Genomic DNA, 72,089 nt, shown 5'->3' with positions numbered 1-72,089 from the left:
TGGTGGCAATGTAATACTTTCCTAGTGACAATGGCATTTAAGAATACAAAGCAGATCATAGCAAAAGAAAGCCTTTTTATTTAGAAATAAATAAGAGGCTAGTTTTTTGTTTTTTGGTTTTTTTTTTTAACAATAAAGAAGCCCAAGGACCTACTGTTGTCTGTGCCCATAAATATGTAGGACTCAGCCATGGCAAGCTCAATAGAGGCCTGGGTCTCAGTAGTTTTCCCTAAGGCAATACCTGGTAGCAAGAAAGACCACAAATTGAGACTACCCAGGCACCACCCAGGAACAGACCATCCAAAGGAAATTTTTAACATTTCAACCATTGTAGATAGGATCATCTGCCAGCACATACCCAATCGCTTTTCATCAGGACACCCCTAGACAAATGTCAGCTAATCAGGAGTCCTAAACCTTAGAAATCCCTCACCCCTACCTTTGCTGCTACAAAAATCCAACCCTAACTGAGCTCAGGACTCTCAGATCATTCCAATAAACACATAGAGAGACCGAGTTTGCAAACTTGTGTAAGAACAAAGGCTCTTTGCTTTACATACAGGACTTGATCTCCTAGTTGGTTTTAGGGGGACTCTGTGATCTGGGCATAACAAATACGTGCTTACAATATTAATTTAACAGTACTGAACCGGAGATCATGACCACAGAGCAAGGCAGTGAGGAAACTGTATTTGGGTACCTGCAGTGTTTCTGCCGCTGAGCCACTTGGGGATCCACAGCATTTTTACTTTTACCATTACGACATGGTTTACGAATAATTACAACAAGCTTGTGTTTAAAGCTCTGGTGTGATTTCTCCCAACTTCAGTATAGCACAGTGGTTGTCAACCTTCCCAATGCTGCCTTAATACAGCTCCTCTTATCATAGTGATGCCCCCCATCACAAAGTTATTTTCGTTGTACTTCATAGCTAATTTTGCAACTGTTATGAATCATGATTTAATAGTTATGTTTTAGACGGTCTTAGGCAAGTCCTGTGAAAGGGTCTTTTGTTTTGTTTTATGTTTTTTACCCCCAAATGGGTCATGACCCACAGGTTGAGAACCACTGGTTTAGCGCACATCCCATATATAAGGTCCACTGTGTTAGGTTTAAATGGCATCTTAGAAATTTACTCATCAGGTGTCCTGGGCTTCTTGATGTACCCAAGGTAAAATCATTACAGGAACAAAACTAAGCCAGTCTCTTGTTTTCTGGTTCACTGTTTCTAATGTACATTGTTGGGGGGGGGGGGACTAACCCTGAGTTCTCTGTTTTCCACACAGACAGAAAGAATAGGGTCCTAGTTGTTCCTCCTGGGGAACAGAGGAATTGCAGCGAGCGGTGAAAGATCTCCTGTGGTGACTCTACTGGGGGTCCCAGCCATGTTCACATGGCCATGTATTTACATAAAGTTTTCAAAAATAAAATATTTCAACCACATTCGGTTCAGACATCAACTCCCTTCACATTCTCTCATATCAAGGTCACCGGAGTAATTGCAGACAGTTTGGGGATTTTGAGACAAAGAAATTGATTAAAGAATGCTTTAGCTAGCCGGGCGGTGGTGGCGCACGCCTTTAATCCCAGCACTCGGGAGGCAGAGGCAGGCGGATCTCTGTGAATTCGAGGCCAGCCTGGTCTACAAGAGCTAGTTCCAGGACAGGCTCCAAAACCACAGAGAAACCCTGTCTCGAAAAACCAAAAAAAAAAAAAAAAAAAAAGAAAGAATGCTTTAGCTGTAATTTGGAAATTTGTGGGGGGGAGGGTGTCATAAATCAGATTAGAAGCCACGGGTATTATATCTCATCATTTTACTCAAGAGATGAGATTTTTGTATGACTAAAAAAAAAAAAGAAAAAGAAAAAAAGACCAGTGAGACATGAAGTGAAATGATTACTATCGGGGCAAGAGCGATTAGTCCAGAGAAATTAGTCTGACAAGAAGAAGCAGATTATAAATGAAGAATTTCAGATCACCCCAAAGGCAATAATTAACCAAGAAGAAAATAAATTTCAAGTAGAAAGTAACGCATAGATTTTTGACTGTTGGATAATCCCGTTAGTGCAGAAGCATAAATCAACAGAACACTGAGATAATATTTAAATTTTACGCTAATTTTGCAAGGCTCCATGGATAAAGACACTTGCCTCTGAGCCCAACAACCCAGAATCCACTAGGCGGAAGGACTGACTCCCACTAACAATCCTCTCGCCTCTGCTGACACGCCAGGATACGTGTCTACCCACACACATGTGCTGCCCCCAAACTAAAACAAACACATGCAACAATTAAACAAATAACAACAATACATGAATTTTACCACGAGAAAGGCATTGGCATGGACTAGCTGACAGGTGCACCTGGCTTAGTGTTCAGGATTAGGTACTGCACAAGAAGACCAGATAGCATCCTAGAGTCTTATGTGGATGATAGCCATGTCCACAAATTGGACCACAAACCTCCAAATATACATGCTGCTGATGAATTAATCTGGGGGTGGGGATTATCTTCAATTTTAAATGGCAAACAAGTTTTGATGAACCAGGACAGAAGAAAATCTAAATTGGCTGACTTCCTATTTGTGCTGTGAAATTGTTGCTATATCATTTTTAAAGATTTATTTTACTTTTAAGTATGTGTATATATGTGAACACACACACACTTGTGAGTGCAGATGCCTAAAGAATCCAGAAGAGGGCGTCATCAAATCTCCCGGAGCTGGAGTTACAGGCAGTTATGAGTCCTCCAACTTAGGTTCTGGGAACGGAACTCTCAGGGCTCTTAACCACTGAGCCATCTCTCCAGCCTGCATATTGTCTTCTAAATGAAGAGACAAAGAACTTTTAATATGGGGGGGAAATGTTAGAAGAGGTATACGAGGCAGTTCATCTGTTTATGGTCTTTCTGATCTGTGAGCTATTTGCGATAGTTACCAGTCTTTGGAAATGTATAACTTACTGTAATTTCCTTTTCTTATTCTGAAATGTTTTCTCCACACCTGGTTTTGTATTTGTGGTTGTGTGTGTGTGTGTGTGTGTGTGTGTGTGTGAAAGAGAGAGAGAGAGAGAGACAGAGAGACAGAGACAGAGAGACAGGGAGAGAAAGAGAGAGAGAGTTTGATGTAAAGAGCACCCTTAGAACTGAGTGAGCCACAAGTTCCTCAAAGTCTGAGCCTGCAATGATCATACCGTAGCTCCTAAAAATGAAGCCACTGTGGTCACCAGGACCTAAGCGGTACTGAGTGCTGGCCAGCAGGTGGCAGTGTGGTACAGCAAGTCCAAATAACAGGACGTTTTGTAGTGGAAAGTGTCGTCAAGATGAAAGACTACTTACTTATTATCTATCTACGCGCTTTTGGGGTAAGATTTTTTTTTAATATAGTCCTGGTTGTTCTGGAACTCACTATGTAGATCAGGCTGTTCTTGAACTCATAGATACCCTCCTGCCTCTACCTTCCAAGCGCTAATATCAAAGGCGTGAGCCACTGTGCCCCAGTGAAAGGTTATTTTTTTGTTTGTTTTTGTTTTTCGAGACAGGGTTTCTCTGTATAAAAGTCTTAGCTCTCCTGGAATTAGCTCTTGTAGAGCAGGCTGGTCTCAACTCACAGAGATCCGCCTACCTCTGCCTCCTTGGTGTTGGGATTAAAGGCGTGTGCCACCACTGCCGGATATTTTTAAGAGTACCTTGTACTGGATGCTTCACTTTTGGCTTTGATATGTTTTAGGAAAGGTAGGAGCTGTGCCTGTAACTCCCCTGTGCAGTTAGGATGCTGTGCTCATGAAACAGCCTGCCAACCTTCACCCATGGTGCAATTGGCTGCTTTTTATCACTAGGCACACTTGGCTTTGGCGTCTGATGACATCAAGTGATTTTAAAAGAAATCTTCTCCCTTATTACTCCTCAGGAGAGGTCACTGTCCTTGCATCTAAGGACAGCTTCTTGCTGATCTTCAAAAGCAAATACTCATTTGCAGAGTCTGTTACATACAACACTAAAAGCACTTCCTGTTGACGAACAGTCAGAGTCACCACAGTGACCTGTGCAATGGCAATACAAGGGTCAATTCCAGGCTACACCCCCAGGACCTTCTCAACGAATGCCCAAGAATCCAGAAAAACTGAAGTATGAACAGTAAGAGCCAACATGTCCACGGTGCTGCACAGTGTACCACATCTTATGCAACTGGATTGACTTGAATGATGCTCATGTGTGATGCCATGAAGTGATGCCATTTCCTGCCTGTGTGAAGATGAAGAAACTGGGTCAGTTATTATGTAACTTACTGGCGGTGTTTAGATCCTCAGTGTCCCTCAAAGGTCCCAGCCCACGGGCACTACTGGGAGGTGTGAGGAAATTAGGTCGCAGAGTGTGGAGGCCCAGAAATGTGAGCCCAGAAAGCTGGGACTTTCCTCTAGTTCCCTCAAGGTTGTTTCTGCCTCAAACAAAGATCCCTCCTAGAGTTAGAGAAGAGAGTTCTGCTCTCTCAAGGTTATTGTCATAGGTGTGGCTAATAGCCAGTCTTCGTGCTTCAGGAATAGAGAAGTAGTTGTTCCTACCTCAAACAAAAGTCTAAGGATCCCACTAAGTTCCGGCTCCCTTAAGGAGATAACATTGGATTCCACCTAGGGAGTAGTTTGCCAATGCAACGTTTTGGTTTAGGATGTGAACATGACTTGTTTTGTTCATTTCCTTGTTTCACAGTAAGTTAATGCAGTTTTTTTGTCTTACTCCTACCTTTTGGAGTCAGGGGTATTTTAAGCAGTTGGAAATTAAGCGAGGGCAAATTTCAGTACTCACCAGAGTTCCCTCCTGATGTTATCCTATACGTTTCTCCATTTTATTATTTTCATTTGTGTCTTAATATTCTTTATTATATTTCTAAATCCCCACGCCTCTACCCTGGTAAGAGGTATTTTTGTCGGAACTGGTCCCCAACAACGGAGGCGTGCTGTTTAAGGGCATAATGAGGGGCTCCCTCCTTCCTCTCCACCCCTCTCCTGGCAATGAGGTGAGTGATTTCACTCTGCCACCCTCTTTCCTCCGCTTAGTCTTCATGCTGCTGCCACAGCATCCTGACTCACCAGGAGCTCAGAAGCAACAGCTGGGGCTGGTGAGATCAGAAAAGTGTTTGTCATGTGAGCATGAGGACCCAAGTTCAATCCCCAGAACCCAAATTTAGCACCCAAGTTTAAAAAGAAAGATGGGCATTTAGTAGCTTAATATCTAATATGGCATTGATGCTTATAATCCTCATAATGGGAAGCAGGGGACAGGAAGAGCCTGAGGCTTGCCCAGTCTAGACGAATCAGTGAGCTCCTGATTCAATGAAAAACCCTGTCTCCAAAAATAAGGTGGAAAGCAATTAAGAAAGACACACACACACACAACATACACACACAATACACACACATACCTACACACACACAAACACAGGCACATACCCCAGACCTGACCAACCAATCACGAACTGAAGCAAACAAACAAAATAGACCTAGGAGCCAAAAAAACCTTTTTTTTTTTTTTTTTTCTGTAAACTGGTTATTTTAGATGTCACAGGGCTGGAAACCTGAATTCACAGTATCAGTGGCAGAGTCCAGCTCAGCCATGTCTGTCTGTCACAGAGCTGCCTAGCTGTTCTGCCTTCTGCTGCAAGCCCAATCTGCCTGGCTCCAATCTTGAGAGCATCACTAGTTAGCAGACTGTGCCCACGAATTAAAGCTGTGCAACAGTCTACTCTTTAAACAACGGGGGGGGGGGGAGCAGGACTGTTTGCACCACCCACCCCACCCACTGAGACCGCTACACTGCCCCAGAGAGAAGAGAAAGATCTCTGTGCTGAACCTCTGAGACTCTTCTTGCCCACTGCTCCCCTTGAATTGGCCTCTTCTGGGCAAGCTCTCTGAGAACAGAGCGCACTCATTCCCACCCACTAGTTATCCTTGCCCAGACCTCACTACAGCTTCAGCCCGCGAGCTCCCAGGAAGCCTATCTCAGGGAGGCCTCCAGGAACCTCCCATCAGCCACCTCGTCCCACCAGCCAGCTCTTCTCATCAGCCACCTCTTCTCTTCAACCACCTCCTCCCATCAGCCACCTCCTCCCATCAGTCAGTTCTTCCCATCAGCCACTGTCTCCCATCAGCCATCTCCTCCCATCAGCCACCTCTTCCCACCAGTCATCTCCCATCAGTCACCTCTTCCCACCAGCCAGCTCCCATCAACCACCTCTTCCCACCAGCCACCTTCTCCCATCAGCCACCTCTTCCCATTAGCCACCTCTTCCCATCAGCCACCTCCACCTCTCCAGGCCTCATCCCTGGCCTCATCCCCATCAACGCTTCTTCTTCAGAGTCCCCTTGCTCTTGTCTCTCTCCTCTCTCGCCTCCTCTGGGTCACTCCTCTCTCTCGTCTTTCTAGCCTCAATTGCTCCTCGGATCCTGGAAATCCCGCATTGTGTTGTTCCAGTCACTCTTCTTTGCTCCGCTCATCTTTCCTACGCTCCACCACACATCCATCTCTCATTGACTTATTTGCTGGCTGAGTCCACAAACTGTTACCACCCACATTCGCTTCTTGATTTGCCCATTTTGGTGATGGCAGTGCCATGCTCCAATGCTGAAAAGCAGCGCACCATCTAGACCTGTCCTTTCTCTGGACACCATGCCATCAGCAAGGGGTGGGGACATTTCTTCCACTATCCCTGGGCCCCATTAGCATGTATTTACTGCCAGTCTCCTGGCTCAACCTCCTGTTCCTCTGCATTAGCTCTGAACACCTTTTCCTGTCTCTAGCCTTTCAACCCCACTACCCCACTACTCCGCTTGCCCCCAGGTTCCTCCCCATCACACTTTTCTTCCTAATACATGGGGTGGTCAGTCCCTGACTCTGAGATCCTAAGAGGCTTCTCTGGGTGTAAACCATGTTCTGCTAATGATGCCACTTAAGGACTGCCGAGCCTTTATTGTTTCTAGGCTCGCCTCTGCCTATAGCGTCCACTCTGCTCCTTTATTCGGACTTAGAATACTTGAGAGACACACAGGCACCTTTATCACAGCTGGACAGTGGAGAGAGCCTAAGCCTGTTAGTGACCACCTGTGGGTCTGTGTCTTACTCTGCCAACAGTGGTGCCCTCTCCCTGTGCCTTGCTTCCTTGACCTGTGAAAAGGCCACAACTTCCTTTTCTGAAGGAAGGTTTGTGACTGCGCCGCACCCCCCCGCACCCCCCCATCCCCCCTGCACTTTGGAGGTGTAGATACCTTGCAGTCAATGCCCAACAGGTGAAAATTCCATCCTCTGATCCTCTAGGCAAAGCACAGCTTCTAGTAACTTCAAGTAGAAGGCTCTAGACAGGGAAGAGCAGCTAAAGGCCAGGACTCAATTGGTCCCAACAAGGTTAGACACCAAACAAACATTTCCAGAGTGTCTGCTGATCACGAAGCCTTGCTGCCAGGACTTGACAACTATTTGTTTCTTCTGCGGTGATTTCTCCATACCTATGGCCTCTCACCTTTCAAATGCTCCCTCTCCCTCAGCAGAGTAACACATCCCTGGAAAACAATCCTTCCAAGGGGGCTGAAAAGTTCCTGGTGACATCATGAAAGCCTCCCCAGCAGATGCAAAAGACAAAGCTGTGTGCTAGAGAAAAAGAGAGAGAGAGAGAGAGAGAGAGAGAGAGAGAGAGAGAGGCCCCTTCTTGCTTTTTTTTTTTTTTTTTTTTTTTTTAATTAGCCCAGAAGAAGGAGGGAGAAAGAGGTGAAGGATAAGAGAGTTAAAATATCCTGGGAACCTAAGAAGAGTCAGGGCAGGCTGGAGATGGGTTCCCAAAAGAATCAATTGTTACCATCCCTGTCAGAGCCACCACAAAACGGTCTTGTTTTTTAATAAAAAGAATAAGCAGGCCGGGCAGTGGTGGCGCACGCCTTTAATCTCAGCACTCGGGAGGCAGAGACAGGCGGATCTCTGTGAGTTCGAGACCAGCCTGGTCTACAGAGCTAGTTCCAGGACAGGCTCCAAAGCTGCACAGAGAAACCCTGTCTCGAATCCCCCCCCAAAAGGAGTGGTCGTTTTCAAACTACTCTCTGAGTCCCATGGGCCGCGGTACGGACACACCTGGAAACATCTCACTAAGTGAAAAAAGCTGGTCACAGTGGATCACAGTGGTCACAGTGGACACTGTCACCTTTTATCTTGAAATTCTATTTACAGACAATGAAACAGCCAGAGCAGGCAAAGCCAGAGAGACAAAAAGAAAGACTTAGATAGTCATGGGTAATAGCTGGTAGGAAGTATCTTCTCTTTGTGGTCACTGTTAGAGTTACATTGCCATGTGATCACACACACACACACACACACACACACGAACACAGGGAGATCAAGGCTAACCTGGGCTGCTTAGTGAATCTGAGATCAGTCTGGGCTACAGAGAGAGATCTTGTCTCAAAAAAACAAAACAAAAAAGCAGAGTTGTACACTCAAGGTGAATTTTATACCGTGTAAATCGCATTTCAATAGAGCTGTGTTTCTTTTGTGTTACTGTTCTGAGTTGGTGCAAAACGATGGAATCTTTATAAAACCAAGAATTTGTGTAGGCGTGGCTGATTTTTCTCAAGGAACTCACAACTGACAAGATAATGAATAATCTACTTGTATATGAAATGCTATAGAATATGCAAGTTATGCCATGGGGAAGAGGATAAAATGCACCAAGAAAATTTCTCCATTTATGAGGAAACCACTCCTAACATTTTTATTATCATACAAAAAACTAGGTACAACTTAAAAGCCCAGTTTAAGAAGTGATTAAATTGTGGCACATTCATCTATGTGGAAAAAAGTGTTGGTGAGAATCTGGAATAACGTGAGGAAAAGACCATGAAATCCCCTAAATGGTCCAAAAAGATAGGAAAAGTGTTTGCCTAGTCTGACTCCAGCATCACCAAACACATCTATGTGCAAGTTCAGAAAAGACTGGAGGCAAAAGCTCAGAGACATAGGCAGCACTGCAGGCTGAGCAGGCATGCAGATCTGGCTCCTTGTGTCTTGAAATGTTTGTATTTCCGCTGTGAGCAGAAAGGACCTGCCTATCATAAAGAATAATTTAAGAAGTACAAGTGGCAGCTAAGGACTACATGGTTGCGTGGGTAAAGTAATGGCCTAGCTTAAACCAAGCCCTGGGTCCCATCCCCAGCAATGAATATTCTGGCGTGGGCACAATCACACGGGCCTGCAACCCAGAACTCAGGAACTGGATGCAAGAGAATCAGAAAGAAGTTCCAGGTCAGGCTAGGACTGTAGCTCAGTGGTAGAGTGCTTGCCTACCATACACGACACCCTAGGTTCAATCCTCCATCCTGGAAAAAAAGTTCAAGGTCCTCCATGGCTGTATAGGGAGTTCGAGGGTAGCCTGGATTACACGAGACCCTGTCTCAACATTAAAATAAATAAAAATAAAAGATACCCGAGAGTATATAATCAAGTAAGATATTCTTGTTCCTGTACTTGTCCCTTAGTTCTTGGTTCTCCAGCCCCAGAGGCAATCAGGCATTTGCATGGAAAATCAGCAAGCACACCAGGGCAGAAGGCCTCCAGTATCTAGGATAGTTGCCTGGGTTAGCAACTGTCACAGGACAGAAGGAAAGAAAATGGTGCTTGTAGCTTCCTCTCCTCCCAAGCAGTGCACCCAAAGGATCATACACAGCGCATGACTTCCCCGAGCACAAGGCCCACGCTGGTATGTTGGGGCTCCTTTGATCCTGCAAGCTTTATTCCACTTTTCTCTCTAATCCTAAAATCTCTTTAGCTGGAACTTTTCATGCGTCACTGAAGATAAAAGGCTGAAAATGCCAGCGCTGGGTGAACTGGGCATGGAAAATCTACTGCGCTTAGAACAAGACCGGTCGGGATCTGGGCTGCCAGGCTGACTTTGGGATCCATGCTTATCCGCCTGCTGAGTTTCTCCCTCTAAATTAACTAACTTTCTTCTTCTTAAATATATTTTAAAGGGAATTTTTTAAATTGCCTAGTAGTTTTGCTTGCTTTTGTTGATATTTTGTTTGTGATGGTGAAATCATATTCAGTGCCCAGGGTCTCATGCAGGCCAGGCAAGTACTCTACCGCTATTTAAAAAAAAAAAATTAGATTTGAATATAGCACTTAGCATTTAAAAAATGTCCATGTCCCTCTAAACAACACAGAGGAAATGGGGTGGCCCAAGTGACAACTGTGACCACTGACTCAGTCCCCAAGCACCAACCGTACACTGCTCACCTCACTCACTGTCTGTCCACTTGTGTACTCACCATTTTCCAGAAGCCACTGGAATCCACACTGCTTTTGGTTGCTAAGTTCACCTCCCGAAAATATAAATTTGCTGTTACTCCCCTGGCAAATCTCTTGTTCAACGCTCACTGCCCTAGATCTGTTCACAGAAAGACATCCGAAGCCCTTTAATTTGGCAATCAAACTTCTGTGATAGGACCACAGCCTCTTTTAGTCACTGTTGATTTGTCAAGCATCTACTATGTGTTTCTAACAGCTTGTTCACTTTTGCCTGAAACGCATCTTAACCCCTGTCAGGCCTCCACCCCAGAACTAGCTGGAGTTCTTCCCAGCTCTGTCCCTTTGTGCATGCTCTTCTCTTCCTCCCCACTCCAGCATAGTTCCTATCCCGCCACCTCCATCCACCAACACGCGGCAAACACATGCTTTAATGCTAATATCCTGTCTTCCACACACCCATCCCACATCCATGTGGACCAGACAAAGTCTCTCCATCTTAGGCCCTCTGTAGCCTTTGAACACCTAACTGTATCAGAGAATAAAATATTATATTCATATCTGTCTTCACGCCTTTACAGAATGAGTGTGTTCCTGAAAGTGAGCTTGCCTGACCAGCCTTTCCAACCTTAGCTGATGTCTAACTCCATCCCTCACATCATTTAATGGTGTTTCTTGGACTCAGCATCTAGACTGTATCCTAGCAACAGCCTACCCATTCCCCAACAGCTCATGCTTTAAAAACACAAGTAGCTCCAGGAACAGGCGTGTGTTGGGCTGTCACTCATGTAGGGGTACATATATGAGGAGGTTTTCCAAGTTGGTCCACCTCCAAGCCCCTCCCCGTGCTGTTTTTCTATTCCAGCCACACAAGGGAGCTAGGAGGAGTATATCCAGAGATGTCAGAAGGAAAGCAGGGGAAATTAAAAGATGAATAAATCTTATCTGTACCAACAAGTTAAAACTTGTGCTCAGTGTAAAAGATGCCAAGAGGTGAGTCCCGTGTGAGTTAACACAGTGCTCATGAAAACAAGCAAAACATTCCCAGATGCCCCTGGGGAGATGGCGCCATTGTCCTGAACTTGTGAGGTGACAGAGAGGCCTCAAGGTGCTATGTGTACTTATTTCTGGGACTTTTAGCCCTGTTCAACTTCTACTTTTTATATTTACCTCTCAGCTTAAAGTCGTAAGGCTCTTACCAGAAGAGATGTTTCAGGGGTTAAGAGCATTTGCTGCTCTTCCAGGACCAGCTTGTTCTCCAGCACCTATTTCAGGGGGATTACAGACACCTGTAACTCTAGCTCCAGGGGATCTGAGGCCCTCTTCTGACCTCTGAGGGTGCCCGCACGTATGTACACAATCACACATGCACACAAATAAAAGCAATCAAAGTTAAAACTTGAAGAACAGCAGAATATAGCTCAGCTCTAATTGGGCCTCAATAAGGTGACATCACATTTACTCAGGGCTTCCTATATGTGCACCTGCCTCACAGTGGGACAAACATCCCAGAACTCAGGGACAGAACAACATAAAGCAAAGTCACACCTGATCTCTCCCCCTTCTCTCTTGTCCTCCCTCCCTCCTTTCGTTCATTTTTTTTGAGGGGGGAAGTTCTCGATATGTACCTCCGGCTAGTTTGAACTCACTCACTAAGTAGCCCAGGCTAGCCTCAAACTTCCAACCCCCCTGCCTCAGCCTCCTAGTGCTGAGATGACCATTTTACACCACCGTGCCCACCAACATCCTCATCCTTATGAATGACGAACTCTTGAAAGGGAATTCCCGAGCAGCCAGTCACCGAGTCTCATTTTCCTTCAAGACTCTATGGCTCTGATTTCTCCTACCTCAAGAGCTCCTTAAGCTTGCTCCTCCAGTAAGGATGTGGTTGATGCAGAGACGGGAATCCTCTCCTTGCTCGTTAACATGGGTGAAACAGAATAGGATTTCCTGAAAGATGCAAAACACCGAAGAGGCACAGTGGATGAAAGACAGAACAGGTAAGAAATAGTTTTGTCCAGCATCCCTTTACTCGGGTGAGCACGTGGGGTGGGGGAGGGTCTCTGTCACACTGGGGAGGGGGGTTCTCTGTCACACTGGGGAAGGGGGTTCTCTGTCACACTGGGGAGGGGGTTCTCTGTCACACTGGGGAGGGGGGTTTTCTGTCACACTGGGGAGAGGGGTTCTCTGTCACACTGGGGAGGGTCTCTGTCACACTGGGGAGGGTCTCTGTCACACTGGGGAGGTGCTGTGAAGAAGCGCTGAGAGGAGAACCCCGCTCCCTCAGTTGTGACTCCTCCAGCACAGACTCCGTTGGCCTTCCTGCTTCCCTGGATGTACCCCTGCAGCAAAAACTGTCTCGTGCAGATTATGGAGAGGTGATGGAGTCAGAGTCCCTGGCCAGCTTGCTCAGTTTCCATCTCTGAGTCCCAGGCCTAGCTTATACTAACTGCTATCTGAGATCACTGCTCTCTGGTTCCATAGGGCTGGGTGGGACCTCCTCTTTCTTGACCCTTTATCTGTGTTCGCGTGGAGGATGATGTGTGAAGACCTCCTTCCCTTTGTCTTTAGTTCTCTTCATGTCTGTCATAGAGTCCAAGGAAAAGAAAGGATGCCAACATGTTAGCCTACCTTTTTCCCACATGATGCTGAAACAGAGACATTTTGCCTGGTTGAGGACACATGCCCACACATGTGGGACCTACTCACACGTATCACACAAACCACAGTGCTCACCTCAGTGGGCAATGAGACATGGTTTATTCAGTAACCAACTATGAGTAACTGTAACCCAGGGATACAAATTCAGGTTGTCCCAAATAGCGCATTCCAATGTGGGAAGTTTATAATGAAACTTTCATAGTCACAGAACAAAAGGATGTCATCAATCAAGGTGCAAGATGAGGAAGACATCGGGTAGGTGGATTACGACACAGTAAAGTGAGGAAACCTGCTTTGGTCCTTAGATGCTACCTGGTGACAGGTTTCCCTTTTCAGCTGGTGGCAGTTAGTGACCTGTCAATACATTTCGAGAGTTTTCACCTAATGATGACCAGGACCCACAGGTGGGCAATGGATGGCTAGTACCAAAGAGAGCCCAAGACAATTTGACTTTGCATCTATAGTCTGTCTATAGTCACAAAATTCTAATCAGCCAATCAGCCTTGCAGAATCTTTAACATAAATATGGTGCTTCTTCTTTCTGGGAACTTTGGTTCACACATGTATCTGTGACTCTTTATAACCAATAGCATAAACATACCTTATACAAAACTATTCTGTAACATCCACAGAACACACGCTACACAAGAAAGTCATTCGAGTGCAGGGTAGCAGCAATAGTTCCAACAGCCGAGGAGCAGTGACCCAAATATCGTCACCAATAGCTAAAGAAAATCTTCCAGCAAGACCTGGAGCGGGGCCTGGCTCTGGGCAGAAGATACATACCACTTGGAGCAAAGGTAGAGAGGGGCCACGCACACACACACACACACACACACGCACGCGCGCACACACACACACGCACACACACAATTACAAACTAGCCATTACAGTGAACTATAAAAACTGACCTCTGGAAATAAGTATGAAAATATTGAGAAAATAGGATCAGCAATATCAGAAAATGTTCCCAAAGTCATGGGTGCCTTAGGTTGTAGAGGTAAGATCCAAATCTCGTTTCCCCTCTTGGGAAATGCCAGGGGCATGACTAGAGTTCAGGCACCAAGGTCTCTTCTGTCCCATCTGGATAGCACAGATCCTACATTCCTTCAAGGGCAAGGACCGGAAAGGAAGCGGGAGGAGGGAAAGCGCTGACTCATGCCTCCACGCCTCCCCGCCTCCCTGCGCTTCTCCGGCAAATGCATCCATTCATTTGCATGGGTACAAACTTACTTTCAGCATCCAAGATTATATCTCCAGAGAGCAGTGGGAGGCCTCCTCCCACGCGGACTCACATCTGCTCTTCTGCTGCCAGTGAATGCGTGGCTGGGAGATCAGAAGATAAAGATGTAAATGTCCCGAAATTACGACCAGACTCGGACAACAGAAGGCATTCAAGTGTCAGACAAGAGGAGGAAATGAAAGCATACGGAACTGAGTGTCACATACATCCCAGAAACACACATCCCAGAAGAGCCTGCCCAAATGTCCTTTACAAATGTTGCAGAAATGGGGTGGGAAGGTGGCTGTCAGTATAGTGCTTGCTGTACCAGCAGGAGGACCTGAGTTTAAGCCCCAAATCCCTGTAAAAAATAAAAATAAAAAATAAAAAAGTAGGGGCTGGAGAGATGGCTCAGTGGTTAAGAGCATTGCCTGCTCTTCCAAAGGTTCTGAGTTCAATTCCCAGCAACCACATGGTGGCTCACAACCATCGGTAATGAGGTCTGGTGCCCTCCTCTGGCCTGCAGACATACACACAGACAGAATATTGTATACATAATAAATAAATAAATATTAAAAAAATAAAAAAATATTAAAAAGTAGGACATAGGCTTGTAATTCCAATGCTGGGGGGGGGGTGGCAGAAGCAGGAGGCTCCTATGGGTTCGTTAAGCGAATTGGCAAAGTTCTAGCAAGGGTCAGAGGACACCTCCCTGTTTCAAAAAGTAAGACTCAGAGGGTAAAGGCAATTGCCACCAAGCCTGATGATCTGAGCTCCATCCCCAGGACTCACATGCTGTGAGAGGACCAATTCTGACCTTCAAACTTGGGCGCCATGACATCACACACACACACACACACACACACACACACACACGGCTACAAGAGCGGTCAACATGCTCATCCATGGGAGTCACATGAACCCACAAGCCTGGGCCCTGCCATAAATCCCGAGGACACTGAGATCGTGAGGGCTTAACCCTGCCCTGTTTAGCCACAAGGCATTATGGGATGGATCCCTGTGGCGGATAAGCTCCTCCAACTCCGAGAGACTCCAAGGGAATAGAGATGAAGAAGTAAAACAAAGGTCAGGAGCTAATAGCTTTTCATCCACTTCAGGAACCACCTTTGTTCTCACCACGACCATCTGCTCAGGGTTTAATAGCCAGGGCAGAGAAGATGGCAGATTAGAACACCGGGTAGATCAGACTTGTCACGTAAGTTTGAAAGGTGCCATTGCCACCCGACCAGTTATTTTAAGTTGCAAAGCATAAGAAACACTGGACAAATGTTTAGCCGGTGTTAAAATGTTTGCGAGAACACAAAGGGGACTGTGTTTGTAAACTTGGCTTCCGTCCAGGCACTAGCTCAGAAAGGCTTAATTTGATAGGACACACATTTGATCGTCAAACATTAGAAGCACTTAAGAAATTAAGTACATTTTATGTGTACGTGAAGCTGAAAATGTTTAAGGGACTTTAATTAAATTTGTGAGTGGAACCAATGTTCACGGGAATTGAGTCTGTTCAAATGGGCTTCCTTCAACATGTGTCTAAAGACAAGAAAGAGGAAGCACTTACTCCACCAGCTCTGTAAAGAAATCTGCCAAAACTTCTGAATTTAGCATAGCAACCTGAAAACTCAGTTTTTGCATTTGAAAATTAAATATTCATAATTTTAAATACAACAAAACCCTCCCAAAGCAGGTATGTGCAAATAAAAAGGCTCCTCTTCAAACATTAAAAAAAAAAAAACCCTGGCGACAGGTCATGTGACTAGGAATGCTTCCAGAATGTGCGTATGTATGCAGATGTCAATGTTGTGTGCTTTTCTCTCTCTTCGCCTTATTTTTGTTTTAAGATTTTATTTTATGTATGTGTATTTTTATTTTAAGTGTATGGGTGTTTTGCTGCGTCTTAACTACTTTTCTAACACTGTGATAGGACATCATGACCAAGGCAACTTCAATAAGCAAGCCTTTAATTAGGGACTCAGGATTGCAAAGGGTTAGTGTTTGTGACCATCGAGGCAGGGAGTATGGCGGCAGGCACTGGAGCAGTAGCTGAGAGCTTACAGCTTAAGATGAGTGCAGAGAGTTACCTGAAATGGCATGTGTTTTTTTGCAACCTCAAACCCATCTCCTCCAATGAGGCCACACCTCCTAATCCTTCTCAAACCGTTTTATCTACTGGGGGCCCAAATATTCAAATATCTGAGCCTGTGGGGTGGCCTCTATCATTCCAATTACCACAGCTTGTATGCCTGGATATATACCACAGTGAATACCTGTGCCTGCAGAGAACAGGAAAAAGCATCAGATCCTCTGGAGCTAGAAGTACAGGAGATTGTGAGCCACCACGTGGGTGCTAAGAACTGAGCCCTGGGTCCCCTGTGAGGTCACTAGTTGATCTTATCAGCTCACCATCTCTCTTTCCCCAGCCATCTTACCAGCTTCTATATCTATTATTTGAAACAGGATTAAGAGAAGGTCAGTTTTATAATAGATGATGGCTTAAATGAGGAAAGCCCCCATAGGCTCGTATGTTTGCATGCATAGTCCCCAGTTGAACTAGGTGTAAGATCAGGAAGTGTGGCCCTGTTGGACGAGGTATGTCACTGAGATTGGGCTTTGAGGTTTAAAAGCCTTTGACAGGCCCAGCCCATCACACACACACACACACACACACACACTGCCCAAGAATCAGAATGTAAAGTTCTTAGCTACTGCTGTAGTACCATGCCTGTCTGCTCCCTGCCATGATGATAATAGACCAAGTCTTTGAAACTGTGAGCCAGCCCCCAACTAAATGCTTTCTTTGATAAGAGTTGCTTTGGTCATGGAGTTTCTTCCTACAGCAATAGAACAGTAGCTAAGACATAATATAAGTACACATTAGAAAGAATATATATATATATATATATATATATATATTATATATATATAGTCTTACTGTGTAGCTCTGGCTGCCTTGGAACACCTTATGTAGATCAGGCTGGCCTTGAACTCACAGTGAGTTTGCTTTTTGTCTCCCCAGTGCTGGGATTAAACTTCAAGGACGAAGAATAGAAAGAGGAGGAAGACAGAAACAACAACAACAAAACCCCTATTGTTGTGTAGTCAGAGTGCTTCGGACTCTAAAGGGATCTCATGGTTTCCAAGGAGTCATCTGTTGGCCTCAGCAAATCTCAGCAAATTATGGAAGAAAATGTCAGAATTGATACATACACACACAGTGATTGCCCTAAAGTATATGCCTATATTCACCAGCAATTTAAAAGAGGGCGGAAGGAAGAAGGGAGGGGGAGAGGTAGATTGTTGAAAAGAACTGTATTCTTTGATGGTGGGGTGGAGCGAAGGAACTCCTATGAGCTACATGTTGAAGGCAGGAACCTCAAATTGGTCCGTGTGTTATAGAACATACAAGAGCACACAGCCTCCTCTTCCCATACAACAGCCAACCACAAAGCAAAAACCAACAAAAATTCACAGCTTCATGTCTCAGGACTCACTTCTTCCTGCTGGGTGCCAATATCAGCCTGAAACCCATAAAAGAATTATTGGAAGCAGTAGCCAGGAAAGAAATGCTTGAGAGAAACAGCTTCTGTAAATGGACTTTGGCACCAAGTGGCCAATACTGTCGCTTTCAGCCAACAAGTATTTCCAGTATGATATACAGTGTTCTAGAATGCGAGAGGAGCTATCTCATTTGCCTTATGGAGCTAAGGTGACTGATTGCTCACCCTGACACAGCCAGAATAAAAGGAGAAAACTGGGAAAGGTTGTTTTCTCTGGAGAGCCTTTTGGCCACTGCTTAGCCTGATTGAACACACAGGTACCCTCTGACTCAGCTGTTCAGTGCCCAGCACAGAACCAGAGGACATTTCCGCACAGTCCCAGGAGGGCAATGCCCACTGCAGCTGGGAGGACGGCCACTTAACATTTGCCCGGGCGCAGCATTTTGCAGCAGCAGGTTGAAGTCACTGGTCAGACACACGACAAAACACATACAATTTCAAATGTGTTCTTAATGACAAAACAAGAAACATAAAAGTATTACTGTGCTTTATTTAGCTCACTGAGGTCTCATGTGGCTGGTTTTGAAAGTTTGGCCCCCAGCTGGGCACTATTGGAAGATGGTGGAAACCTTTAAGAGGTAGGGACTTGTGGGAGGAGCTAGGACACTGGGGGCTCTCCCTTAAAGGGGATAATGAGAACTCTGTGCCTTCTCTCCTCTTTTGCCACTTGCCATGATTGACCTCTTAGCCAGAAAAGCTTGGGACCGAAGCTTCCAAAGCTGGGAGCCTAGACTAACTTTTGGTCTTTGTAAGTTGATTACCTCAGGCATGTGTTACAGTAACAGAAAGCTGACTCTTAGGAGCAGAAAACATAGTATCATTTAAATGAAAAACAGCACATTACTCAAACCAAGACTCTACATTTTATAAATAGGCACATTCATTACAAAAGTTCATGCTTGGAAGCATATCACAGTCACTGTTGTATTGCTATAAAGAGACACCATGACTCAGGCAACTCTAAAAAGGAAATCATTTAACTGGGGTTTGCTTCTAGTTTCAGAGGCTTAGTCTATTATCGTCATAGCAGGGAGCATTGGGGCAAACATGGAAGTGAAGCAATAGATAGTCCTATAACCTGATCTGAAGGCCACAGGAAGAACAGAGAACTGGACCCAGCATGGCCTTTTGAAACCTCAAAGTCCATCCCAAGCGACACAATTCCTCCAACAAAACCATGCCCTCCTAATCCTCTCAAACAGGGCCACTCCTGATGACTAAGCATTCAAATATATTGGGGGGCATTCTTATTCAAACCACCACAGAGCCATAGGATTAGGTCCCAGGACAAAGAAAACAAAGCGTGCAGGGCTGTGTTCTCACTTCAACAGCTGCAGCAGCAAGGCCCCTGCTTGCCTCTGTAGGTCCCACTATCACTGCAAATCAGTTTTGATGGGTATGACAGTATGACAGGCCCCTCAGACCTTAGCACAACTGACACCATGATGGAAGTATCATTCAGAACATAGACAACAACACCTGCCAAAATGAGAACAAAAACCTCATCCATCAAAGCCCCTTGTTCTGGGAAAGTCCCTAAATGTGCTAGCCCTGCCTTTTGGCTTCTGTAGTTCTGTTTCTGGATTACTCTTCTTGCTAACTGAGGTGTCAACCCAGGATGTGATTTTGGTGCTTAAAATTTGACCCCGAGAAAGGCTCGGGACTGCACTCTGGTCCTCAACACCCAGTGTAGGCACCAGTCAGCTAATAAAGTCTTTCTATTGGCTTGAACCCATGGTGGTCTTCTCTGGGGGAGGCCTCACAACAACGGAACACACCAGTAATCGCAGACCATGAGAGGGAGAACCATGGTGATCAGGAGTCCAAGGTCATCCTTGGCTTTGTACAGTGCTCATACCAATCTGAACTACGTAAGACCACTGCTTCAAAACTGTGAGTTTCAAAAACTCTTGAGTCCTCCAAGTGAGCGGTCAGAAAGCCAGCCTGTGGGGTTTCCGAAAGCAGCTGGCCAGTGGAATCTTGCTTTTTTGGCCAGCGTACTGAGAACACAGACCTTCCCTATGTCACCTTCTGGTCTGGGTCCAGGTTGGTGGATTCACGCACAGGAGTCTGAGCCCAGATCTTCTCCTAAACTGCCCATCCCAGCTGATCAGAGCTACCAGGGAGCCTAGTGGCAGGGGCCCTGAAAGCAGGGCAAGATTCCCTAAGCTCCCAGTCACCAGGACAGCAGTGGGAGTGGGAGTGGCGGTGACCACGTTACAAATGAGGACAAGCCTATGGGAGTAGCTGATTATACTTCCTGAGTCTTAGACATGAAGTGTGTGGACCTTCCCTTTGTATTTATGTCTGTGGGGGCGGGGGTCCTCAAATAGGGGCAGTTCTGGCCTAATGGCTCTTCTGAGAAAAAACATTCAATTATTTCCATTATGCTGTTCCCCCAACTGCTCTCCTCTAGTCGAAATGAATGTCATTCATTATCTCAAGACCATTTTCCAGTAGCCATTCATGCCTCAAGATGCCCAGGAAGGACAGGTTCAGGTATTCACTCCCCCAGGGTCCCAGAACTACCCCCATGTGAGCTTTGATTTCTCCATAGCAGAAGTTCCCTCGCTTCTCTTCCCTTGCCAAAGCCCCAGCTGCAGAGAACACGCATGCGCCGAGTGGCGCTCGTCTAGTATTCCCGAACTGGAATCCAAGCCTGTACAAATATTTTCTTATCCCAGCAAATCTGATCTCTGACTCATTCCGCTCTGTTCCGTGTCCCCGGATGCTGACCCTGGGGGGCCACCTTGGCCAAGCAAGCCTTCGGCATTGGAAAGAATGCACAGGGACGGAAAAGCCAGGTGATGCCCGCTTATTAGTCACATCACTGAGGGACCGCGGGATGGATGAGCCTTTCACAGTGGCAGCGCCTGCATGTTCGCACTTGGCAAGTGTTACACAGAGAGGTGCTTCTAATGAAGACATCAGAAAAGACTGTGTCTTTACCGTTTCCCCTTCAGAACCCGTGATGGAAAGAGATGGGTCTATTGCAGCTTGAGATTCAAATACTCCACCGCTGGACCAGGATCCTGATAGTCTATACAGGGGGTTATTTGAGACAAAATTACCCATATGGCAACTGTAAAGTAATCTCACACAGAACACAGGGCCAGGCCATTCTCTCCTGTAAGGCCACCCCTGGAGGGAGATAACAGTCCAAGTTCTGACTTATTCAGGCAAGAGGTTATCTAGAGCAAGCAGAGACAGAAGTGACCAGTGCCCGGGGCGGGGAAGAAAACACCCTTTTCTAGATAGGTCTCAGGGACAGCTGGCACAAACCCAACACATTTGGAACCTTTCAGTAGGAAGTGGCCTACAGCCTGGGGAAGGGAGAGCAAGTGGGGCTAGGCAGGAGCTTGAACTCATTCTCAGGCCTCAGAAAACCATCTTCAGAATGTATACACACTGGGAATAAAGAGTCTGAAGCTTAAGCTACAATCCAACCCTGCCATCCAAAAATAGTGGTAGCAATAGGGGACACCACAGAGAAGGATCTCACCGGGTCAGTCACTGACAAAGCCGCAGCCAGAGGACCACACCGTAGGTCATTGAAGCCCGTCCAGGGGATCATTTAGGAACCACTAAGTAACAGTCTGAAAGGGACTGATTTCTGGTAACAATAATTTCAGTTAAAGATTGTCTATGTATCCCTTTCTGCAGCCACAACAAACAATCTGAGTCTGGGTAATGTATAAAGAAAACAGGTTTATTTAACTCACAGAAAATCCAAGGTCAGTCAGCCCCTATCTATTTAGGTCCCCTGGAGAGCCTCGTGGCAGGTAACATGAGTGGGCATAAGAGGAAGAGATCTCATGACAAAAGGGAGTCAGAGAGCAACTTAAGAGTCCAATGTGCCCTCGTTCCTAACAACTCACTCTCACTGGGGCAAAGAGGGTCACAGGACAACTACTTTCATCTCTGAGGACAGAGACACCCAGGAACCAAACATCCTTGGGGGAGAAACCACATCTGACCATAGCAGACAGGCTGTGTTAGCTGGGTTGATGGAAAAAGAGCTATGTCCTATCTTGTGCTGCTCAGTTAACTTCGAAAATTCAGCTTTAAAGACCACTGTCAATTGCATGGTCATCTTTCAGCCAAGGCTCAGCTAGTGCGATTCTAAAATGGGTCAGGGTGGCACTTTAAAACTCTGTTCCCCAGCCAGGCAGTGGTGGCGCACGTCTTTAATCCCAGCACTCGGGAGGCAGAGGCAGGCAGATCTCTGTGTGTTCGAGGCCAGCCTGGTCTACAGAGCTAGTTCCAGGACAGCCAGGACTACACAGAGAAAGCCTGTCTTGAAAAACCAAACCAACAACTCTGCCCCCATATCTGAGAAGTGGAATTAGTTGATACTCCCAGCAGGCAGTTTGAAGCTGTGTTATAAATGGAAAAGAGCCCTTGCCATGAGGTTCTCTCTAACCATCTCCTGTTCCCAAGACACGACAACAGTCAAGAGCATTGTCTGAACTTGATCAACGTACTTTGTTTACAAAACTTCCTTCACAGTTCATTCGGGCCAATGGTTAAAAACAGGTCACGAATCATCTATCTGCACAGAATGGAAGACAGGTAATTATATCTGGCAATAAAGGCAAGAAATAGCCAGTCATTAGACTCCGGGAGCTATTTCTGTAGCCTCAAACTACAGGACCTGTGTGACACATTCAGGCCACTCGTGAATAGGCAGCAGAGGGAGGAAAATTCATTCCCAAAGTAGAAGTTCAGGAAGATTCGTGCTCAGAATCAGCCCCAGGGTGGGGGTGGGGGAGCTGTCAGCACCCAGCAAACACCCAAGCAGTGTTCCTTCACCAGTCTGGAATTCTGAACAGAATTCTGAATAAGTTCCCAATCCCAGTTTCTCTTTATAACAGATGCAGAATTCACTCACCTCTTGGGAACAACATAAAAACCAAGCAAGCAAAAAATTCCTAGATGCTGTCATACATAGGCTTTGCCCAAAACAAACCTTGTGATGTCCATCAGAATTTGTTAGGGATGCAGATGTCCCCACCTCAGGACCACTGAGTCGGATGCTACAATTCTGGTGGGGACACCAGGCAATTAGAGAGTTCCCAAGAGATTCTGGTGTGTTCTGAAGTGTGGCCATCTGGACTGGTGACTAGTTATTGGGACGGACTGTAATGAGCAGCGGAGCTAAGGAGTTGGCTCCGTGGGTAAAGACACTCACCGCACAAGCCTGACAGCCTGATCTGGTCCCCATGATCCCATGGCGGAAGAACAGACCAGTTCACACAGTTGTCCTCTAGCCTCCACATGCATGCCATGCCGCTCACATGCCTACACACAGATATGCACATACACACAAAATAAAGAGAATGTAATAAAAATAATAAACAGTTTTTAAAAGCTGTGCGTAATCTCATAAATTAATGTCCTTCATTGATTCTTACAGGGGTAAAATAAATAACTGTGTCCATTTGTGTAGATTATTTTCTTCTTGAGTGGTCTTCATAAGAAATATTTATTAGATTTAAACTGACCTCCTTTTAGTACAGTATCATGCAAATTATTGTATTTTTATTGGGGAACCTATTGAAGTATAGTCATGAATAAAAGGAGAAATAAATTCCATGAATTCAACTACTTGCATAAGCATAATCTACAGATATTATATGAAGGATAACTGAAACAAAAAATTCAGCAATCTGAATTAGTACTGTCCATGAGTAAATGTGTCTAGACATGATTCCATTGTACATTTCACTTTGTATATGTCAACCAGCACGCCAAATGAAGGTTTGCCCAGCTACAGTAGGAAATTAGAAGCTCTTCTATCGTATGGATAAGCTCTCATTTAAACGATGTTTGTCATTTTCTACCTTTGATGTGCCCAAAGCAAGGGAAGACTTCCTTTTACATTCATTGCTATTATTTCGGTCTCTGGATATGAGAGTTTTGCCCACATTTATGTCTGAGCATTCTGTGTATGCCTCATAGAGGCCAAAAGAAGGGCATTCAGTCCTCTGGGACTGGAGTTCAGATGATTGTGAGCCACCACGTGGCTGCTGTGGATCCATCCCAGGTCCTCTGGAAAACTAGCCCATGTTCTTAACCCTACGTCATCTCTCCAGCCCCAAAGAAAAGACTTCTTTAAAAGTTAAAAATTCCGACAGGCAGTGGTAGTTCAGGCCTTTAATGCCAGCAGAGACAGGTGGATCTTTGTGAGTTCAAGGCCAGCCTGGTCTATAGAGCGAGTTTCAGGACAGGCTCCAAAGCTACAGAGAAACCCTGTCTTGAAACAAACAAACAAACAAAAACAGGCAGCTTAAAATTTCAAGTCCGTTGTACTCTTGAAGTCAATAGCAACTGTGTTTGCCTGCATAAGATGTGCACAAGATCAAGCCAATCAACATTCCAGCATGGCTGAGAAGGGTGATGAGACCGCATCCGAGCTGAAGAATTACTGACAATTGGTGGCTGCTTAAGGAGAGAGAAGTTATCTTTAGAGGCGTGGTCCCTGTTCGGTTGTTCATGCTCCAGGGAATGGTCTCACTCTTACTCACGCATAGGGAGCACTGATTGGACTCAGGGTTTTTTTGTTTGTTTGTTTGTTTGTTTGTTTGGTTGGTTGGTTGGTTGGTTGGTTTTCGAGACAGGGTTTCTCTGTGTAGCCCTCGCTGTCCTGGAACTAGTTTTGTAGACCAGGCTGGCCGCGAACTCATGGAGATCCTCCTGTCTCTGCCTCCTAGATGCTGGGATTAAAGACATGTACCACTACCATCCAGCTCAGTGGATTATTTAAAAGAGAGAGAGTATGAAATTAAGAAGGAGACATGGGAGGACTTTGGAGGTGGGGAGTGGGTGTAATTTAAAAATACACCATATTTACATGTTAAATTACCAAAGGATAAAACTATTATTTTTTAAAAAATTAAATAAAAAACTTCGAAATCTAGGTTTCTTGGAGATACTGCCCATTTATTCTGAAGGATGAAACTCCATCCTTGCTTATGTAGAGAGATGTGGTCATGATTTAGAAATCTTTGGAAAGCCTCTCTTTCTCAACATCTACTCATTCTTCCCAGCTTACAGACTCCAATTCCTCTGCTCAGAGGGGCTTTCACTTTAAGTCTGTAGTCCTTAATCTTGAGAGAGGGTGTGTGTGGTCAGGAGTCCCACTGTTGTGGTCCGAGGCTCCGTGTCAACCCAAGCAGGCACAAGAGTTTTCCCAAAGCAAGATTGCTTGCAGGACAGCACTGCAGAAGCTGGCCCATCAGTGCTGCAGGACCAGGACTCAGGAGCCTTGCTTCTGCTGGCGGCCCCGAGCAGGGCCAGAAATGGAATCACAAGCATAAAGATCACAAACATTTGTTACCACATTATAATTTTCACCCATCAGGAGTCAAAGACTAGGGTCTTTCCTTGTGTGTTCGATCCTTGTCAATTGACACAAAAGGGAAGCTTTTCAATCCAAGCAATCGGATTCATTTGTTCTTTCTATTGTTAGGAACAGCTATCATATTTTAGAGAATTAAGTACCATAACAGATCATTTCCATTGTTGAAGGAGGAAGCTGGTCAGTCACTGGAAAGTCCTCACCTCTCCTAGGACTTGGGAACCTGGGCTATGTTCCACCCTACAGGTAAAATGAAGTCTGAAGTCAAAATGGCAGTACAAAGCCAAGGTGCTCTTCCTTGTTCCCAACACCACAGGCTGCCATTTGACAAGGTACCCAGCAGAGCATGAACCACCACAGAAGGGATACATCACAGGTAGAACGGAATTCGACCCTTGGAAGGGTGGGATGAACGGAAACACACCCAATCTTTGTTTTTAATATACTTTCAGATCTAAGGTCATTTGATTCCAGGCCATAAAAATCCAATTACCAGTAGCTTAACTGGTTGAGCAAATTAGCGAGTTTAACTTATTTGCCTTTTTCCAAATATGTCAGTTGGGTGTTTTCAGTCTGCAAAAGTGTTCCCGAATGGAAGGTTTCTAATGAAATCCGGCACTGTCAGCTTTTGCTACATCTGTAAGAAACCTGGGGTGTGGAGACGCATCTTGGCGTGTCTCCTGTAAGCAGTGTGCCATCCCCGATAAGCAGTGTGCAGATCACCTAAGTAATCGTTGCAAAATCCCTGACAGGTGGGGTTTGTTGACTCATTCAATAGGTGAGGTAGTTCAGGAAGTCTCTCAAATGGGGAATGGCAAAGCAGGAGTAGGTTGTTATCGGACTCCCAAGACTGCAGACTCCTGTCGTTCAGAGGATAGGGAGACCACCAGTTGAACGGAGCCGCAGGCGAGCCTGTTTTTCCGCTGCCCACACACATCATCTGGACTGCCGATGTGTCCTTAAGCAGCCGACACATCCTGAGTTCTTGGTGTGCTGTTCTATTTGGGGGATTCTCCAGCCAAAAAAAGCTCCTGGGCGTAGGACAGTCGCTCAACCCAGAGAGGGTCTGTTCAGTAGCTGAACGGTATGGAGCGGTGACTGCACCGTAGCTCTGCTAACTAGGAATGAAAGTCCTCACAAACACAACTCCTCCCAACATACTGGCGCCAGGTGCGGCCCTGGGAAGTGCCAAGACGCCACCCCCAGTGACGTGTCCCCGTACATGTGATTCCAATTCCCCTTATACAGTTTGAAAATAAAACTCGCTGGTCACAGAAGCAGGGCTGTGACAGGGGTGCGGTCAGCCACGGGACCTTTTCCCTGGATACAGTGAGCAAGCGCAGAGTAGAGACAAGCAGAGATCTATCTTAGAGTCTAAAGCAGTTAAAGGAAGAGAGAAATTCTAAGGATGTGTCTTGCGAGCTGCCTGCTGCCATCTTTCTGGGATAAGCCTGTCTACAAAATGAAGCCAGAAACGAGAATCGGCCTAGAGACCCAGTGGGTCGGAGAGGCATCTGTCACAGACTCAGGCATCAGGGGCTCCACGCCTGCCCTCAGGAGTAGCCCCAGGAAGTCTCGGGTGCCGGTAGCCTATTTGCCTTTGGTTTGAAGCCTCTACTAGGCTTTCTGTCTCTTGGCATCCACAGGGCTTGATAAGTACTTTTTTTGTGTGTGTGTGGTTCTAATGACAGCAACTTTTAATATATTATGCCTACCTATGATTACTTCTGCCAGGAACTGAGAATTCCTTAGGTTTCAGTCAAGGTCTCCAGGAACTTCATACCTGATTTAGTTTACAACTTCCCGCAATGAGCTTCTTGCACTTGATTGATATTGCCATTCATTAGAGCCATCTATTGATTCTTAAAGAAATAAAACACCCTGAAGAACAAGGTTCTGATTAAGACGTCTATGGATAGTGTTTAAAAGTACACCGCGCTGCCCTGGAGGTAGCTTAGTGGGCGGAGCACTTGGCTAGCCCGTGCAAGATCCTGGGTTCCACCCCAGCTGGATCTCGCGTTTAAATAACAAGTGGGTGCCTATACAGGGCCCTCGCTGGGTTTGAAATGGCCTGGTTTCACTCGTAACAGCATGCTTTTGCCCTTGCTTTTATAGAAAATGAGCTGACTGCTCATTTGGCCCGTGCACTTAGAGTCCTCCAGAGCCGCACTGTGGTCATGACGCTTTGGGGGCGGTGCTATGCGTGGTAGGATATTGAGCTTCTCTCCACCTGTAAGATGCCAACAGCACATCTCTCTGTTGGTGACTAATGAAAAGGTCTCTTGACATCACCAAATAGTCCCTAGAGGACACATTGCCTTCAGTTGAAAACCTTTTTTTCTGGACCAGTCACAGAGTTTGGCCATTTGGTCACTAGAGGCTTCTTTGACCTCTTCCTATCTTCCTTAAAAAGCACTTGCTAGTCCTCCATATTTAGAATGGATGTTAATAATAAGAGTACTTCTCTAGTAACTAATAAAGTTGTGCTGCTGTTAGACAAGCTTCAATAATTCATATTTATGTGCATAAATGCTGAGAGGGGGTGGATTTATGCTAGGGCATCTTTGGGGGCCTTCACTACCCCAATTCCTCTGATTAGACTATTCCACGTTTTGTAATTGCCACGATCATAATCAATAGAACAAAAGCATCAATCAAGCTTAGATTCAATTGCCATCTCACCCGCAGACCAGACGCTGCCTGCTCCCGTGTCCATTCTGTGCAGTCCAGCATTGCCAGCTCTTAGTGTGAGCTCAACCTCTTCAGGTCACCAGATTTAGCAAATAAAAGCACAGGATGTTCAGTTAAACCCATAAACACGAATAATCATTTGCTACAACCCAAATGTTTTTAACATCCCGTAACACGCAAGACAGTCCCAGCAACAATAACAAAAAATCCTCCAGGCCACATCTATTCTATGAAAGCTCTATCTTTTGTCTGGAAATCCTGTCTCTGAGTCTATTTTGCCTTAAGTGCTGATTTCTTGAATTTCGCTAGAATTCCCTCCCACAAGTCTTAAAGCTCCAAGGATGCTCCCTTGTCCAGAATTGCCCTGTGGGCCTCTACTCGTCACATTCTGTTTCTCAGTCAGCCGCAACCCAGCCAAGAAAACAGAACTGAAGTGTTAGGTATGGATATTTCCTACATAAAGTACACATTTCAGTGAAGGTGATTGGCTCAGAACAAACCAAAGGTAGTTTTTGTTCCTGAACAAAAGGAACTTCACGCCTATAAAGTATCTGAAATATAAGTTTTTTACGCATTCAATCCCTGGCCAAGTTCTTTTTCCCTTAATCTGAAAGATCTTTCGTTTCCCTTTGTTTCAAAATGTCCAGTAAGTTTCCGTTATCAGCTTACTTCGATGGTGAGCTGGGTGGAAGAAAGTAATTCAGGGAAAGTTTGTTAATGCTGGACCTGCTTTTCCAGAGACTGGGAGATGATGGGTCGGGCAATCTTCCTGACAGTAGGAAGGAAAATGGCTACCTGTGTATTTTGAAAGCACTATCATGACCTTGTGTGCTCATGTCTTAGGTCATAAAAACTAGCAATAAATAACACCTGCATCCTCGAAATACAGAGCCCAAGTATTACCACCACACATTACCCTCTCCTGTTTCAGATTTATTCATTTTATTTTATGTGTATGGAGGTTTTGCCTGTGTGCACGTCTGTGCATTATGGGTGTAGAGTGCCCTCAGAAGTCACAAGTGGGCCTTGCATCCCCTGGAACCAGAGTTATAGACAGCTGTGAGACACTACATGGGTGCTAGGAACCAAACCCCAGTTCTCCACTCTCTGGCCCTATGGATGTCCTCTCCATGAGTGGGAAGGGCCTCTGGCCATGCCAGTCCAAACCAGTACTCCTCCACCTTGTGATGCTGCCTCCCTAGCAACCCGAAGTTTTCAGACCAAGCTTCTAACTCTTAGGTACCAGTGTGTTCTGAGCATTCACAGCTCAGGCATAAGAAGACACTAAAGAGAGACGGAGATGAGAGAGATGACATTTTCACATTTGTACTGATGGATGATAATTGTCCATATGTGAGGGGATAATGTGCTAACTCAGTATGCATACAGGGTCTAATTGGGAAACTGGCATTTCTCTCCTTAAACACTCATCATTTAGGAACCTTTAAACTCCTCTCTTTTATTCAGATTGAAGAATTTGCTTGTCATTGTTGTGAGTGCATGTGTATAAGACCAGGTGTGTGTGCCCCGATGCACACACAGAGATCAGAGAACAGCGTTTAGGAGTTGGTTTCTCGCCTTCCACTTTGTTGGGGGCGTGGCTCCCCTTGCTGCTCTGATGCAGAGCTACCTCAAGCTAGCTGGCCTGAGCTTCGGGCAGCTCTCCTGTCTCTGCTTCCCATCTCACTGGAGGGATGCTGGATTTAGAGATATGCACTACTGTGTTCTGATTTTTATGTGGGTTCCAGGCCATCAGGTGAGCATGACAAGCACTTCTAGCTGCTGAGCCTTCTTGTCCATCTCTCTTGTCTAGTCTTTTCTCATTTTAAAGTGTAGTAACTTTGTGCAACCATTACTGACTGAAACTCCAATGGGAGTGCTTGCCTATCACACAGCAGGCTCTGGGTTCTAACCACAGCACCGCACTAAAACAACCCAGGTCTACTCCTGGGTAACTGCTTTTTGCCACCACTGCCCCCTGCCTCCCCACACCCTTTCTTCTTCCTGAGAAGGACGGACACCACTCCCTCCCTCAGGAAAGCAACTTGAAGATAAGTACAGTTTTACTGCCTTGCTAATCTTGATGGCGTTGGACTACACCGGTTTATATTCAAGGCAAATTCCGCCCTGAAAAGGTCTCTCTTCATTCACACAGTGGATACAAATGAAGTTACACGGCAGAGTCTTCAGGATAATTTAAAATGTTTTGCCAGACCTCTTATCAAATCTGATTTTATCCTCATTATTTTTACGTTTTAGCATGGCTAGCAAGGATGTGGACCAGGCGTCCCCAGGCCTCTCTGTGATTTTGTTCTCTGTTTACACACACTATCCTTTTTGCTTAATGGTTTCTTTATGGGAAATCTTCTGGGGTCATTTATTTTATGGAAGTTAAATTAATTCAAACCAGAGGATATTATGGAAACGGAATTATGTTAATATCGCCGAGCACTGTTCGAAAAGCACAAAACAAGACTAAAGAAACCATCATCAACCGGGCTGGGTTCTGGAATGGTCTATTCTCAGGATGCTCTAACGTGATAGGAAAGCCACACAGAGATTCATGACGTGCCGCTCCAACGAAGTTCCCAAGGTAATCTTGTGTTGGCTGTCATGATGTAATATTTCCCCTGGGATGGACAAACCATGCTGAGCATACGTCTAATACAAACTGTTAGGAATAATTCTTAAGACGAACCTCTCTGCCGACGCAAGTAATTCCAGTCAGACCAAATTAGATGGAATCAATGCCCATGTTTACTGCAGCGCTCCCAGATGGCCCGAAAAGCATGGTGGGGAAAGAGACAGGGATGGGGAGCCCTCAAAAAATCCAAAGACCACGTGTTCTTTTTCTCGGTGGCAATCTAAATGTGGTCCTGACCCGGAGGGGTCAGCGCTTAGCAGGCTTTTCCGGAGGTGGAGTTGGGACGAAGGCCTGAGGGGGTGGCAGGGCAGGGGGAGGCTTGAGATGGAGCTTTCTGCTCCATTGGTGCTCCATTGGTGCCCCAAGGATGAATGCCAGGGGCTGGGGTGATCTTCCAACCCAAACACAAACAACTTTTTTTTTTTTAAATACAAAGCCCTTGTGGGTTGTTGTGGTTTTAGTGCTGAAGACTGATCCCTGAATCTCCCACATGATGGGAGGAGTTCCTCCCATGAACTGCACCCCAACATCTCACCTTCAAAAGGCTTTCACAAGAGCAGCAAATTCAGGCCCATGGCCAATGACCCATGGGTTCTGTCACACCACTATGGTAACACAGATCACAGAGACTGCAGTACAGAGAGCGGATGACTTGCCCTAACCCACAGAAGATTCTTGGCCGTGAGGACCAGAAAGCAGACAGCCAGCATGCTTTCCATGACACGGTGAGACTATAAATGAGTAGACATGACAATCCCAAGATGCGATTGAGTCCTGATGTCTTCCCTCCTGCACAGAACCGTGATGAGTGGAAACACTCAATTCAAGATCAGAGAGAAGAAACCCGGAGCTGGTGGGCCCAGCCTTGATGGTGGCAAAGGATTTCTAGTTTTCTACACATGTCATGGGGGAGCTGCCTTCCCACTGTGCTCCTTCTAGCAGTAAATCCTGCTGAAAAAGATTTTTAGATTGATTTATCAATCATCCTCCAGAAGAGTCCCTTTAGACTTTCTCTGCCAGATCTTCAAGGACATCTTATTCATTGTGATAAGATTATGCTGATACACATAGATTATACTCAAGGACAGCCAGTCAGAGAGCTATCTGGTGGGACAATCTGTGGGAAATGATCAAACATCCCTGGAAATGTGATAAGATGAATGGAATTACAGTAGTTCCCGCCGGCACCAGTGCAGTTCAGTCAGGGAAGCACGCACACTCTGAGCAGCACGGACTTATAAATCGTGGAGTTATACTTTAGAAAAACCAAGGCTATCACAGAAAAGATCCCAAAACACCAGAGAAGAGCCAGAGACCTCCCTCATGCAAATAGACTGTCGGAGCTTGCTGGATGCTGTGTAAAGGGGAACCACGGGAGCTGAGGTGGTAGCTCGCTTTGTAGAATGCTCGTCCAGCGCGCACAAAGCGTTGGGCGGTGGTGACCCATGCCTTTAATCCCAGCACTCGGGAGGCAGAGGCGGGTGGATCTCTCTCTGTGAGTTCGAGGCCAGCCTGGTCTACAAGAGCGAGTTCCAGGACAGGAACCAAAAGCTATGGAGAAACCCTGTCTCGAAAAATCCAAAAAAAAAAAAAAAAGCCTTGGGTCCAATCCCAGCACTATAGAAACTGAACACAGTGACATCACTTGTGGTTCTAGCTTTGGTGAGATGGAGGCAGATGGATGAGAAGCCTACAAACTGAACACAGCGACATCACCTGTGGTTCTAGCTTTGGTGAGATGGAGGCAGATGGATGAGAAGCTCAGGGTCATCTTCTGCTACATAGTAAGTTTGAGGTCAACTAAGGTTACACGAGACCCTGTACCAAACAAGAAAAAAGAGGATGTACAATGAGGGCAGGGTAGAAAGTTCTGGAAGACTGCCAGGTCTTTATAGTGTCCACCTGTGTGAGCTCACTGTAAAGCATCCTCTCCCATGGCAGCTCATTCATGGGGGGCGATAGCAGATAGCAGGGTCGGTAAGAGCCACATGGAGCTGCTGGTGTCCTTTACTGCCTCATCCAATGACTGTACTAGGTGTGTCACCGCTGCTGCTTCCTTCTGCCTCTCACCATGCTCCGCCCCCCTCCGCCAAGGCTTTTCTTATACCATAACCCAATCAAACTGTTCCCTTTTGATGCTTTAAACAATTCTTCCAAAACTCATGTTGAAATTTAACTGCATTATGACAATATTAAAGATGGGAGTAATAAGCAGGGCTTAGGTCGTGCAGGGCACCAACATCACGAATGACAAGGCCATTATCTTGGGAGTGGATTGATAACCACAGTTGATAAAAATGAACTAGTTATTAAAACAAAAATGACTTTGGCCTGATTTCCTTGGAATGGCCAGCCCCTTGCTCTTAGACCTTCTGGACGCTAGAACTGTGACTTTGATAAGCTTCTGATATTCACAGTTTTCCAGCACGTGACAGAAAATGTACTAAGGCTCAACTATGCAAACCAGCTTCCAGTTAGCTGAGCGGACACTGCCTGGAGTCCTCACAGCTCCACACAGAGACAGAGAGTGTGAGACTCTGCGCAGCGCTTTGCTGAACACCGTAAAATAGAGTGTAGGACACACGAGGCTCTGGGTACAATGGGTGATTGCCATGATGCCTCCTAACGACATGTGACCACCTCTTTCAGGGCTTCTGCTGTGTGTGGAGAAGTGGCTGCTTTGACCAGACCTGCATGAACTGCTGGGGACAGTTTGGGGAAGGCATAAAGGCCTCCCCGATTCCTTCTTCTTGTCTTTGCCTGAGGCGGGGACCAGCTTTCTCACAGAGTCTGAGAACTGCTCATAACACATGACTTTGAAGAGAACTCTGCAATCACTCTGGAACTGTGAGTTATCCTTGGGGCAGCTGTCTCACTGTGAACTATTTTGGCCTCACTACTTACCAACTGTAAGGGTGCATACATTTCTATGTTTGTATAAAACTCTGTGTTCAAACGCAGTCACTGCAGCATGAGCAAAAAACTGAGTGGGGAGAACCTTCACATTGGTCTGCAGGACCTGGTTTACAAAAGAGAGAACTGGGTGAAACGAAGAGACGGGGATGGAGGAAGCTCTTCGTGTACACATGGGAAGAAATCACTGAACAGAAGAGAAAGTTGGTAGAATGAGGGAGAGGAAGAAAGAGGAGAAGGAACAAATAGGGGAGAGAAAGGAAAGGAAGGATGGAAAAGGAGGGGAGGGAGAGGAGGCAGAGAGACAGAGGCAGAACAGTTTTCGCAGTCCGCTGGGTTTTGTACAGGAGGAAGTTTATTGCATAGATTTAGTTTTGCTCAGATGCCCATAAACTGTGAAAGCAAAGAAGAAATCATTATGGGGTGCAGTGGTTTGAATGAGAATGGCTTCCACATGATGGTGGAAGATACAAAATAATCCCACACTAGTTCAGAATTACATATAATAAAGGGTTATTTATATAGGGAAGACTTACAGATCACTGTCCTAAATCACAATCCTCTGTACAAATGGGGAACAGGAACAGAGTCTATCAGTCGGAAGTGAGAGTCAGAAGCAAGAGAGTGAGCACACGTTTTACAGCCATATTTATAGTATAAGAGACCATGCCCAAGTGGACTGGTATCTTAAAGGCTATTGGCTGAGTGAGCAGAAGGAGCTCCCACAGCATCCACAGGTTCATGTATTGGAATGTTTGGCCCCCAGTTGGTAGACTGTTTTGGAAGGGTTAGGAGGTGTGGCCTTGTTGGAGTTATATGTTACTGGGGGTGGGCTTTGAGTTTCAAAAACCCTCTCTCTGCCTGATGCCTGCAGGTCAGGATGTAAGCTCTCAGCTCCTGCCCCAGTGCCATGCCTGACTCCCTGTCTTCACGCCTCCTGAGAGGTCACAGCCTCACCCTTTGAAACCGTAAGCAAGTCCCCAATCAAATGTCCTCTTTCATAAGTTGTCTTAGTCATGATTTCTTGTCACAGAACTAGAACAGTGACTAAGACACGGGGGACGGTGACAGACAGCAGCGTGGTGGGGAAGGCTGGGACTTTTCCGCTCAATGTCTTTATATTTGACTTTGAGTCAGATCAATCTAGTGCCTACTCAAAATAAACAAAAACTTGACTGAAAAAAAATCACTTATTAGGTAAAGACAATTACTGCCAAGCCTGACAACCTGACTAGTGTTAGCACTCACATGGTTGGACAAAAAGATTCACAGTAGATTTCCCTTGGCTTCTACATACACACTGGGACACGTATGTGCACACACACACACACACACACACACAATAAATAAATAAATAAATAATAGTAAAATGTAACCAAAAGAAGATAAAAAAATTTTGAACTAATTTTGCTTACATTTTAAAAGAAGAAGAAGAGGTCAGACACAGGCCTCTAATATCAGCACCTGGAGTTGTGGCAAGAGAATTATGAGTTCAAGGACAACCTGGGTAATGTAGCAAGACCTTACCCTCCACCACTAGCAGCAAAGAATAAAACAAAGGAAGGAAGGAGGAGGAAGAATTTGGAGAAATATCACATTATTAACTACTTTAGCTACTCTTCCCATCACTCTGGGAAAATATCTGGCTAAAGCCACTTAAGGGAGTAGAGTCTTTTTGGTTTCCAATTTAAGGAAACAGTTCCATCGTGGTGGGAAGGCATAAGAGCAGGAGGGGTCTGTGGCAGCAGAGCCAGCTCACATCTGGATGTATCCGTAAACAGAAACAGGGTCAGGCTGACTCTCCAGGGATCCACTCTCTCAGGTAGCCTCCACCTCCTAAAGCCTCCACAACACCGGAAGCAGTACACCCAGCTGGGGACCAAGTGTTCAAACACATCAACCCGTGGTGACATTTCACCACAGTCTGTCACTGTGACATGAAATATGTCTATGAGTCATCCCCCCGACCGCAAAAGAAGTTACGCCTTCTCCTGCTCCTCTCCTGTAGTGGGCACTTGTGTCCTGTCTGGACCCTAGTGTGCCAGCTCCAGCTGTCACCAGCAACCAAGCCTGCCCTGTCTCTCCAGAACCATGGTGGTAAACGTGAGCTACCTTTCCTGGCATCCCACTGAAGACAATCAGCTGGTGTTTGGAAGAGTATTTTGTGAGCAAGATGGAGATGGTGCACACCTTTAATCCCAGCCCTCGGGAGGCAGAGGCAGGTGGATTTCTGTGAGTTTGAGGCTGACCTGATCTATAGAGCAAAGTTCCAGGAGGATGGCCAGAGCTGTTACAGAGAAAAACTCTGTAGAAAAAAAAAGAAAGAAAGAAAGAAAGAAAGAAAGAAAGAAAGAAAGAAAGAAAGGGAAAAAAAAAAGAGTACTTTGTGGTATAATTCTCCAGAGGCCCCCAGGAACCAGGCCACGGCTTTGTTTTGCCCCTTCTAACACTCTGGTCTGTTTTCTCTCCTCTCACTTTGGGAGCACATCGTCAATGAGCCACATCGAATTCCTTGTCGCGGACTCTGCTGCTCAGGAAGCCTAGGTCTATAACCTGACTCTATCGACTGTGGGTACCCTTCTCCAGCCGTACTGCTCTGCTGCTATTTCTAAAACCCAAGCAAGCACCAGAATTGGAAGCACGGTTTCCTCACTCCAGAGCCCGTGTCAATCATGTTACTCTCGGCTTGTGTCCAGCTGCCTCCAGTGTCAGGGAAGGACGGCAAATAAACCCTCACTGACATCAACAGTAAGTAAAGGCACACCCAAGACTGCAAGGGGCGGGGGCAGGGAGGGAACAAGGTGTGCAAGAAGGCAGTCGTGCCTCGGTGGCGTGGAAGGAAGGTTTCACCACCATCAGTGTGACTTCTGTGCTTTGCTGCCCCCACTGAAAGACCTTGTCACTCAAGTCCGTTGGGAGCACAAAGGACCTGAGCTCAGACAACCTAATGGAAACCAGGAATGGTAAACAGGGGTGTCTTTTCAAAGGAAAAGGTGTATAGTCTGTTTTCCACCCAGAAGGCTGGGCATGGAGGTGGCTGAACGCTTAGGTGATCCTATGCTATCCGTAACCCCAGGCCACGCCAAGAAGGACTGGAGGTGGCTAATAGCATAAGTGACCTTCATGTTATCTGTGTAGCCAGGGGCTCCCCTAAACTCCTACAACCTGGACCAGGGGTGGCTAATCGCCCAAGTGACCTATGTGATGATACCTGTATGACAGAGACCACAGGGGATTCTCCCCTAGACCCTAAAAGAACACATCTAGCCTAGCTCTAGAGCCATCTTCATGGAAGACGTGACATGTACTTTGAGAAGCGTTTTGATGTAGTTATGCTTCCTTGTGCACAGGGAATTGTGTTAGACCAAAAAAACTTTCCCCAAATTGCACAGCACTTAATACACCTACAATAAACTGCCCAGTGTCCTACTCTAGACCCAAAAGCAGCTACTGAGTTGAGTTGAGCTTCCTTCTTGCCTTGTGTGAATCCTTACGCTGCTGGCTCCGGGGGCCACTGAGACCCCCACATATGTCCATGGTGACGTGCTGGCTAAGGTGCTTCAGTCTAGAAGAACTAGTTTTCTTTCCTCATAAATCTAGATCATTGTCCCTCCTTCTTTCCCTTTACACTCTTTAAGGCAGGCTCTCCCTTCCATAGCCCAGGCTATCCTTGAACCTGGTCTCCTCCTGCCACTCAAGAGCTGGGATTACACGTACAAGACACCACATCCCACCTGGCAACCTCCTCTATAAATAGGAGCTGAGGCCTCCTCACGATGCCTGTGTAATATATACATAGCTCAGGCATCTGGCACTTTTTCATAAATCCTGCAAGTCCTGCATTGCCGTGAATCACATTGCGGCCTTTTCTTGGGTAATGATTAAATGTCATGCGTGCAATCCAAAACCTCAGGGAAGAAAAATTGGACTCCAGCTCCCTTCACTTCCTACAATGCAATATAAATGTGCAAAGTTTTTAAAATAGGACTCATATCCAGAATTATTGGGTTTGAAAATTTAAAGAAAAAAGAACTTTTCAGTATAAACATGTAGTGTGGTTGTGAAAATTATTTTTATTTTCTATGGCCATGGTTACTGTTGAAGGTGTTCTATTTACTGTTTATCTCCATTGTTTTTCATTATGAAGAGCTAGTACTATATCTTAAATTACAGAAAATTTGGGTGAGCACAAACGCTGTTTATAGGAAAATGCCAATTGCCAAAATTCCTTATGAGAACTACTTATTTGTGCGAATAACAAGCGACAATCTTGAACCGGGAATTGTGGGTCGGTTCCCACCTTGCTTTGTTTTGCTTTGTTTTGGCAGGATGTTCCTATGAAGCTTGGATAGGACTTGAACTTGTGATACTCCTGCCTCGGCCTCCTGAGTGCTAGGATTAGAGGCGCACACTTCCTTGACAGGGCTGCTATATTTCTACGTAAATGCAAACTACAGCATCTTGCTATTTATATATAGCTCAAACCTCCTGAGCATTGATTGTTTTTAATCTTGCATTATTACCTCATGTGCTTCTGTGTGCTCCCTTGGGCTCTTCAAGTAGGTCAGGCCATTGTAGAGCTGCTGTGGGCAAAAGAGGGCAGTCTGCTTGCTAAGGGACTGAAAGTCAAGCCTGCGAATTACAGACACCAGCAGCATGAAGGTCATTTTATTATGAAGTTGTTCTGGGTGTTCTTTAAAGTGGGATGTATAGAGATGGTTGTGGGTACCTATAGCAGCAACAGGAATCGCAGTTCAGTGGGCTGGACAAGCCCAAATTGTGAAAGGTATGTTCTCTTATTTATAAAATTTGCCTAGGATGGATGATGCTTTGAAAAGATCTGGGGAAAAATTCTCTCTCTCTCTCTCTCTCTCTCTCTCTCTCTCTCTCTCTCTCTCTCCATGTGTGTGTGTGTGTGATGAGTGTGTGCTTGTGTGTGTGCTTTTTGTGTGTATTTGTGTGTGTGCATACTCCTCCCCACCATGTGTCTGCATGTGTTTTGTTTCTTCAAAGACAATGCTCTCCCCCGCACGCCACCCCCTGGAAATCCCAGATTTAGAGTCAAAATTTCCACTCCTCAGGGACTTGTGATCTGTTTAGAAGCCTTTTTCTTTAGAAAACCAAACCTGTCTATGGGTGACCTTCTCAGCAGATAGGCTAGAATGTCCTTGATCTTGGAAGTTTCCAGTTCTGACTGCTCACTGCCTCCTTGGTGTGTCTGTTTCGTAATGTCCACAGCAGGGTTTGTGCTTTGTCTATTTCAGTATCCTCATGTCTCCCTCGACCTGAGCCCAGCATCTTGTATGTGCCCAGGAAGTGCTGATGGCCAATGAATCACAGATCCAAGTTCTGATCCCACCTTATCCCATCACAGAACATTAAAAACAAAGCCATCTGTCTCATTAAGAAAACAAATAATGAAAGTTCTGGTGAGGATGTCGATAAATCAAACATTTATATCTTGCTGGTGGGAATGCAAACTAGTCCAGCCATTATGGAAATCAGTATTGAGGTTCCTCAAAAAACTAAAAGCACATTTGCCATATGACCCAGATATGCAAACCTGGGTATTTACCTAAAGGGCTCAAGTCAACATGTCACAGAGACACCTGCACACAGGGTTTACTACTACAGCATTATGTGCAATAGATAACTCATGGCACCAACCAAGTGTCCATCAACGAGGAATCAACACAGAAAATGTGGTACATACATACTAGGGATGGCGGTTTAAGCCTATAATCTCAGTGCGTGGGAAGGAGAGGCAGAGGGATCATGAGCTCAGGGTCATTTTTGGCTAAAGTGAACTGAAGGCAAGCCTGGGCTACAGACCCTGCCAAAACACAAATGAGGCATATATATATATATATATATATATATATATATATATATATAAAACAGAATTTTTGACATCTGTAAAGAACAAAGTTATGTCGTTTTTAGAAAAATGGATGTAACCAGACCTGATCATATTAAGTGAACAAAACCAGTTTCAGAAAGACAGACACGTGGTTTCTTTCATTTGTGTTAATAGACCCATCAAATCATATATGTACATGACATGAAAATACAAGAAAAGCTGTCTAGAGGAACAGGAACAAAGGGGCCAGACAAGAGGGCAGAGATAGAACAGAGGACAGAGTGAGGGAGCCAAGGCTGTCCTCGAACTACACATCACACTTGTGTGAAAGTGTCCACCAACACAGCACAGACTGCGACCACATCTCATGCAAGACAGAAGAGTGTCATTGGAATCATGAACTGCCGTACAATACGCCTCCAACTGCACCCGGGAGCCACACTCACTAAATTCCATCTGTTTTGCTGGTGACAATGATAGCATTCCTAAATCATCACATATCAGATTTAAGGTTCCATGTGGAAATTTTCTTACATTTTTTAAACTTTTCTAAGGAGGTGAATTCCAGCTCAGTGTTCACAGTAATGAAGACTCTAAACTGAATATTATCTTTAGCTACATGGAGTTTTTAATGGGACACTAGCCCAAAAGCTACACCAATCAGAGAAAGTGTTGTTGGACATCACTGCTGTCCACCAGGCCCTAAACCTAACTTGATGAAGGTCTCAACATGGCGCATGGTAAAACTCAAAACTGAATCCCAAGGCACAGGGCACTGCCACTATCAACTCACAGGAAAACCCAGGAAGTCACACTGATTGTATCTTTTATGTCAAGTGAGTACAGTCTAGAATCATCCATTTTAGTAGCGAGAACCTTAACAATGATTCCAGCTGACACGGTTATCACTACCTGCCAAGAACTGTTTCAATGGCCTGATATGTACTAACTCATTTTCCTGATGATTATCTTGTGTAATAGGCTCACCAGTATTACGTCTATCCTACACAGTTGAAGAAACTGAGGCACAGATGGTAACATTTTGTCTAAGAACCACAGTAAAATGAATGGCAGAATTCACACCCTTTCTAGGTCCCAGTACCGTCTCTTCACCTCTGACCTGTAACTGTGAGCTGCATGACCTGGATCCTGGGAACCAAACTTGGGTTTTCAGCAAGAACAGTATGTGCTCTTGACCTCTGAGTCATGACTCAGCCCTGACAAGCAGTCTTTTGGGTTAACTAACTTAATAAATAAGTATCTAATGAGATCCAAAATTCAGTTCTTCTGTTTTTGTTTTTTCTTGAGATAGAGCCTCGCTAAGCAGCCAAAGCAAGCCTTGATTTCATGACTACTCTGCCAGCATGGTCTCCTGAGAGCTGAGATTACAAGCATTCATCACCACTTTGGGCTTTCCAGAGTTTAGTCTCGTACATTCTCTTTGGTTTCAATGCTGATACACTTAGAAGGAAATTGCAAATGTCATTACCTTCATTCCTAAATACTTAAGCATGCAATTTTATAAAAAAGTATAATCTACATAATGAAAATAAATACTACCATGCCTAAAGAGCCATCGTCATTTTAATGAGTTTTATAGAATTTACAACTTGAGCAATATTCCACGTTGCATCATTGTCCCCCAAATATCATAACTATTTAAAACAGAGAAATTAGGGTCCAATGGAGACAGTGGGTTGCATCAGATAGTTGTCACTTAATGCTATTTTTAAGATTTGTTTTATTTGTGTATTGCGTGCGTATGTGTGTGTGTCCCTGAAGGTGCCCTGGGATACCTACTCATCCTCTGGAGATGGAGTTGCAGGCAGTTTGGAGCTGCCTAATGTGGATGCTAGGATTAGAACATCCTCGGGAAGAGCGGGGAAGTGCTCTCAACTGCTAAGCCAGCTCTCCAGCTCCGCCCTTTCATTCTTTCCCTGTGAAAAGGTCACTGTTTCTATGATGGTAATTCACTGAGGGCTCAAGGGTTGTCCCTGGAGAGCCTCCCGTTCAGGCTTTGTTCTTGGCTTGGCCACGTGCTCACCTGCACCTCATTATCCACCTTTCAGGGAGTCTTTCCCAACCTAACAGAGAAAGAAAGCAAAGTTGCATCTACAGGGCACAGTTAATCTATACGGGGACTGATAAAATGAGCATTGCTGAAACTAAAAACGCCTCTTATACAAAGGTACTCTCAAGAGAATGAATTGACAGGATACAAATAGGAAGGAAAATATTTGCAAGTCACATCTGATAAAGGAGCACTATTTTTAAAAGGTTTACCAAAAGCCAGACATGGTGATACATGCTTTAATCCCAGCACTCAGGAGGCAAAGGCAGGCAGATCTCTATGAACTGGAATCAGCCTGGGTTATATAGAGCGTTCCATGCTAGTCAGGGCTACATAACTAGTCACTGTGTCAAAAAAAAAAAATTAAAACCTCAGTGGTACATGCCTTTAATTCCAGCACTCTGGAGGCAGAGGCAGGTGGATCTCTGTGAGTTCGAGGCCAACATGGTCTACAGAGCAAGTTCCAGGATAGCCACAACTACACAAAGAAACTCTGTCTCGAAAAACCAAGAACCAATTTGGGAAGGAGTGCTCCAGGGTTAGGAGCTTGCTCAGCACATGGGAGACCCTGGGTTCCATCTCTCACATTCTTTAAAAGGATAAAAAGGAGCAAAGTCTTGACTAGACAGCTCGCTGAAGAACACAAACAGATGGGAAGTAAGTGTGTGAAGCAATACTCCACCTCCTGTGTCTTCAGGGAGTCAAAGCGAGAACAACGAGACGCTAGTGGACGCACTAAGAAAGCCAGAACTTACAACAATGACAACATCAAATGCTGCCAAAGAAGTGACTCGAAAGGAACGCATGCATCACGGGCGGAAATGTAACAGTTCAGTCACTCTGGGTTTCTCTCGAAGCTCAACAGAGCCAGCAGTCTTGTTTCTTTGTGTTCACCCAAAGGAAGCAAGAACTTGCATCCTTATCAGAGCTACAAAGATGTTTCTGGCACATTCACTCCAAGGTAGAGCGATTATGATGATCTTCAGCAGGCAGGTGATGGATAAATAAACTGGGTACATCTGGATAAGGGATTACCGCTGCTCAGGGTGTGTGTGCATGCGTACATGTGTGCATGAGTGTGTGTGTGTGTGTGTGTGTGTGTGTGTGAGAGAGAGAGAGAGAGAGAGAGAGAGAGAGAGAGAGAGAGAGAGCTGTGTTTGTGTGTGAGCTACTGAGGAAAACATCTGGCATTGATCCCTGACCTCCTCCTCCTCCACATGTACATGCATACATGTGCACACCCACCTGCATAAGCATGTGTGTATACATGATCATATAAACACATAAAGATGGAAACAGGAAGGGAGGGAGGGAGGAAGGAAGGAAGAGAAAGGAACAAAGGGCTGTCTATTGTGAACAACCTGAATTTAAAGCCCAAAACCCATTTAAAATGGCCAGATTCAGTGGTGGGTATCAGTCAGGGATCCCCATTTATCACTCAGATAAAGGAGCACTGAGAGAAGTCAAGAATGAATTACTGGGCATTCTGGGAAAGATCAATCAGTCGATCAAATCTACAAACCAGGAAAGCATCCTGGGGGGAGGGGGTTAGAAAGGAGAACAAACAGCAGCTGATGACTAAGGAACATGCTTCAGTCATCTCTGGCGCTAACTCATCTGAGGAACTCTTGTGTGAATAGCGAGTATCTGCGACAAGGCCAAAAATAACAGCTGCAGTGAATGCCATCCCGAGAGGACTGGGGGCCGTGGCAGGAGACGGCTTCATGAAGCAGACTCCACCATGCAAAACTAAATTCCTGTTTTTGTCTTCAAGGCTTTGTGACATAAAGTGGGACTGTGGCACGCGCTCTGATTGGAGAACCCAGTCTAGCCACACTGAGGCATATCAAAGCAGGGCTTAGTTGCCCCAGCAACCAGCAATACAGGACCCATGAATCATCAGTCTGACTTGTTCCTGACTTGCAGTCATGAAAGACTTTCAAATCTTCAAAGACTTGAAATGCTCAGGATATATTCCTGCAGAGAAAGACCTTATTCAACAGAGCCAAATACAAAACGATCCTACAGCGTTATTGAAGAGGAAGCGGTAACCAAAGACCCTCCCAGTATCCTGTGTATTAAATAGTCTTGGTCTCTACCGTGCTTGGACTGTGGGCACTTTACAGCTGGGGGATTTCTGTTCACTAGGATAGTAAGGACGACAATGTTTTTATGTCTCTAAAGGAAATGGCATGTTCAGAGACCCCACCCAGAAATTCAATCTCAAAATTTTGGTAGAGTCTCATTAGGTAGTGGAGGCATACCCCTTTAATCCCAGCACTCATGTGAAGACCCAAAACTGTGAGCCTATTCCACCTTGTCTGAAGGTCAGAGAGTTTTAGCTTGCACAAAGCTGTTGACAACAGTTGTAGCTACACGCCCTGACTTAGGGTGTGGTTACTTGGTGTTCTGGACATTAAGATGACCCATAGGGGTAGATCCTCTCCACCCTGACCAATGGTCAGAGAATTCAAGCATATTTCTGCTCCTTCTTTTGAATTAAGAGGTTTGACCTTGGGAATGACGGCCTTCAGGATACTTGGTCTAGGGTGGGTTCACTGCCTAAACAACAGTAATGGCTTTTCTCAAGAAGTAATGGCTTGATGTCTCAAAATATTGAAGCAAGTAACTGTTCTGGATGTCCTTTATATAATGTTAAAGCAGTCTTTTGCCTTCTTCCCCCCTGTGGTACTGGGGTATAAAACCGTGTGGAAAGTAAACAGGCAGACTCAGAACTCAGAACCAAGAACTAAGTGTGCAGGAGGCACTGAGCTGCCCTCCTGGTCCTATCCTATATCTCTGATTCTTTCTTATCTCTATTCCCCCTACCTAATCCCCTTTTCTAATCCCCAAGCCCCTATGGAATGTACAGCCCCTCGGTGGCTAGGATCATGGTAGAAGTCACCCCAAAACTGTGGCTCCCAACATATGGCAGCCCAACAGCGCAACTTACAAGATGTGGCGGCCCAATGTGGCGTTGGCACAACACACTCGTAAGAAGCCGGCAAATCTCTGAGTTTGAGGTCAGCCTGGTCTACAATGTGAGTTCCAGGACAGTCAAGTCTACACAAATAACCCTGTCTCTAGGGACAGAGTGGGGGGAGGGGACAAAAAAAAAAGGTGGAGGTAACAGGGAGGTATGACAGACATTTTCAAAATACCCAAAGAGAAGGGGTCAGGATGGGGATCACAGAGGATTGACTAGGGTGATAAAAGAATCTAGAAAATTCTTTCTAAAAGTAAATCTTATGACCAGGTAGATGACTCAGCAGACAAAAGCCCTTGCCAGTAAGCCTCATGACCTGAGTTCAATCCCCAGAACCTACGTAACACGGCCAGATGTGGCAATCGGTTTTCTACCCCAGCACTCCTACAGGGATGTGGGAGGTCAGTGTATCAGAAGACTGAGGGCCAACCAGCTTGGAAACGAGAGAGACTCTGCCTCAAAAATAATATGGACGGAGAAAATCAGCTCCTCAAAGTTGTCCTCTGACCTATACACACATACCATAGCACACACATGCGTGTGCATGCACGTGCACACACATACTAATAATAACAAAAAATAAAAATTGTTTTTAATCTTTTAAAGTAAGAGCAGGTTTTCCAACAACAATAACCTTGGGTCAATGAGGTTACTAAAACTGTTTTGTTTTGTTTTGTTTTTTTTACATGGACTTATGCCCTGGGACTATTTCGGTCCAAGACTCACCTTTATACTCTGCCATAAGGAATCGTCACCAAGAAATCAAATTCTTTCTTTCTATCCAAACCCAAACCAGGTGGGAAGGCAGCTTTAGAATGAGCCTGGGGCAGACAGCAGGATAAAAAGATGACAGTGTGCAGGCAGGTGGTAGAAACCTGCCAGGCGGTGTCGCTGCCTCTGCTGGACCAGGTACGCTATCTGACATCCCAGGAGTGCTTTGGAGCGCTTTGACTTTTGCGTACCACAGACCCAGGAAAGCAGCATCGTAATATTAAAGCCATTCGCTCTTAGGAAGTCTGCTTTAGCTTTTGGAAGTGGGCGTGAAGGAAACGATGACGGCACACGAGTAAATCGACACATTCGTCTTCATATTGTAGACACGCCCCATTTGGGCCAAAGTTATGCTCTTTGGGAGGCTGCTTTGTCTCTTGCTGGAAATCAGCACATCAAATCCCGATGCTGCTCACACAGCCAGAGCCCCCAGCGAAGGGCTCCAAAGTCGGGCTTGGTGCTGGCAATAGGCCTGGGCTGGCAGTCGGACCAGGCAGCTGGGGAGAACAGACCCCAAGTCCAGCTCCATGGGACACCTCACAGGAACAGGCTGCGCCACAAGTGAGAACCTTGGCGTTATTTATCCCCCATGAGACCCTGTGATTCACGGAACTTCTTGCGGAGCTGGAAAGATGATAAATGAAGATCCGGGACACAGAAAACCATGGCAGGATGAAGACTGCCTCTACCAATCTATGGGTGCCCATGAAGTCTTGCACACATACCCCAAAACTACCTGACAGGAACCAGCCAGAGCCCCCTTTACAAAGAGCAAAGAGGTGACTCAGAGAGTCCCTGCCCTGCATATACTCACCTGGATTTTTAAACTTTTATTTTTTCCTAAGTCTCCAAGGTTCCTTATATCTGAACTCATAGTGTTTATGATATTTAACAATACTCTTATTTTTTATTTTTATTGAGCTCTACATTTTTCTCTGTTCCCCTCCCTATCTCTCCCCTCCCCTTCAACCCTCTCCCAAGGTTCCCATGCTCCCAATTTACTCAGGAGATCTTGTCTTTTTCTATTTCCCATGTAGATTACATCTATATATGTCTCTCTTAGGGTCCTCATGGTTGTCTAGGTTCTCTGGGATTGTGATTTGTGGGCTGGTTTTCTTTGCTTTATGTTTAAAAACCACTTATGAGTGAGTACATGCCTTTCTGGGTCCGGGTTACCTCACTCAAAATGATGTTTTCTAGATCCATTCATTTGCCTGCTGTGTAGTACTCTGTTGAGTAAATGTACCACATTTTCCTTATTCATTCTTTGGCCGAAAGGCATTTAGGTTATTTCCAGTTTCTGGCTATGACAAACAATGCTGCTATGGACATAGTTGAGCACATGTTTTTGTGGCACGATTGAGTATCCTTTGAATATATACCCAAAAGAGGTATTGCTGGGTCGTGAGGAAGGTTATTTCCTTATTTTCTGAGAAATTGCCACACTGACATCCAAAGGGGTAAATGTTTTTTTAAAACATTTATTTATTGAGGGAGGGGCTTGCATGCCATGGGTGCACACAGAGAGTGGGGACAGCTTCCAGGTGCCAGTTCCTCCCTCCACTGTGTGGGTTCCAGGGATCCAACTCAGGTAGTTAGGCCTAGGGCAAGCACTTTCAGCCATCTCTGGGGCCCCATGGGCATTTTGTTGTAACCCATTTGCACAGTAGGGCCTACTATGCAACAAACTGCTGGGTATGGCCCTGCAGGGTTCCCTTCCACCCTCTGCCGCTGAGCTCTCTGGACACACCTTTTGTCATGTGCCCGCCTGCCTCGGTCTCACGAGGTTGCTTTGTGGGCATGCAAAGCAAGAGCCAAACCACCGCAGTCCAAATCCTGTTGCCACCCCTCCTTGGGTATGCCCCTGCTCATAATTCTTGTCTGTTATGTGCCCCGTTTAGTTAATCATGAAGTTAGGGTACCAGTGCATATGTCCACATGTGTGCTCTTTTAAGGTTCTGCAACTACACTGTTGAGAAAGGAAGAGAAGAGGCTGGGGAGGTGGCTCAGTTGGTAGAGCACTTGCCTAGCATGTACAAAACTCTGGGTTCAAGTGGTTATGGTAATCTATGCCTCTAACCTCAGTAGCCGAAAGAGCAGAGGCAGGAGAATCAGGAGTTCAAAGTCATCTTTGGCCACACAGTGAGTTTGACACCAGCTTTGGGTTATATGAAATCCTGCTTAAAAAAAAAAAAAAAATAGATGCGGATAGTTGTTAAAGCGTAATAGCCAGGCTAGCTTAATATGAAACAGTAAATTTTATTTTATTTTATTTTTTTAAATATTCATTTTATTTATTATGGATACAATATTCTGTCTATGTGTATGCCTTCAGACCAGAAGAGGGCACCAGACCTCATTACAGATGGTTGTGAGCCACCATGTGGTTGCTGGGATTTGAACTCAGGACCTTCGGAAGAGCAGGCAATGCTCTTAACCGCTGAGCCATCTCTCCAGCCCCCGAAATAGTAAATTTTAATGAAGAAAATATCTTACAACACCAGGGATCCAGAGATGAAACCAGAAGTACAAAAGGGGCCCGTGGGGCTCACGCCCACCAGATTTATATGTAAACATTAGCCCGAGGTGAACACGCCCCCTTGGACTGGGCTTCCTTTTTGTCTAAATAAGACAGAACTAAACCAAATACAACTATTAACAATAGGAACAAATCCCAATGTGGTAATGAACTCCATGTAAAACCTGAGAGGGCTTAAAAAGGAGAGAGAGAAAATTTAAGACAGCTTTTTGCTGTTTCTGGGTTGCGTGCTGCAAAGAAATTGTCCTGACTCAGCAGCAGGAAAAAACTGGCTGTTTTAAAATGCCGGCTTTCTGGGCTGTGCCCCAGCCATCGCAATCTCTGCCTGGCTCCTGCGGGAGACAGAGTCTTTGAATGGAGCATTTGGAGTAAAGTGCTATGGCTTGCTTGATGGCAATGTGAACTGCTGTGTACCTGGAACTGTGTGCAGCTCAGGAGCACTGAATGGCTCTGAGGCAGGAGTGGCTCAGCTCCGGCCAAGCTGAACTGTACTGAACTCAGGCAGGAAGGATCGTAATTACCATAATAACAGCACAGTTAAGTTTAGATTAGACTGACAGGAAACAGGCCCTACCGTATTACCTGTACATGGTGCAACTTAAGTTTTTAAGAACTGTTTAACATTATAAGAAATGCTCCTGGATTGTAAAAAATTACAGATTCACAATAGAACAGATTTCAGACATAGAAAACCTATAAATGGATCGCTGGATGAATGGACGTAGGCTTGAGAGAGAGAAGAAAAAGAATATAAAGAATAAAGTTAATGGTTTAAAAAAAGGGTAAAGTCTTTAAAGAGACAGAGTACAGATAGTTAGAGATTAAAAGAAAAAAATAAGCCACATAAAAATGGAAAATTCACAGAGAGTCTGGATTCTTTGTATTATTATGTTTTCTTTAAAGTTTTTGACTGTGAAGGAGCTAAGTACAGAGAGACATTCCATTGTGTGGGCTGCTAAGCTGATGAACCTGCACATATGTTCTAAAGGTATCTTGACTTCAGAATTTGGGTCTAAGGATATGATGCTTTGAAGAGGGTCTTCTTTTGTTTTCACAGAGGATGAGACCCTATAGATTGCTTCTATCCCAATATAGTATGATAGACCACGCCCTCCTGAAAGGTTGCTGTGAACACCCTCAAAAAATCACTTCGCTCAACTGCCGACTGGGATGAAACTAGCACCCAGGTTACACCATGAAAGACCTGAATAACAGCGCCCCCATTCAGCAGGAAGCAGTTTGGAGAGAAAAAAACTGCTCCCATGTTCCCAAACATTGTTTATAAATGTTCTTTTACATTTAAAGGGGGAATATGGTATAGGTATGAATAATTTGCATTGGTATGGATTTTAAGGTCAATTTTGTTATATGTATTTCTGATCTTGATTAAGGTATTGTGATTGTGTAGCTCATTTAAAAATGTAATGTATAATTAAGAAATATAGGTTAATGGATAATCATCAATAATAGTCAAGCTTGTAGTCATGTTAGTTAGATTTTCTAGATATATAGAGATACATTTCAGTTAGATAGACATTCTTCATATCTTTCAAAGACTGTAGAATATGGCATTTAATGTTTTAATAACTTAGGGCTTTTCATGACAATGAGACATGTTTGCAACTGGCAGCACCATTCTACTTCAAGAGGAAGATGGGCATCGAAGAGGCTTCTTATGGAGTTTGATAGTCATTTGGGCAAGAAACTGCTCTTGCCTGGACTGTTGCATAAACTGGACACAGAAAACCCGCAAAGAGAGGACTGCTGAACTTGCCTAAAGGTGAGATGGTCTTTTGGGGTTCCTGACTCATGAAAGAGTATGCAAGACATTCTACAGGACACAGCAGATAGTGACTGAACTATCTTTGAAATTTCCTGCTTCATGGAAATGTCTGCTGGATACTATGGGCCTGAAGGCCAAAGATGGATGCCCCAACGGTACAGAGGAACTTTGAGTGACTGTCCAGGCAGCGAGGTGTCTCTGTCATTTCTAGAGTTTTGGATTTCTTGTTTGTTTAGGAAATATTATATTCTTCTGGAGTCTTTGATGGAGTTGAAGAATGGTTAGTTATAGTTATAGTTTTCCTTAGTTATGATAAAGGATAAAATAGATATAAATATTGTAACTGTAATTCTTGCTTGATAACTGTTTTGCTATATGTAATTTTACTATGTTAAAATGAAAGTCTTTTTTGTTTAAACAGAAAAAGGTGAAATGATGTGGGAGTGTTCTGTTTTGTGTTGATTTCATTGGTTAAATAAAGAAACTGCCTTGGCCCATTTGATAGGACAGCAGCTTAGATAGGTAGAGTAGACAGAACAGAATGCTGGGAGAAAGAAGCCGAGTCAGGCAGTCGCCATGATTCTCCCACTCCAGACAGACGCAGGTTAAGATCTTTCCTGGTAAGCCAGCTCATGGTGCTACACACAATATTAGAAATGGGTTAGATCAATATGTAAGAGCTAGCCAATAAGAGGTTATAACTAATGGGCCAAGCAGTGTTTAAAAGAATAGAGTTTCCGTGTAATTATTTCGGGGCATAAGCTAGCCATGTGGGCGGCAGGGCGCTGGGAATGCAGCCTGCTGCTCCTCACTACAGATGGTGGTGGCGCATGCTTATAGTCCCAGCACTGGGGAGGCAGAGGCAGGCAGATCTCTGTGAGTTTGAGGCTAGCCTGGTCTACAGAGCTAGTTCCAGGGCAGCTAGGGTTGTTATACAGAGAAACCCTGTCTCACAAAAACAGAAGAAGAGGAAGAGGAGGAGGAGGAAGAGAGGGGAGGAAGGACAAAGCAAGGGAGAAAGAAATAAAAGAAGGAAGAAAAATAAATTTCTATTAATAAGAGTGCATTATCTGTCTCTGTGTACCTCATTAAGTTCAAGATCATCCGTGTCATTCATGAGTTCATTTGTTGCTTGCTGGCCAGAGCAGACCCCAAAGAGCTCACATCAAGAGGGAGCAGGTGACATTGCTGATTCTGCCCGTGAGGACGACAGAGGGCAAGTATGTGGTGGTGTTCATCATCACCTTGCTGCCAGCCCCTTCTTCCCGCATGTACCATGCATGCCATTTCTGGTGCCATGCCATCACCTTTCAGACACCATGTGTCAGGTACTTGGAGTCTCCTCTTTTGTGTAGCTGTAAAGAAAAGGGCCAGGCGTGGTGATGCATCTTCAATCCCTAGAAAGAAGGGACTGGGCTTGTTCTGCCGCTTCCTGGCTGTGTACCTTGGTTACTGTGCATTCTCATAGGACTGCAGTGGGATTCAGCTAAAAGATAACAAGGGACCAGTAGATACCGTCATGGCTTAGATATGGCTTTATGGAAATCCCCAGCCCACCCTCAGGGTGTATGTGTCCCTTCCTCAGAGTGGCAGGCTGGGAGGTAGGTCCATGCTTGGACATCATTAAAGCAGTTTTCATAATTCCTAGGAGTGAATTGTTATACAATACCAAGTCTAGCCCCCAGCTCATCTCTGGCTTTGTGACTCACTGTCATGATGCCCCACCCCCACCCCCACCCCCACCAAAGCCTTATAGGAGACTGAAGCAGTGGAGCTGCCCTACCCCCCTCCCTCAGGATCTCCCCATTATACAGCTCTGGCTATCCTGGAACTGGCTATGTAGACCAGGCTGGCCTCACAGAGATCCACCCACCACTGCCTTCTGAGTGCTGGGATTGAAGATGCATCACCATGCCTGGCCCTTTTCTTTACAGCTACACAAAAGAGGAGACTCCAAGTACCTGACACATGGTGTCTGAAAGGTGATGAGTGTCACATTTACTAGAAATGGCATGCAAGGTGCATGTGGGAAGGAAGGGCTGGCAGGTATCTGCTGTAGAATGCTTAGGTTGGGGAGGAGGGCTTAGAAGGAAAGGGTTGATGTCTGAAGAACTCGAGGCACCACTGAGGTAGTGTGCAACAGGAAAAGCTGGTGGTTAGGAATGTCGGTCATGACATCACTGTGTATCTTAAATTAAACTTGACGTCAGTAGGTTTTCCCAAAAGTGACCTCAGGGTTGAGTCTTAAGTGAAAGGAGAGCAGAGAAGAAAGTCAAGGTTGGTCCAGGCTGAGCAAAGAAGAGAAAGGAGGGGATACCAACCATGCAGCCACGCCCTCCAAGGGCCAGAGGGCTGAATCATAGCAGCCCAGCTACTGAATCTGGATGTTGCCTGGGAACCACACGGGGTTACAGAAACAGTTCACCCCGGAGCCTGCCATGAATAGCCTGGCACCTTCTACACTGACCACTGAGAATCAGCTTTGTAGCCGTGGCCCTGCACGATGGATGCTAAAGCCAAGTCGAACAGACTTCACTCCTTGTGTCAGGCTTGTAGGGCCAAGTCTGTGTTGTTTCATTGTAGTTCTCCATGAAAGGTGACCCCTTTGTGGAACTGGCCCGTGTCTCATAACTTGGAACATGCATGCTTGCACACGGATGTACCAGAGTAGTCAACCAAGTATCATGTAGGGAACTCATGCCACATGCATGGCACAGGGTAGTCTTAGCTATTTAAAGCAATTTACTGGAACGTTCTGGTGGGAAGTGGAGATGTAAGCGAGGCACACACGCTCCAACTCTCACCGCACCGAGATGGTGGAGGGTAAATGCCACTTAGGCCTTGTGTGAGGTGTAAGAGCGGCCGTTCATCTGCATCACCAGAGCAATTAGAAAGCTCAGCCCCGAAGACCACAGAACCACAGAGGCTTATTTCTGACTTCTGGTAACAGAATATAAAATTAGCAGGCCTATATCCCCTTTAATCTAAGAATGAAACTGGGTCAAGAGAAAACGAAACCCTGCAGGGAGAGAGAAGCCACTGTGCTGCAAGGGGTGAGGCACAGTCTACTGCAGGAGAGTCACCTAAGACAACAGTATCTTTAAAAAAAAATTTTTTTAGTTTATTTACGCGTATGCATGTGTGAGTGTTCACATCTGCCCACAGAAACCAGAGAGACGAGTCATATCCCTTGAAGTGGAGTTGTAGGCTGTTTCGAGCCTAACCCTAGACCTCTGGAAGAGCAGTGCTCTTAACCACTGAGCCATCTCCAGTCCCGGAGAGTGGAGGAGGGGAGGTGGAGGTGTAATCAGTCTTGTAATGCCAATTTCAGAGAAAGAATCCCTAACCGATTACCACGTCTGCAAGTAGAGTTGAGCAGACATCACCCTGAAGACCAAGGTACACATCGCCAAGTTCCCGTCTTCTCAAAATGGTGATTTGTAAAAGTCAACTAAAGTAGTAGGCGGAGAAGATGCTCTCGCCCTTGCGTGTGGCTCTCTTCAGGAGGTCGCAGCTGTGTCAAGAGCTGTGAGGAAATGGCTTTGTCCGACAGAGGAGTGGCTGCTTTAGTCAGGGCGGAATCAGGAAATATGGGCAGGAAATGCCAGAAGGAGGGCGGTTAAGAGCACTGGCTGCTCTTTCAGAGAACCTGGGTTAGGTTTCCAGCACCCACAGGACAACTCACAAGCCTCTCTAACTCCAGTCCCTGTGATCTGATGCCTGCTTGGACTCTGTGGGCAGCAGGCACACATGTGGTCTTAGTCGCAGGCTGTTAGTTTTGACGGAGAGGTGGGCAAGGAACGGCAGTCCTGGTGGTCAAAGCTGGATAAGGTCTAATGAGATTCTAATCATTCCCACCTCTCCACAGTACAACAGCTCCATCAATCTAACAGCCCCTGCAGACACAGCTTCTCCCTTGGAATTCTTATTCTCGGTACTCACACCCTTGTGCATGTGTGCGCGCGCACACTCACGCATGTGTACGCACATTCACACACCTACACACACACTCTCGTATACCATCCCATGTACTAACACACTCACATAAACACTTAACATGCAGTCACATACAGACACATACGTACTCATACATGCTCAGATAGACACTTAGCACACACTCACATATAAGCAGACGTTTGTAGTCACACATATGAGTACACACTATGGTCACCTTCCCCTCACAGGCCAGCGGTTGGGAGGGGGAAGCTTGGTAAGGGAAAGCTAAGAAACCAAGGTGGGCTGCAATGGACTCTCTGGGGGTGGGGACCCTACCCGGCTGTCAATAGCATTGCTGAGAGGTGGAGCCTTAATCCGGCCCACAGAGGGGGTTCAGGGAACGACAGTCACGTGTTTTTGGTGTTTTTGTCTGGACGACCCAGTCACGTGAAAGACATCCAGGTAGACCTATCAGGTGTCACGAAGAGACTGAGAAACGGGGGCTTCTAGAAAGTGCTGGATTCTCCCTTTCCGTGTCACCAGCTGAGAAAGAAACTGCAAGTGGGGGCGGGCTGCTCTTGAGCTAGTGGCACGCACAAGTGTGGGGCGGAGCGAGAGCAGGAAGAAGGAGAAAGGAGGGAAGAAAAGGAAGATCGCGAAGAAAGGTGAGGGGAAGAGGAGAGGGGACCGAGGGCTCGGGTTGGGGTGGTGGGCGTGGGCAGCGGGGGCGTGGGAAGACTGCAGCCGCCGGCGGGGGTGGGGGCAGCTCCGCCTTGGAAGCACTCACCCGCACAGGTGAGCCCACAGAGGTGGGGTGACGGTGGGAGCGGTGGCCTGGGGCAGTGTCTTTTTCTTCTGGCGCTCCTTCCCTGCTCCCGGCGACGTGAGCAGACGCTGGGCAGACCATTCACAGGCTCCGCCGCTGCAGCGCGGTGTCAGATCTTCAATCCTTTCCCGCTGTGCTTCTCTCCAAGCGCCTCCGATTCCTGCTACCCCGGGCTGGGGTGCTGGCTTGGAGTTTTGCAGGCCTAGCCTTGGAACCCAGCTAGCTGATTCTGGGTCAGCCTCCCCTCCCCCAGCACAGGCTGGGTCAGATTGCTATTGCACCCCTAGTCTAGACCTGAGTGTGTGTGTGTGTGTGTGTGTGTGTGTGTGTGTGTGTCTCTAGCTTCACCCAGAAGGCTCGCTCAGATGCCTGAAGAAGACAACTGGGTTCAGGAGGGCCCAGTTCATCAACGCTAAGGTGTGTGCTTGCTTCCTTCTTGGTTCTTGGGATGATCCTGGGTCTGACTGTGCAAAAAAAAAAAAAAAAAAAAAGTCTCATTTGACCATAGATGGCAAAGATTTCCTAGGATTTTATTTCCTAGAAAATCGGATTCCCAGGGCCACTCTGACGACTGCTCCCCTACTGCTCATACAGCCACCACTGTGCCCTGGTCCTGTGTCCTCATCCTTCATCCTCATCCTTGCCACAGCTGTGCCCGACTAACAGGTGACAAAGCCGAGGCTCAGACGCTTTATATTCCTTGCCCCGATGCCCAGGACCAGCAAAGAAAGTCAGAATTAAAACTGGCGTCTTGCGGGGCATTGTTCCAGACACCTTTAACACAGCACTCAGGTGGCAGAACTCTGTGAGTTTAAGGCCAGTCTAGTCTGCCCTTAGGACACCTAGGGCGACATAGTGAGACTCTGTCTGAAGGGGAAGGGTGCACAGTCAGGTTATTATAATCATCTTCAGTATCTAACACTACAGGACACCGTGTTCCTCTCTGACACTGGGCACCCAAGATGAAATGTACAGAGGGGCCCTGGGCTCATATTTCTTGCCGCTGAGTCACTAATGTAGGAAACACAATTCCATATGAGCTGTCCATTTTGTGGGAAAGCCAAAGGGGCCCAGGGGGGAAGAGGAGGAGGCTCATGGTCCATCCTTGCCAGCCGCAGGCTGTGTGGTCACTGTGGATGGCTCCTTCGGTGATTCCCTGGTGGCTGCATTGCCCTTTCACTCACAGTCATTTCCTTGACCTATGGTCTATTTCTTAGCTCACCACTATTCCTTTGGGTTCAATGTTCACGTTCTTCTGTACTCTTTGTAGATAAAAGTGTCCAGGTCTCTCGCTTTAAGGTTCATCTCTGCGATGGCAGTTTTCAAATTCATCTCTCCAACCCTCCCCTAATCTGAAATCCCAGACCCAGACAGATCCTAAAATATTTCAGTCTTTAATGGCTAATTCTAGGGTTTGCACACGCATGTGCGCGTGTGCACACACACACACCAGCACCCAAATCCAAACCTAAATTTCTTCTCGTCACCTCTCCCAATGAGGTCCCAGTTCAGGTCTTCAGTTTCATATCTAGACAGTTTAATCACTGTCTAAACTGTCCGTCCTGCTCCTGTACACACACACACATACACACAACCCTCATCCTCTTGAAAACACAGGATTGTAGTGTCGTTGGGGGTCTGCACACCTGACCGAAAGGGCAGGATCCTCATTCCTCTCCTTCCTTAGCCCCCTGCCCTTGCTTCTTGGACTTTCTCCTAGTGAATAATTCTTGCCTTACCAGACGTCTGTTTTACCTGTGCTCTTCATACAGTTGAGCTTATCTTGGCCTTCGTAGCCTCGTACTTGGCATGTCATAGACGCTCAGCAAACATTTGACTAGTTATTCACTTTCAGTGATGCTTTGTTTTAAAGACATACTTTACAGGGAGTATAGCATGTGCGTGGTATGACGCTTCATTCCACTCTTAAATCAGACCTGTGGCTCTGTGTGAGTATGTGTGCATGTGTTTATGGACGTGTGTGTAGGCGTGTATTGGGGAGCCGTTCGAAATAGAGATTGTAGGAACTAAAGAGATAGCAAGCAAAAGCACATACTGCTCTTACAGAGGATCTAAGTTCAGTTCTCAGTGCCTACCTTAGGTGGCTTATAGCTACCTAAGTATAGAGTATGTAACTCCGGCTCCAGAGGGATCTGACTCCTCTGGCTTCCGTTAATACTGATATGCCCTCACATAATTAAAAATTAGAAGTCTTTGTTTTTTTTAATTTTCGACACAGAGTTTCTCTGTAGTTTTTGGTGCCTGTCCTGGAACTAGCTCTTGTAGACCAGGCTGGCCTCAAACTCACAGAGATCCACCTGCCTCTGCCTCCCGAGATTGCAGGGCGTGTAAGATGGCTCAGTGGGTAAAGGCACTTGCCACCAAGCCAGACAACGTAAGTTTGCTTCCTGGGACCCACATGGCAGGAGAGAACAGACTCCTGCAAGTTGTTCCCTGACCTCCATGCAGTGTGAGAAGGCCAGGAAACGAACAAGAGGCCTCCTCATGGCATCCATGTGTACATGACACAATACGCTCATTGCACCCCCCAAAATAAACAATTGTAAGAAAGCTCGAGTTTACAGATGGCTGCAGGTTAAAAACCTAACACAATGAAAATAATAAGTTTTCTAAGTTAGAATCGCTGATATGAGAGGTGCTTTGAAACCTGGTACATAAACATCCAGACCTGGTACAGTGAGTCTCTTCTGCTTTCCTTAGTCACCAGGCCAAGGAGTCTTCAGAGCATTCGACTGGCATTGAAGAAAGGACATCATCATGGCCTCGGTGTCCACTCATGGAAGCCAAGACAAGAGTCCTCACTTGCCCCCGTTTAGCAAGCAGGTATGTGTTAGCTTGAGATTCTGAGGAAAACTATCACACAAGATTGCCAGTAGATCGTGTCCTTGATCAATCACCTGACTCTGTGTGTGTGTGTGTGTGTGTGTGTGTGTGTGTGTGTGTGTGTGTGTGTGTGTGTGAGTGTTCCTGTTGTACCTGGAGACCAGGGACCGATGTTCAGCATCTTCCTTAGTCACTCTAAATCATATTTTATTTTTTTTTATTTATTTACTTATGATGTATCGTGTGTGCCGCACCCACACACATGCCATGGCAAGTGCTGAAGATCAAAGGACAGCCTGCGGGAGTCATGAGTCACTTCTCTCCTTTTACCGTGTGGGTCCAGTCGGTTGAACTCAGGTCGTCAAGCTTGGTAGCCGGTGCCTTTACCTTCTGAGCCATCTCACTAAACTTCCTTTTCTGAGACAGGATCTCTCAGTGAACCTGGAGCTCACTGATCCAGCCAGACTAGCTAGCCAGGAAGTTACAGGTACACCCCTGTCTCCGTTTCTTTGATACTGAAGTTACAGGTATGTGCCAGCACATCCAGCTTTTCAAGTGGTTTTGAGGATCCAAACCCTGTCCCTTACACTTGTGTGGCGGGTACCTTAGCAACTAAGACAGCTCCTGAGCTATGAACACTTTTTCCCAGCCCGGTCCTTTGTCAGATAGAAGCGGGGAAGATGGAGTAAAGAGGAAAATGCAGACAGGTTCTCTTGAAAAGCCTGTTAAGATTTTGTTTGCAGATCGCTTTCTTTACTCCTTCCTGTTCAGAATCCATCTTGGCTCTCTCGCCACAGCCAGTGACTGGGCAGGTGTACCACCATGGCAGAGCAAGCTATTGTTTGTCCCTAGCAAAATGACACAGCACCTTAGCTTCTCGTTTGTGTTGCGCAGGGTGATTATTCTGAACACATGCTGCTTTCAGCATACAGCATCCGTAGTTGTTAATCAGCCATCAGGTTGAGAGCCCACGTGCTAGTTGGGAAGAGTGGGGACTGTGGTTCAGAAGCATTTGGATGAAAGGGAGAGCAAGTATTTGACGGGTTACTGGGGTCCGTGTTCTCTGGAGTCAACTTTTCACACTAGACGTGGTTTCTAGGAAAACATTTAAGTGGCAAAGTACAGGACAAGCAGACAAATGACAGCAGGTCACAGGAGAGGCATTTGGACACCTTAGCTGCCCCTGTGAAATAGAGAACTGTAAAACATTCATAGCACTACTGAAAAAGATCTCCCAAGCCCCACCTTCTGATCTCGAGTGCTGGGCTCGCAGAAGTGACGGTGGTCAGATCTGAATGAATGTGTGGATTATCCTGTACATGTTGGGGATTTTCTTTATTTCTGCCCTGGCTTCGGAGAGGACAAGAAACAAATACAGATATGACTTGATTTACAATGGGATGTTGTCTCAATAAAAACCCACTGTAGGTGGAAACTGCTGTTGGTTTACACAGCTACTGGGAATCCAAGCACGATGGTCCACTGCAGGGTGTAGCAGATGTGATTTTTGTGATGAATGTGATCTTGTGGTGGATGTGATCTTGTGATGGGTGTGATCTTGTGATGGATGTGATCTTGTGATGGGTGTGATCTTGGGATGGATGTGATCTTGTGATGGATGTGATCTTGTGATGGATGTGATCTTGTGATCTCACTGCTAACTTGAAGCTGTGTCTCCATGCGAATGTCCACCATCATGAGAAAATACCATACTGTGTACCCTTAGCCTAGGACAAGTTTAAACTTCAAAATGTAGTTCCCACTGACTATAGGCCACTTTGAGAACGTGTGTCTTAGTCAGGGTTTCTGACCAATAGCAAGTCAGGGAGGAAAGAGTTTATTCAGCGTACACTTCCGCATCACAGTTCAGCATCAAAGGAAGTCAGGACAGGAACTCAAACAGGACGGGAACCTGGACACAGGACCTGATGCAGAGGCCATGGAGGGGTGCTGCTTACTGGCTTGCTCAACATGGCTCGTTCAGCCTGTTTTCTTAGAGAATTTTGGACCACTAGCCCAGGGGGGGCCTCATCCACAATGGGCTGGGCCCTCCCACATTAATCAATCCAGGCTTACGGAGGCATTTTCTTAACTGAGGTTCCCTCCTCTCAGATGATATCAGCCTTCATCAAGTTGGCATAAAACTGTTGAGCACAATATGCTAAAGTAAAATAACAATCTGAACCTCTGGATTGGGGAGGTGGCAAAATCCTCAGGAAGTTGGTAAAATGCCTGAAGCACCAGTGTGAGGACTCGAGTTCAGATCCCCAATACGTACATAAAAATCCAGGGGCAGCACACCTGTAATCCCAGTGCTAGGGAGATGGAGTTAGGATCCCTGAGGCTTGCTTGCCAATCAGAATAACTGAATCCGTCAGCTCCGGGTTTAATGAGAGATGCTGTCTTTTTTTTGTTTTTGTTTTGTTTTGTTTTTTGTTTTGTTTTTTGTTTTTTGAGACAGGGTTTCTCTGTGGTTTTGGAGCCTGTCCTGGAACTAGCTCTTGTAGACCAGGCTGGTCTCGAACTCACAGAGATCCGCCTGCCTCTGCCTCCCGAGTGCTGTCTTTAAAAACAGAACAAAATAAAACAACACACACACGCAAAACAAAACAAAAAAACATGGAGAGAGACATTCCTTGTCAACCCCTAGTCCCCACACATCTGCATGTAAGCTTGCATACACCACACACACACACACACAAATATGGACCACGAAGTCAGGGACCATCGGTATTCACCCCAGAAGTGGGGAGGACTGGCTTGCTCTGAGGATCCAAAGGGCAGCCAGTATCAATGCTGCCTGTCCCACTGGTGTGCATTGCCGTAGCTGCTGATCTCCGGGAGTCACACTGACCTCTGCATCCCTCCACTGTGTCGGAAGGAGGAGCAGAGAAATGCAAGGGAGAGGTTGCCAGCTCGCACAATTACAGAAGCATAGGCACCACCGGGTCCTTCCGCCCTGTCAGTGTGTCACTGCGCATGTTTGCCAGGTATGAAAATGATGCCTGGACCATGAGAAGGACTCAAGGAACGGTGGCCAGCATCCACATTGATAGTCACAAGCAAAAAGTTTTTTTTTTTTTTTTTTAAAAGTGTCAAAATCAACAAATCTGTTTCTACCACAGATGCAACACTGTGCTGGAACTTAATTGTGTAAAGGATCAAGCCAGCAATGCGATTACAGAGAGCAGACCATCCCCTTCCAGAGGAAACAGGGTGGAGGCTTTTGTGACCTCAGTTCTTTATTACCTGTAGCTTGTATTAGTTTTACTTTGAGATGGGATCTTACTGTCTAGCCCAGGCTGGCCTTGTACTCAGGGTCCTCCGAGTTAACCCTCAGTGTCTTTCCCCACAGAGCCTGTTGTTTTGCCCAAAGTCAAAACTGCACATCCACAGAGGGGAGATTGCCAAGATTATCCGAGAGTGCCAAGAAGAAAGTTTCTGGAAGAGAGGTACTCACACCCTCTGTCTCTTAATGAATAGTTTAATAATCAACCATTTAACCATAAGTTCAATTTAATAAATTTACTAAATAAAATAAGTTAACAGTTTATTTAATAATTAATGTTGCAACAATAGAATACTTCCATGTCCTATTAGAATAGAATCACGATGCCTGATTAATTTTGAACAGGAATTTTGCATAAGTCCCTAGAGAACTTGGGTACTTATGGAGGTTTAAAGTTTGAATCCATTCTGTCCTCTTCAGGCAGAGATAATAAGCAATTATCAAGCCCTTTACCTCACTCAGTAAAGGCATACGTGTCTCTTCCTTTCCTGAAAGCAAGAACAAGACCCAAAGTTTTATATAACATGCCTTACTTCCACAAAGCTGACCTTGGTAAATTGCACCAGCATCTCAGCTTAGAGGTGATGTCAGGTTCACCTGGACTTCAGTCCACAACCTCACCCACAGGCTCTACCTGGGAAGTGTTTGTTGACTGGACTGGAGCTCACAGCATCCACCCATACGTCTCTCTACGATATTGTTTTCTGCTGAGTTGCTTCTTCATCCCAGGATTGCCTTACATAAGACAAGGCAGTGAATTCATTCTGTATTAAAAGTCCCTTTTGGTTTAATAAATTCATAATTTGACAGTTGAGAGTGGCATAATGGAACCTATCATCCAGCCCAGCACTGTGTACGTTACCGACAGAGACATAATCAAGACTACAGTACTCTTGATCTCATAAACCATTCATAGCCTGTATTGGCCAATTATAATTTGATATTCATCATGCATCACTGTGATTATTGATTGCTTTTCTAGAATCTCATGCCTTTTCTGGGAACCTCTGAGCCAGTAGTTTAACTGGCCTGGTTGATTCACAGGTCAGTGTGGCCCATTAGACGTGATGGGAAACCGATTGCTATCCGGTTTGCCTCGGTTGCTAGGAAGGCTCTTTGCTTTTGGAAGAGGCCGTCTGACACATCGTGGGAGAGCTAGGAACCCTTTAAACCAGACTCAGTGAACTACACTAAACCTTATCTACACACTGCGTGTGCTTAGCAGGAATGGAGCCTGTTTCTAACCTTCAGTGTGCCTCTTCAGGCAGAGAGCCAACAGTGGGGCAAAAGGTTAAGAAAGACAAACATCAAAACAGAAACAACAGGAAACTGCCCAAGATCGAAACAGATTGGGCATTCAATGCAACGCATAATCCTTGATCTTCCACACTGGAAAAAAACCTGCAGCTATGAGGGATGTTCTTGGACGAGTTGGAGAGATTAGAATATAGATTGTGTATCATTCCTCTTGAGTCTGAGTATTCAAACAGATTTTTCTTGACTATGCTAGTGGTGTGGTGGTTGTGCAGGAGACATTAACCTGATTTTAGAAGTTACCTGTTAAAATATTCAGTTATAAAGAGTGATGGTGTTTGCAAATCCCAGATGGCTCAGAAAAAAATATGTAATGACAGATACGAAGCAAAATATAGGGATGCATCCAGACATAAATCTGTAATTAGTGTGTCTAGAAGAAGGCTCTATGGAAGTTCATGCTATTGCTTTTCAAACTTTATGTAGGATTGAAAGTAGCAAAATATAGCTGCGTGGTGGTAGTGCATGCCTTTAATGCCAGCACTCTGGAGGTGGAGGCGGGTAGATCTCAGAGTCTGAGGCCAGCCTGGGCTACAAAAATGAGTTCTAGAACATCCAGGGCTACACAGAGAAACCCTGTCTTGAAAAACCAAAAAAAAAAAAAAGAAAAGAAAAGAAAAGAAAAAAAGAAACCAAAATTGCAGCTAAGTGAACACACACTATATCAGTGTCAGATAAGATATAGCCATTGGAGTCATATGCATATTGAGTGTTCAGTAAACACGGATATCAGAGCTGGAGTTGAGTGTGGGGTGTCGGTTTAGGTGATTGCTGTGCATCAGGCTGAGCTATTGGGATAAATCCCAAGAAACTTCTCCATGTAGTTTCAAAGAAATATTTGCTGACTATAACGTGCAAAGTGAATAAAGCTGAGTGTGGGGGCGCACGCCTTTAGTCCCAGTATGTGGGAGGCAGAGGCAGGAGGATCTCTGTGAGTTCAAGCCAACCTGGCCTACAGAGTGAGATCCAGGACAACCAATGCTGCATGGTTGACTTGGGGAAGTGAATAAAACTCACTACCAATTCAGGTAAGAAAAAAAAAATCTTAGAATAGTTTTCCCCGATTTCTAGGCAAGGGGCCTGAGTTGTTAGTCTTGGTAAATTGTATGTGGTGACGATGTACATGCATGTACATGTCGTTTACATGTGGAGTCAGAGGACATCTTACAGGAGTTGATTCACACACACCCCTCCCACCATGTGGGTCCTGGGGATCGCGCTCAGGTCGCCCCTGTCCCCACCATGTGGGTTCTGGGGATGGTGCTCAGGTCGCCATGCTTTGGAGATGTGTTTGTACCCACTGAGCAATCTTGCCTGCCCCGAGGGACCGTGTGTTGAGACACTAATATTGGGGGTGTTTGTTTGTTTGTTTTACAGCTCTGCCTTTTTCTCTTATAAGCATGCTTGTCACCCAGGGACTTGTCCACCAAGGTAAGCGTCAGTATTTACTAATGCTTTAACTTCAGAGAGCCCCGTTTTTGGTGGCCTTCCCTGCAACCCTTGGACATTTATTTATCCTATTCTTGAAGATTTTTGCTTCATGCATGCTTTTGCTTGCTTTTAGCTAATGTAGTGAGTCTTTTCCTGCCCCACCAGCCAGTTCCTAATAACAACATGGAGACTTATTAATTATGGGAGCTCAACCTATAGCTTAGGCTCGTCCCACTATTACTATAACCTAAATCAAACTATTTATATTAATCTACATTCTACCACATGGCTTTTACCTCTGTCCCATTCTGTGTGTCTGACTCGATCTGCATCTGGCTGGCTTCTCTGCCTCCCAGAGTCTTCTCTGTGCCTGGAAGTCCCACCTATACCGCTTGCCTAGCTATTGATCATTTAGCTCTTTAGTAAACCAATCAGAAGGCACCTTGGCAAAGACATATCTTCACAGGGCACAAAAAGATATTCTACAACAAGCTAAAGCTTCTATCTCTACAAAAGACTGAATGTATCTGATTATTTGATAATGGGAAATTTGAGTTTCAGGTGCCATTAAGGTTGTTAGCCCACTTTGAAACAGATTATCATTGACTTGTTTTTCATCTAAAGAGGGACCATGAATGGAGAAGGGGACTGGAAGGCCTAGCTAGAGAAATAGCAGGTTTGGACTCAGCATGACTGGCTTTGAAGACCCTGGAAAGGGCCATGAATGCAGTGGCGACTGTTCCTGTTGGCAAGACAAAAGCAGCTTAAGGAAGGAGGGGCTTATTTTGACTCATTATTTCAGGAAGGATATAGTCTACCGTGGTGGGGAAAGAATGATCAGGGACTGTGAAGCGCCTGGTCACATCATGACTATAATCAGGAAGCAGAAAGTGGGAAGTCTGCTCAGGCTCTGAAACCTCAACACCCAGCTCCAGAGACCGTCTCCTTCAATGGGGCTCCACCTCTAGTGTTTCTATCATCCAAACAGCACCCTCAGCTGGGGACCCATGAGCCTGTGATTTGACACTCAAACCACAGCACTGAGCTAGGAAGCATGTAGGGGCTAGTGTTTTCAGAAAGGAAGGCAGCCGGTTAAGGATGCAGTTACTACCTTGGCTTGTCCCTATACTGACTTTGGACCTCTGACCTCAAGACCTGTAAGATAATAAATTCACATAATCTTAAGCCCACGGAGTTGGTGGCCCTCTCTTATGGCAGACACAGGAACTCCAATAGTGCCTGTACCTTAGAAAAGTCCCTGTGTCTCCCAGTGGAGCTGGCCCTCTGGAAGCCCATCTTATCCAATGCTACTAATTGCCATGATTCTAAAAATGCTTGAAAAAAATTAAAAACTTTAGTAAAGATAGATGTCATTGAAAAAAGTAAAAACAAAAATCAATATCTATAAACATGAAGGGGAAATGTCCTGTTTTTTTTTTTTTTTTCTTGAAGATCAGTAGGTCACATGTCTTGGAAAATTCCCCTTTGGATGTTGTTATTCTTATCCATAAAGGTCTTGTATTAAATATGTTTTCGTTTTTATAACTTGAAGGTGATCTTTTTGTAGAAACAAATTCACCAATTACCACCAGGATTTTTGTTAAATTAGTTTTGATGCAGAAATAGGGCCAAAATCTGTGGAATGAGGTCTTATAATATCCACCTACCCCAAATCTACCCAACCTCTTGCATCTGTGCTATTCAGGGTTGAATGCTAGTTCCCCTCAGCTTCTAAAATAAGTCACTGTGAGCACAATAGCTGAAGGCAGCACACATTTATTATCCAGAGGCCAAGGTCAGAATGGGTCTCACTTGGGGCTGGAGAGATGGTTCAATGGTTCAGAGCACTGGCTGCTCTTCCAGAGGTCCTGAGTTCAGTTCCCGGTAACCACATAGTGGCTCCCACTACCTATCATGGGATCTGATGCCCTCCTCTGTATGTAGATGGAGCACTCGTACACAAACATAAATAAATATTTTTTTTAAAAGAAGAATGGATCTCACTAGGTTAAAATCAAGATGGGGGAACAACTGTGTTTCTCCTGGATGTTCATCGCTTTTCCCCTCTTCAAATTCGAGAGGCTACGTATACTCCCTGGCTCGTGGCCTCTTCCTTTGTCTCCAAAGCCAACTAGGTTGAGCCAAGCTTTTCCACTTCTGATCTCTTGGTGCCAACCAGAGATCATTGTGATTATGTTTAATCCACCTGCCCCGCTCAGGACTGTCTCCCTATTTCACAGTTGTCTGACAAGGTGACTTATTTCTATTTTATACTTTAAATCCCTTCTGCAGTATAACACCCAGAGTTGCCAAAGATTATGGTATGGACATATTTAGAAGCCTGCCAATCTGCCTAGTGTTTTTATTTGAAAATCATGATGAACTAGGCCTGGTGAGACCAGCACTCGGGAACAGAGGTATATAGAGCTATGAGTTCAAGGCCAGCCTGATCTATATAGCAAGTTCCAGGACAGCCAGGGCTACATGGAGACACTTTTCTTTAATTAATTAATAATAAATAAGGCTTAAATTGTGATGTATAGCCGGGCGGTGGTGGCGCACGCCTTTAATCCCAGCACTCGGGAGGCAGAGGCAGGCGGATCTCTGTGAGTTCGAGACCAGCCTGGTCTACAGAGCTAGTTCCAGGACAGGCTCCAAAACCACAGAGAAACCCTGTCTCGAAAAACCAAAAAAAAAAAAAAAAAAAAAAAAATTGTGATGTATATACTGTGAACCTCTGAGGTGGACTTTCTTCGTTGAGTTACTCTTAAAAGTAGAACATAGTGACTGGTCTATTTGAATCAATTTCAGTTGGCTTTTAATTGTGGCTTTCGCATTTTGCACATGTTAAAGCCAATATCTACCATTTGCCTGAGATGGCTTCTGGGGGTTAACTTCAACCTCAGGTTGAATTATAACTCTTCTGAAACCATTTCTTCAGATTAATAATGTGAGCATCTTAGAAATGTTCTATCTCCAGCTTGGATATTTTCTTTACAAATTTAACTAAATTATTAAATGAAATAACACATTTCTGTCTTACTTTTCAGGTTATTTAGCTGCTAATCCAAGATTTGGATCGTTACCTAAAGTTGCATGTAAGTCATAAAAACAGCTTGGACTGGGGAGGTAGCTGGGTGATTTGAAGCACGGGACCCCTGAATTCATGTCCCAGCATTGAAACAAATGAAAACGCACATAGATTTTGACAAAGTTTATAAGACCTGAGGATATGAATGTGTTGCCAGGACCAACTCTTACAAAGCACTCTCAGTTTTCCACCACTGGCCTGCACCTTCCTGCTCATCCCAGCACTTTCTGATCTGCAGAGCAACAGCAGGGACTTACGCCACTGTCATTCATAAAACATGAACAAAGTCTAGCAAGTCATATACAGTGTTCTCTCAGTATCCATGAGAGATAGGCCCCGGGACCCACAGGTACCCATATCTGCAGGGGCCTGCATCCCTCTTATAAGTGATGGTTCTTTACATCTGATGGTGCACATCCTTCTGTTTACTCTCCAGACAGTCTCCAGGGACCTAGAACACGTGACACAATACAAACACTGTGTGCATGGTTGTTGTGTGACACGCTTGGGGAATGCATCAAAGACCTGTACGTGTTTGGAATAGATACAGATTTTTTTCTCGAATGTTTCTTTCGTTCTGTTGGTGGTGGAACCAATGGCAATAAGATTATCAACACTGTCAACAGCAAACCTTTGAATGCAGGTTCATTGGGGGGGGGGGCGGTTATGTTTTGTTATCTTGGCTTGACCAGTCTTAAAAATGTTATCTAGAGGGCACATTAAAAAGGGAGAGGTTTTGTTTTTTTGTTTTTTTGTTTTTTTTTTTTTTAGTCAGAGACATTTTATTAAGAACTTTGCTAAGATGTCTGAGTTTCTTCTCCTTGGTACACATAGATGGTTTATGTTAGAAGAATTACCCAGTTTAGAGTCTCATTTCCAGCCAGAGGAATAGATTGAAGGGTTCTCCCACATGAGGTTCCTTTCTCTATGTCTTATTTTCCAGAGGCAAGGGCGGAAAAAACAGCAGGCTCCATCACCCCATGACATAGAGGCGACCTGATCCAGGTCTACCATCTGTCCCCTGGCAGCCTCAGCCACTGGTTTGACAACTGGGTCGTGCCCTGAGTGCCAGTGTGTGCTCTGCCTTGGTCCTCCTCGTGTCCCCTCAAGCAAAGATCACAAAGTCTCTGATGTCAGACCTGCCCTCCACGGAAGCTTGTTATAGTGTGAAAAGGAGCGATGTTAGGAAGGTGTAGGCAGTGGCTCATGGGCACGATTCGAGCTTTTTCAGTTACCTGTCTGTGTTTCCTAACCTGCTTTCACAGTGGCTGGAATCCTGGGCTTCGGCCTTGGGAAGGCTTCCTACATAAGAGTGTGCCAGAGTAAATTCCATTCCTTCGAGGATCAACTCCGTGGTGCTGGCTTTGGTCCCGAGCATAACAGGTTTGTAGTCTGATGGAGGGGTTGTAATGAAGTTAGTGAATGAAGCAGCCAGGTGTGGGGGCAATGCCTTTAATTTCAGCACTTGGGAGGCAGAGGCAGGAGGATCTCTTTGAGTTCAAGGCCAAGCAACCTGTCTGCATAGTGAGTTCCAGGACAGCCAGTGCTATATCATGAGACCCTATCTTAAAAACAACAACAGCAAAAATAAACAACAACAACAAAAACAAACAAGTGAAATGAAATATTACTCTGTAATCTTAGGCATATAAACAATTTTATTTAAGAAAAACCTCTTTAAACCTCAAGCTTTGATTTATTACTATTCAACTTCAACAATTATTTTTTAACTTAATCACCTCTTTCATTTATTCAATGTGTATTTAATGAGCAACTGCTAGAGTCTAGGCCTTGTATAAACCTCTGAGGAATTCCTCCGTGAGCAGATGTGTCTGTCATTGCACGGTTGCTCAGCAATTACACCTTCTTCCTTACTGCAGAGCTTCTCAGATCCTTTAATATCACACACATGTGCTCAGACGTACACACACACACACACACACACACACTCACACACACACACAGTGTCCTGATAGCTGTACTTATTCTCCACAGTAGACTAGAGTTTATAGCGAGGCCTGTGCTCCTAGGGTTCTTGGGCTGAAAGTTCTACCACAGTTTTCTTAAACTCAAATCTTTAGGTTTCTCATCTGTCCAAAGTGATGACCAGAATACCTTCCCCGGGATGTCAGGAGGAAGGAAAATGCTTATTCATGACACTCAGACAAGTACTTGTTTCTACTGTCACGCCACAGAACTACTTGGGGACACATTCCGCTGAAGACCCCTCACTTGTCACAGTTTCTTTTCTTGTTTTCTTTGAGAGAGTACCTTATTTAGCCTAGGCTAACCTCAACCTCACTGCACAGTCCAAGGATGACCTTGAACTTTGTATCTTCCTCCCCTCCTGAGTGCCAGGTTGTTATAGGTACACGCCTATTGTGTGTGCCTGCACATCACTGGCGCTGTACTAACCTGCTGTGTGTAGTGAGGACACTGAACATGGGGCCCTGTATGTGCTAGGAAGCCCTCTACTGAGCCTGCCCCAGTGTGTTCTTTTTGAGGGGCAGCAGCAGAGCAATATTGGACTAGATGTCAAGGGCAAGTTGCCTTCTGGCAGTGTGTCTTTAGAATGCTACGGTCTGGTAGAAGTGGATGGACTTTAGCCATCATCCCTACCCTAGGAGTTACATGCTATGCAGAGTCTCTCTGAGAAGACATTGGTGGCCATAGGAAGAAGAGACTTCAGTCTCCCGTTCGTTTCCAAACCCTGAGCCTTCCCTTTCTGGTTTGCAAGGCCAGCAGAAAGGCGTTAATGTTAACGCTGTGTTTACGGACAACTCCCGTGTCGCTGCCTCCCTGCAAAGCTGTGTTTTGGGGTCAGCTTCCAGAGCCATTGGCCCGGGATTCTGAGGTGTACAGGGAAAACAGAAAGGCTGTCAGCAAAGGGGCACTGTGTGGACTCTTCCATTTGGGGACAGTTTTCTTGTTGTTAGCCCAACATTGGGTTCCAGAACAATGATGGAATCTGCATTTTCCAGACAGTCTCTAGACGTTGTTCTATGCTTCATGTACACGGAAGGAGGCGGTTGAAGGTAAAGGGTCTCTGGGGCCCCTTTCAGATTGGCATTCTGTAGCTCTTTTGCCTGCCTACTTCTGGCACCAAAAGCTATGCTGTGGGCTGGCATTGGTATGTGGGAACCAGTGGCTAAGCTCTGTGTCAAAGGCCACTGCCCTCTCATCCCAGAGGCAATAATTTGATGTTCTGGTGAAGTAAAAGGACGGGAGGCCCCTGACAATGCTGCAGTCCAAGAGAAGGGGATGTGTGTGTCTCGATATTCTTTTAGATGAGACTCTCACTCTGTGGCCCAGACTGGTCTCCTTTCAGCTTAGCTCCCAAGCTCTGGGACTACAGGAGTCCGCCCCTGCACCTGGAACATTTTATGATTTGTTTTTTTGTTGTGGTAGAAATCACCCCAGTGACTCAAGGTCAGAGAGTCATGATGTTTACCCAGCTTATGTGCAACTCTGGGCATAAACGCAACCATCTGTTTCAACGTAAACATCGTTATTGAATGAGATTCAGCTAATGGGAACCCAAGAAACAACTAATACACTATTTAAAAAAGTGAGCTAGTGAACTGTAGAATCAAAAATGTCTCTACATCTTGCTTACTTTGGTAAGATGAGTGTTTGGAGAGCTGCAAAATGGCTCAGTCAGTAAAGTTTCTCTCTGTGCCAGCATGAGGGCATGAGTTTGGATCTTAGCACCCCATAAAAGTTGAGCACCCAGCCTAGCCTAATTAGTGAGCTCCAGGTCTAGTAAGAGACCCTACCTCAAAAACTATGACAGCCAGTGTTGGCCTCTGCCCTCACATGACCCACACAGCAGGAACACCCTCGTGCATGTGTGCACAGGCCCATACACACACATACGTATGGCGCATACACACACATACATATGGCACAGACACACAGAAAGAGTTCCCATGATCAAAGTATGAGTTACCAGCTGCTTCTGCTTCTCTTCTAGGCACTGCCTGCTTACCTGTGAGGAGTGCAAAACCAGGCGTGGATTAAATGAGAAGAAAGGGTCCCAGCCATCACATTCCTAAACCCCGGCTGTGCTTTTCAATGATTTCTAAACCTCTGAATCTGTACACGTTTAAACTTTCAAGTGTACTCTAAGATAATCTACTTCTATTGAAACAGAAACCTTGTCCTTCTCGCGTTCCTTTGAAATGCTTGTGGTGGAAGGCTCTCGGTTTACTTGAGCATGGCGTATTCTTCTGTTCTTCGAGAACATGTTGGGAGCCACCACACACTACCCAGGAAATAAAGTTACACCCCTCCATAGCTTAGAGCTTCCTCAGAGAATTTTGAGTAGCTTCTGAGTAGGCTTTCCTGCAATTCTTCTTCTTCTTCTTCTTCTTCTTCTTCTTCTTCTTCTTCTTCTTCTTCTTCTTCTTCTTCTTCTTCTTCTTCTTCTTCTCCTCCTCCTCCTCCTCCTCCTCCTCCTCCTCCTCCTCCTCCTCCTCCTCCTCCTCCTCCTCTTCTTCTTCTTCTTCTTCTTATTTAAGTTCTGTGGTAGAGAACAGAATGAATGATGTGGAAGTTAGTCGGGAAGCCACAACCCAAAGAAAACCTATGTATATGGATCTAGAAGTCCAGGAAAGATTGTGTTTTAGTAGCAGAAGTCCATCCTAAAGTCTAGGAGCTGAGATCTGTAACTCGGCGGGAACCATTTCCTGTGAAAGGGTCACCATACTAACCAGCTTGTGTGATCAGGAGCTGTGAAAAGTGCCCATCACCTGTGGGTGACCTGCTTGGCTCATGGATGCATTCCCATAGTCAACACTCAAAAGACGGTTCAGAGAAGAAAAACAACTTCCTAACCTGCTCTCCCAGGGAGCAGCTTACTGGAAGGAGAACCAGAGGACTGAATTAATTCTAAAAATGAGAAACTCTTGGGACTTGTGGGAGCTCAGAGGCAGCCAACGCAATGGCATGAGTTGTGTTTCTTCTCCAGACAACTTGTTACATGGGAAGTGTGGTTCTTTCTTTTTGGAACCTCTTGCTTTATGGCATGTTGGCTAAGCCCCATGGAAAAGCTCCCTTTGCATCTTCGCTTTCCTTGCTTCTCAGGAAAATGCTCTGTCCACAAATCACCATTTAAATACAGGGTATGCGTGTAGGGTGGGGCTGCTTATACTCGATGTATCTACAAGCCTAGAGTTAGAAAGAAAATTTCATCAGAGGTTACTATTTGATGTGAAATCATTTTACTTTAATCATTAAAACATGTGGAGGCTTATTTTTGTGTGAACATTAAATGAATGAAATGGAGGGGTTTGACGGAGTTGATTTTTATATGACATATCCTGTTTGACAGTCAATAAAATTCTATTTCTGAAAATTAAAAGACAGAGCCAGTATGCTAGCTTTTTTCTTCTTTCATTGTGTTGGGAGTTGAATCCGGGGCTTGGTAAATGCTAGACAAGGCACAGAGGTCCTTGTGCTCACAGATAAAGCCGGAAGGAACCTGGAAAGAACATGGGGTTGTTCTTTCAAAGGGGGAAGCGGGGGGGATGCAGAATCAGTCATCCACTCAGAAGTCTGGGAAGGGACATGGTTAACAGCCTGGTGACCTTTGCACTGAGTGGCCAGGACCACACCAGGTCCTCCCTCAGACCCTTATCATGAGGCTTTGCCATCAATCTATAAGCTCATCTTTGTGGAAGGTGTCACGTGTACTTTACAAAGAATTTTGATGCAGTTATCTCTGATCTTTCTTTAGCTTTGTTCCTCAAGGAGATTCACGTGTGCTGTGCTGTGCCCAGGGCTGAGTTAATGACCTCCAGGAAAGTTTCCACCAAATTGTGCTGTGCTTAAATACCCCTAAAAAAAACTACTCGCGGCCAGACTCCTGAAGTTTGAAGCAACACTGACTACCTAGTTGTATTGAACCGAACAACTGTCTTCCCTCCTTCAGATCGTTACTCTGCTGGCTGTGGTGGAGATGCTCCCCCCGCCACACACACACACACACACACACTGCAGACAAGTG

General features: G+C 45.5%; 1 protein-coding gene across 2 annotated transcripts; it reads left to right on the top strand.

Annotated features, from left to right (window-relative positions):
• Positions 1-53,755: 53,755 nt before the first annotated feature.
• Ociad2 (OCIA domain containing 2) lies at positions 53,756-71,336 on the top strand. Of its 2 annotated transcripts, XM_057772202.1 has the most exons (7): positions 53,756-53,952; positions 56,835-56,957; positions 60,313-60,409; positions 62,938-62,991; positions 66,042-66,089; positions 67,348-67,465; positions 70,056-71,336. In XM_057772202.1, exons 2-7 carry the CDS (start codon positions 56,892-56,894, stop codon positions 70,135-70,137), a joined length of 465 nt encoding a protein of 154 aa, XP_057628185.1. In that variant the 5' UTR covers positions 53,756-53,952; positions 56,835-56,891; the 3' UTR covers positions 70,138-71,336. The 2 variants fall into 2 exon arrangements, with proteins under 2 accessions (XP_057628185.1, XP_057628186.1); XM_057772203.1 differs by lacking the exon at positions 53,756-53,952 and having other exon boundaries at positions 56,919-56,957; positions 62,960-62,991.
• Positions 71,337-72,089: the final 753 nt, after the last annotated feature.

This window comes from Chionomys nivalis, chromosome 6 (assembly GCF_950005125.1).
Source record: "Chionomys nivalis chromosome 6, mChiNiv1.1, whole genome shotgun sequence".
Classification (NCBI taxonomy): domain Eukaryota; kingdom Metazoa; phylum Chordata; class Mammalia; order Rodentia; family Cricetidae; genus Chionomys; species Chionomys nivalis.
The sequence above is the reverse complement of the archived record's forward strand: the minus strand, read 5'-3'. Positions and strand labels throughout refer to the sequence as shown.

Coding starts and splice junctions, on each gene's coding strand:
- Ociad2 (XM_057772202.1), top strand. CDS start 56,892: ATGGCCTCGGTGTCCACTCATGGAAGCCAAGACAAGAGTCCTCACTTG. Junction 62,992..66,041: donor CCAGGGACTTGTCCACCAAG/GTAAGCGTCAGT, acceptor CTTACTTTTCAG/GTTATTTAGCTGCTAATCCA. Junction 67,466..70,055: donor TTTGGTCCCGAGCATAACAG/GTTTGTAGTCTG, acceptor CTTCTCTTCTAG/GCACTGCCTGCTTACCTGTG.